General features: G+C 33.3%; 3 protein-coding genes and 1 long non-coding RNA gene across 14 annotated transcripts in view; 3 read left to right on the top strand and 1 right to left on the bottom strand.

Annotated features, from left to right (window-relative positions):
• LOC134235302 (probable leucine--tRNA ligase, mitochondrial) overlaps positions 1-8,292 on the bottom strand; it is an 18,725-nt gene extending 10,433 nt beyond the window's left edge. Inside the window, exons 1-7 of the mRNA XM_062717432.1 lie at positions 7,981-8,292; positions 4,378-4,479; positions 3,818-3,946; positions 3,458-3,549; positions 3,114-3,174; positions 2,918-3,007; positions 362-505 (exon numbers count right to left, since the gene is read on the bottom strand). Coding sequence (XP_062573416.1) covers positions 362-505; positions 2,918-3,007; positions 3,114-3,174; positions 3,458-3,549; positions 3,818-3,946; positions 4,378-4,479; positions 7,981-8,091 — 729 coding nt within the window. The 5' untranslated portion in view covers positions 8,092-8,292. The remainder of the gene's footprint in view (positions 1-361; positions 506-2,917; positions 3,008-3,113; positions 3,175-3,457; positions 3,550-3,817; positions 3,947-4,377; positions 4,480-7,980) is intronic.
• Positions 8,293-17,580: 9,288 nt separating this feature from the next.
• On the top strand, positions 17,581-47,097 carry LOC134235301 (kinesin-like protein KIF28). 11 transcript variants are annotated; one of them, XM_062717422.1, is made up of 28 exons: positions 17,581-17,782; positions 18,429-18,467; positions 18,881-18,957; positions 22,726-22,765; positions 23,652-23,776; positions 29,920-29,998; positions 30,335-30,401; positions 30,644-30,830; positions 31,190-31,342; positions 31,648-31,745; positions 32,043-32,143; positions 32,260-32,410; positions 32,520-32,598; positions 32,836-32,936; positions 33,270-33,475; positions 33,851-33,996; positions 34,162-34,308; positions 34,518-34,677; positions 36,956-37,043; positions 37,338-37,631; positions 37,844-38,119; positions 39,197-39,223; positions 39,547-39,573; positions 40,345-40,518; positions 40,744-40,872; positions 42,243-42,299; positions 44,047-44,094; positions 45,298-46,527. In XM_062717422.1, the coding sequence occupies exons 1-28, from the start codon at positions 17,769-17,771 to the stop codon at positions 45,754-45,756; spliced, it is 3,549 nt and encodes a 1,182-aa protein (XP_062573406.1). In that variant the 5' UTR covers positions 17,581-17,768; the 3' UTR covers positions 45,757-46,527. The 11 variants fall into 11 exon arrangements, with proteins under 11 accessions (XP_062573406.1, XP_062573404.1, XP_062573407.1 ...); XM_062717424.1 differs by lacking the exons at positions 42,243-42,299; positions 44,047-44,094 and adding exons at positions 44,664-44,828; positions 46,534-47,097 and having other exon boundaries at positions 17,584-17,782; positions 45,298-45,498; XM_062717429.1 differs by lacking the exon at positions 45,298-46,527 and adding an exon at positions 46,534-47,097 and having other exon boundaries at positions 17,592-17,782.
• Positions 47,098-60,305: 13,208 nt separating this feature from the next.
• LOC134235299 (uncharacterized) lies at positions 60,306-61,724 on the top strand. The gene is made up of 3 exons (XR_009985375.1): positions 60,306-60,836; positions 61,144-61,225; positions 61,487-61,724. It is a non-coding gene; the product is annotated as an uncharacterized LOC134235299 (long non-coding RNA).
• Positions 61,725-61,909: 185 nt separating this feature from the next.
• LOC134235298 (uncharacterized) lies at positions 61,910-68,094 on the top strand. The gene is made up of 4 exons (XM_062717419.1): positions 61,910-62,362; positions 62,479-62,783; positions 62,934-63,018; positions 67,907-68,094. The coding sequence occupies exons 1-3, from the start codon at positions 62,049-62,051 to the stop codon at positions 62,948-62,950; spliced, it is 636 nt and encodes a 211-aa protein (XP_062573403.1). The 5' UTR covers positions 61,910-62,048; the 3' UTR covers positions 62,951-63,018; positions 67,907-68,094.
• Positions 68,095-72,089: the final 3,995 nt, after the last annotated feature.

The following is a 72,089-nucleotide window of genomic DNA, read 5'->3' as shown; positions in this document are numbered from 1 at the left end:
TGCTTTGAATGAAACATTTACCTGAGCAATACTGTAAAGGGGAAATAACTTGTGGTGTAACTATTTGCAATATTCAGGGTGTAAGTAGATCAGTAAATTCAAGAAACACAGTGAATAAGTTTTTAATCAAACATTTTTTCTACCCTTAAGTGTTGTTGATGATTATCTCAATATATTTGTTGGGAGCAAAGACAGCATTTCTATCAATCAGAAAAAAATTATCCAATTCTTCAATCTTTACAATTTTTATTTTCAATACGACAAGGATTAATATGCTTAGAGAAGCCTTTTCTCACAGTTAATGTTCTCTCATCCTACATTCTTTTAATATACACTTAATGATTTTATTTGAATTCACTACCTTTGCATATGCTTTGGTTTTAATGAACCACTGTTTAAGGTAAATCTTTTGAACTTTGGCCCCTGACCTCCAGGAACAACCTTTCTCATCTATCTGCTCATTGGCTAAAACAGTTTCATCCACAGGGTCCCAATTCACAATTTCCTGAAATTTAAAACACACCAGTTGTTATAAATTCTATAACAATTAACTTATATCATGTAATGTGCAGTGTACATTCCTGGATTATGAAGTCACAATCATGATGACGTCATAATACTGTATAGCAGGTTAAAATCCGGTCGGAAAAGATCGCGATTTGTTCAATTTTCAGCAAATCACGGTCGTTTGAATTCGCGGAGAAGGAAAAACCATAAATTTCTTGAACAGTACTTGCAAGCATTTTTCTGTAGGTACAAAATATTGTGTGAACTGCTATTTCCCGTCTCTGTAGTATAATATTAAAGTCTGTAATGTATATCGCGCATATCAGACAGAAAAGTAAAGTCTATATATTGTGTCAATTTTGATCCCGATTGAATAATAACGAAACACCGGTCTGATACCGATTTAAAGTGAAAATAATGCTACGCATTGTATTTTTTTTATTTCCGGGTCCAAATCAGAAAAAAATTATACCGTAGTAAAAATGTTGATCTTTTAATCATATAATTGAAATTAATTAATTGTCGTTACCCTGTTTACCAAGTAAATACCTTGATTAAAGGTAATGACTGAGTGATACGCACGGGTGAAATTAAACATTATTATTAAATAATTACATTGCACGTCTACTAGATGGCAAAATTAATCGTTAGCTATAGAAATGAATTAAACAATTAAAAAGCTTTAAAAACAGCAACAACTACGTGTTTGTAATTGATCCAGACACTCGCATAATTATAAAGACAGTCTATATCTATTCACAGAAAATAATAAAATTTCAATTTATCTTCATAAAACTTTTTAAGAATTATTCACTGTATGTTGAATTCGCGGAATTTCTTTTTCCGCGAATATAGCGAAAATTAACTCCGCGAGTTAATTTCCTGCTGTACAGTAGTGATGACGTCATTGAGTACTTTGTACTGTATATTGTTACCATGTAAATAACTGAGTTTAGTTTAGATAAAGTATTTGTACCGAACAGATGTGTTTTATCTTGCTCGTTATACCAGTTTAGACTTTTAACACTGTGTACAGATGTATTAAAAAATTCTTTGTAATCAATACTGCACATCACTTTTATGTGTGAGAACTTTATCTTCCTTTACATATGCAAGACCCTCTCATTGCAAAAGTTTTATTCTCAAACATATTCATTATGTACATATACAACCAAATTCTGCATTACTTTTAAAATGAAATTACATGACCTATCGTATATACTGGCCTATAAGTCGGTTCACCTATAAGTCGGAGGTATTTTTGAAGCTTATATTAGAGGGATTTACAGTAAAATTTGTCTAATCCGGACTCTGAGTACTCCGGACTTTTGTCCATTCCGTCTATAAATTTTAGTCCCATGCACTTCTTTAGCAAATTCATTAGAAAAAATTCTGTGCAGTCCGGATACTGTCTATTCTGTATTCCAAACGGCCATACTGGTCCCAACTGCTCATAATTAACGGTAATTATTTCCTCTAATCCGGCCACACCTGAGTTACTTCAAAGCAATTAACACCTTTCGTGGTGGATTTGATAATCTGTGTTTACATTAGCAGTGCCATGAAACGAACTCAGTGAAATGCGGCGTTGACACAGCCCAGTTGAAAAAAAAATTACTAGTATATGATTAAATTACAATTAAAAAAAAAATTTAATTATGTTTTAACTCGATCCTTTTACCACATTATAACAAAAATACAAAAAATAAATATGTACGCGATTTACAAATCAATATACAAATCGGGATCGAAAATCAAACGCATTTCAAAATGGCGCCATAACACTGTGGTTGAAGACGTAATTTTTTACATAAAAATTAAAAGTTAAATCTGATAATTAGCACATCGTAAATAATTGTGCATTACAGTTTTTACATTGAATGAGCTCTTTGACAAGCGAAACCTGATCCGCTTGATATATAGTAGGCCTATATTGATTTTGATGTAGGTAACATTTCACCCGACTTTCAAACTTCGTGAACAAACAAGAAAATACAGTAAGTCATAAGAGACTATTTTATAATTTCTAGACTCCAAAATATTGATTGATTTCATTATTTAATTATAATTTATATTATGTATAATAATGAACTTGTAAATAAACAATGAAATTTTCAAAATTAAAATTTTCCTGCATTTTTCCTGCACTCCGGATTCTGTGTAAACCGGCCAAATTTTATGGAACCGGCGGTAGCCGGTTTGGACAAATTATACTGTACCTTCTAAAATAACTCTCTCTTTATAACTCACCTATAAGTTGGACATAGAGTTTTGAACCAAAGTTTTACTCCCAAACATTCGAATTATAGGTGAGTATATACGGTATCTTGTAAAAATAAGTTTAGGCATGGTACAGTAAATTCAGTTGTTTACTTTCCTGAGAAAAGTTTAAGGTGTGTTGAACTCTTACTTTTCTCTGTTCTATCAGCCCAGCTTCAAACATTTTAAGGAATATGAACTGTGTCCATTTATAGTATTCCGGATCACAAGTGGCATATTCCTGTAAAAAAAGACACCCAAACAAAATGTAACCAAACTTCTTGTTATATTAAATATTATTTATCTAAAATTGAATAAGATAAAATGCATAAAGGGGAGTAACTCACTGTATTCCAATCAAAGCTGAAGCACATGTCATCAAGCTGTTTTCTCATGGCAGTAATGTTTCTGCAAAAAAGTAGTAAAAGTTAGCAGATTACATCTAAACATTAACTATATTTGTAGTGAAGTCGATTAACAATTCAACCATATAAACTTGAAAGAATTTAGGTTCATAGGTTGTACTCTATTTAAATTTTTTTGAAGGGGGGGGGATTCAGCTTATCTTTAAGAATTTTGGAATAAAATGGAAGATTGCAAATTTAGACATCATAATGTGTAAAATAATGAGAAAATGAATGTGTCTTTTTTTTATTTTAAATGTGTGAACTTTGTACAGGTACTTTGATACCTTCTAGTCCACACTTCTGGAAGTTCCCCATGATCAATAGCTGCATTTTCAGCAGGTAAACCAAAAGCATCCCAGCCCATAGGATGAATGACCTTTACAAAGAAACAATGGTAAAATATTACACTGAATTTATATGCATATATATATTAAATAAGTAAGTTTTTGTATCCACAACTTGCCAAGCAGAAACAATTAACAACAAGTTCCAGTATAGTAAGCGATGAAAGAGAGGGATGTTCTTTTAAGACTATAATACATCTTTGCCAGATAGGCAGTGAAAACAAGCAATGATTTTTTTGATGATTTACATCTTTGCCAGTCAAGCAATGAAAGCGAGCAATGATATTTGTGATGACTTACATCTTTGCCAGTCAAGCGATGAAAACGAGCGATGACGTCACTGATACTGTACACCCTGACGTGACCCATGTGGAGCTTACCACTGGGATAGGGAAACATGGACAACACGTAGAACTTCTCCTTGGTGTTCTGAAAATAAAAGATATCATGACTGTTCAACTAACATATATGCTTTAGAACCAGCAGATCGTATGTTTATTTTTGTGGGGGCCCAGAATTGAAGTGAGATGCTTCATAGTGTGACCTTTATAAAGGTCAGGACTACTCACCCTCTTCATCTTTAGAATTCATGCATTAGTAAATCTTTGCAAAAGAATGATTTGCTTGCAAGCATTCTATAAACTATATATGTACCTCTTTCTCTTGTACAATTTTAAAAATTTAGCAGTACTGTTCAAGGGTTTTAATATTCCTGACAACATTTCCTATACAATTTCCATAAATAAAATTATTTCAATATATAATCTTTTGTCTTTTAAAATTACTTTCTAAACTATTTTTTGAATGCTATGTTTTTTTTTTATAGATAAAAATTGTGTTTTCTATGTACCACTTTTTACCTGAGGTCTGTTGAAGCATCTTTCATTGTTGTTTTTCTGTAGAAGAGGTATCCAATGCTTTTCTATATCAGCTCTGACTTCAGGTGTAAATTCAGATGCATCCTATTAAACATGATGACAATTATTTAATGATATAAATATTTACATCCACTGAATATTTTCTCCTTTATTTCTTAAGAAAACCCAAATGCGTTAATCACTGCATGAACTACATTAGACATGTCGCCTGTACAGATTTCTTGATCAGTGGCTGTTCCATCAATGAAACGTATAAAGACGTTCGCATCATTAATACAATAATTGGATAAAGAAACTCTAAATGTCATTAAAGAGAAGAATGCCTTGGCACGCAAGTACCTGGTACACAAAGATCCAGATGTTAGAAGAAACTACAATCGTACTCGAAACAAAGCAGGGAAACTAGTAAGGAAGGCTAGGAAGAAATACGAAAAAAATCTAGCAAAGGAAGCAAAGAGTAATTCAAAGAGAATATGGCAGTATATCAACTCAAAGAGTAAAAGCAGACAAGGGATTGCAGATTTATGCACCGACCCTAGAGATCCGAAATCAGAAAAAACGGATGATGATGAAACAAAGGCTAACATTTTAGCGGACTTTTTTAGTAGTGTTTTTACCAAAGAACCAGATGGTGAAGTACCACAACTTAAAGCCAGAAACATCCAAATTCAATGGGAACAACGTTACATAAAGGAAGAAACTGTTAAGAAAATACTCAGAGAACTTAAGGTGGACAAATCTCCAGGATTAGACAATTTTCATCCAAGGTTTTTGAAGGAACTACATGAGGAGCTGTCGGTACCACTAACTATGATATTCAATAGATCATTGGAGGAAAGAAGGGTTCCAATGGAGTGGAAAAAAGCCAGAATAAGTGCTATTTACAAGAAAGGGAACAAGTCCTTAGCAGGAAATTATAGACCTGTGAGCCTCACATCAGTCGTGTGTAAAACAATGGAAAAGGTAATGCGGGATCAGATCACTGAACACTTCACAAGGAATGATCTATTTACAACAAGGCAGTATGGTTTCATGGGAGGGAGGTCAACCGCACTACAACTACTCAGAGTCTTAGATGAATGGACGGAGGCATTAGATCAGGGACACACCATAGATTGTATATATATGGACTATCAGAAAGCATTTGATACAGTTCCTCATAGACGTCTTATCAGCAAGCTGAAAGCATATGGAATAGGACTTGAAACAATTCAGTGGATCCAAGACTACCTAAGGGATAGAACACAACAGGTTACAGTGAATGGGAGAAGTTCCGAGTGGCATGATGTAACATCCGGCATCCCACAAGGCTCCGTCTTAGGACCGATATTGTTTGTAATATTCATAAACGACCTACCAGAGATCGTCGAGTCAATGGTATACCTTTTCGCAGATGATACAAAGATTTTTAACATTGTGAAAGAAAATGGAGATCAGGAAACACTGCAAAGAGATCTTGAAAAACTCACTCAGTGGAGCAACACTTGGTTGTTGAAATTCCATCCTGAAAAGTGTAAATATATGCATATAGGGAAAAAGTCTTCACAAGAGGTGTCATACAAGTTATTAGGAGAATCTTTAGAGCGTGTTCAGGAAGAAAAGGACATAGGAGTAATCATCGACGAAAATTTAACATTTGAGAAACACATATGCGAGAAAGTAAAGAAAGCCAACTCGACATTTGCCATGATTAGAAGGATATTTCAACATTTAGATGAAAATACATTCATTCCGCTCTATAAATCTCTGGTTCGAACACACTTGGACTATGCAAGCTCAGTCTGGTTCCCATACAAAACTAAATATATTGAGATGGTGGAGGGAGTGCAAAGAAGGGCAACAAAGCAGATACCTGGAATGTCAGATCTTACCTATTCTGAGAGACTGAAGAAACTCAAACTACCAACACTCAGCTATAGAAGACACAGAGGAGATATGATAGAGATATATAAAATTACGAGTGGAAAATATGACACAAAAGCAGCCAACTTTGTGAAATTTAGGAGAGATCATGTAGGGAGAGAAACTGCAAGGGGGAATTCCAAGCAACTATTAATCCAGAGAGCCAGATAAGATATCAGAAAATATAACTTCACCCTGAGAGCTGCTAAGGTCTGGAACAGTCTACCAGAGGATGTTATAAGTGCGAAGACTACTAATTCTTTCAAGCAACGTTTGGATAAACACTGGGAAAATCAAGACATTTTATATGACTATAAGGCTACAATATCCGGAAGTCACATAGTGAGTTATACTAAAACTGAAGTAGGATATAGGGAGTCCAATGAAGAGGATCCTTAGGGAGCCTGAATTGGAAATCAACGATAAGTAACGATAAGTAATAATTAATCTTTTTAATCTTACTTTAAATGATTATTTAAACAGATATAAATATGAACAATAAAATGCTTTCTTTGTCTGTTATTACTGGAATTAATGGTCGCAGCTATTGCAGAAAAAAATTACATAACCCGCTTACGCGGGTTATGTATTTTTTCTGCAACAGCTGCTTCCGTTAATTCCAGTAATAACAAACAAAGAAATCATTTTATTGTTTAAATGATGCTTAATTTTTGCTAGATTATAAATTAAATTAAACATTTTATTAACTTTCATCTTCTTTATGTTGAAATATAGAGCAATAAATGTATATTTTTAGTGAGTGTCCGTTTTTTTTAATACATGTATATGTTACTTTGAAAAATCTTAAGGCAGTGTAACTAAGATAAGATCTGCAATGTATCGTCTCTCATTGTAGCATATAATAAAGAGACTTAATCTTCCCTCAACAAGTCAGTTGACAACTCTGACCTCATCTGATTGAAGGGATTCCTCAGTTTTAACGTAAGGCATACAATTTGATTCTCCCCCGCACAGTCAAAGTTTAAATGGATAAGGGGCCAGGAATCATAGGTATGCCCATGTAAGTTATTAGATGACAAACTGATAGTCTCAATACATGTACAGTGGTCTACACCTCTATATCTAAAAATCAGTTTTATAGTAAAGAGGGGTAGACCTGTGTAGACTATCATTTTGTTATCTACAAACTTACATGGGGATCGCCCATGTCGGGAATAAAAGTCTGAAGATTTCAAGGTCATGCTAGGTAGAATAATATAATTGTGTCTCGGGAACAAGCCCTCACCACAGTTAGAATACCTCCCATATACTCGCAATGTAGCAAAAAATTGCAGAATCCCTCCGAAAAGATTTTAAAGAATACAAAGGGATTTGCACTGAAAAAAACTTCCAAATTAATTATAACAAAGCTTTTTGGGGTTGTGTAAGTACTCAAACCTAAAATATAATCCAAATAAAGACAAAAATTTAACTAATTTTCTCAACGTTTTTTCTCGCTCCAAATTTACATGTCATGTCTAGTTCGGAACTCTTTTGATTGTTCATAGTACATGCACTGAGTACGAGTTATCACCTGTGTTTATTTTGCAACATTGTAAATACACAGAACAAATTCTTATTAATTAAACGGGGTCCATAGGTCATTTTTTCATTTTAACGATAATTAAACATTCCTATCTAAGGTCATGTATGTTATGTCAATTAATATAAGAATCTCATTACCCAATTTCCAGTTTTGCTGTAGATAAATCGGCAAATATTGAAACCACGGTTACTCTTCAATTGTCGGAGAATGGACCAACTGAAGTGCTTATTGATGTGAACACGAGACATTTTTCAACTTGGACTGTTCACATAGCGGCTACATCACACATGAAAAATAACTTCTCCCTTTGAATTTGCAAATATTAAAGCTTTCAAAAGTGCATTTTCTAAACATATATGATTAAAAAAATGAACGCTGCCCCTCCTAGACCTTTGTAACTTCAATAAACTTCAAAAATCACTTGACTTGGTTGAAGTCACGGTGCGGAAAGTCGGAATGATAAGAAGCACGCTAAATCTAGAATCTCATCGGATAACAAAATATTTTCCGGAATGTTTTAAGACACGATTATTTTTTACTTGGACTGAGTACAGGTACTCATGAGGATGAATTAGATAATTTTAACGGCGTCAAAGATCAGCCACAGATAAAAAAAAAATCAAAATGCATTTTTTTTTTATGCAATTTGGCATAACCTGTCAAGCAATTTCAACGAACATAATATTCGATCGAGCATAAATTTAATGTGAATTGGAAAACACATCTATACCTTAATTAAAAATAATTACTTATAAATTTTCACAACTTGCACTTCATTTCTTAAAACAATGTTAAATGCATGGTACTTCTTGTATTCGCCCCCTCCCCCCTTTCGATAAAAAAATTGTTCTTTCCTTAATTAATATATCCTTTATTTCTCGTCAATCAGATGATGGACTAAATTGTTTTTCCACTTGGGAAAAAATATTTTGAAATACTATTGTTTAATCACTTATCCGATATATATCACATTGTTTGTTTTTGTTTACATCTTTTAATTCTGAGCAACGACTATAGTCAGTTTCTATATGCTGTATATTGTGGGTATTTTAAAAGTCTGAGTTAGTAAAACTGTTTCTAATTCGAAATATTGATGGAAAGTAAAGTTTAATTTTATGCTAAAAAGACACAATATCAACTTAACAATTCCCGTAGATGAAAGGGCTGAATTCAAAATCTACAATTGTTTTTTAATTTTTTTTGTTACAATATATGTATACTATCTTGAAAATGGTCACATTTAATGTAATTTAAAAGATGCATGTATTTTATTAGCCATTTCCTCCGAACCCAACTTCTTTTGGTTTATTAATCATAATAATCATTGCCCACTAGCTCCCTACTTTCTATTTACATTTGAGTCTTTGTAGGTTTGATAAACATCTAAAAAAATTATGAAAAAAAATAATCTAGATTTTTATCTATAAAAATACCAAGAGGTCTAGTTAAAGAGTCATTATCAAAAATCGCCAAAATTTTGGTCACAAGCCGATAAAAAAGTATATGAAGTAAAAATTATATAAATTTTCACATCACTATTTAGAATACATTATTCTGTAGTTGGCAGAATATTAATTTTATAGCTGTGTGATATATTTAAAGAAAAAATGCATTGATAATAGCTCAAATTAGCACATTTTGTGATGTCCTACACTCCTTTCCATTGAATTAACAAGTGTTTTATGGCATATGTTGTTCATTTTCTTTTCATTTTTTTCCTTGTATGCCTTAAACTATTCATAATAAATGCCATAAAAACACTAAAATTGTCTTAAATAAGCTCATCTTGTAAATATGAAGACTAAAAGGTGTGTCCCACGAGTTTTTGTCTCTCCTGTTACGCCAATGAAAATCAAGAAAATAGAAATATTTAGAATGAACTTTTCTGGGTTTCATACTTACCATTAGCCTTGGTTACATTTGCATGATACTAGGTTGTTAATGTAATTTTTTTAAAATTTGATAAGTTTGAATAAAATGTCCAAAATATAACTACGATTTACGCAGTAGAAAAAAATGACGTCCGTACTGTTACATTGAAATAAAGCTTAAACAATGGAGTGAAACAATTTTAACTTCTTTTACAAAATAACTTAAACATTTTGCTTCAAACCTACTGCATCATCAGCTTGTATGGTAAGCAATAAGGAAAAAAATGACCAAATATAGAGCAATTGTCTACCCTGTTATATGTCCATCCTGTTACGTGTTAATTTGTAACAGTAAAGACAATTTTTGTAACAGGAAAGACTAACATTAAATAAAATGTGGATTTTAGACCTATCTCATCATTAACCAAGAAATTTATTGCATGATTTTTATTAAAATTGAAGTAAGTAACACAAATACACCTTGAGTAAGGATTCATTGTTTCTAATTGTTAATTGAAACATAAAAAGTGATTTTGTAACAGGAAAGACATAGCATATTGTAACAGTACGGACAAATTTTGCTTAAATCTATGGAATGCCATATACGACAGCCAACTGCTGACTGCTTACTGCTAACTGTCAGCTGCTTACTGCCAACTGCCACACATATTTGAATAAATTTTATATTTGTATCGATATTTATATGAATTTTCACAAAAAAAAGGAAACAAAAGGCACGGATCCACGCAAGTGAGTTAAGGCTAAATATGGATATTTTTATGCAAATAAGCTAATGAAAAATCATAATTTGTTTATTTTATGTACAGAGAAGGTTCAAATTGATTTTCTGATACATACTCAGTACCCACAGTTTATTAATGCAAGTGCACATTATGACGTCATATTATGACGTCATTGTTCTCTCCCATTCAAGGTATTAAATCATATCAACAAAATCACGTCGGCGCAAGGGCCTATCCTATCTAATTTCAAATTAAAAATGTATAATATTCAGGAGAATATTCTTAAAATTAATAAAATTGCTGCACAAATCCTATGCACTTTCTCAATTGAAAAAAAAATTAGGAAACTTACCCTGGACAGTGATTTTTTTACCCTGTTAAAACTTAAAACTGCACAAATAGTAAGTAACCAATTGCAGTGCCGACATTTGTGCAGCAAAATCTTAAATCCTTGGAATATCCTGCGTCTTTTGATACCTTGTTTCTGTAAAACGAAGTAAGGTATGCCCTTGCGCCGAAGCGATTTTGTTGATGTTTCTTATAAACTTGTGTAGTACAGGTCGATGACGTCATTATATGACGTCATAATGTGTACTGGCTATCGCTTGTCGTGGGTACCAAGAATGTATTAGAAAACAAGTCTTAGCATTTTCTGTGCGGTAGGTAGAACAATTATGGAATTTAATTAGATATTTTGTATAGAAATTTCCATATGTAGCCTTAACTCACATGCGCAGGACATTTTTTCCAAGGGGGTCACCCTGGTAAAATTGAATTGAATAAAATGATCAATATGTTTTATCTTATGTAATATTCAATACATGTATATGCAGTTGATAAAGTACATTGTTTTTTTTTTTATTTGTTTTCCTATTTGAAATAGGTAATAAAATGACTATTTTCTGCTTTAATCTTTAAAGAAGTTGCCCCCCCCCCCCCCCCCCGGAGACAACAAAACCTTTGAAGAGAGAATAATAATATAAAAAGATTTGTCGTTTTGCAGAGAAAGATGTTTTAAAATAAATTTCCGTTTTCCATTATATTCTATAGTTAAAAATTTCCTCAAATTGAAGATGTATATCTCTTTGTGTTATAATGCAGGCACGTAGCGTCGTTTTTGAAAGTGGGGGCGGCTAACCAGAGAAAAACTTTTTTACTTACCTGAAAAAGTTGACAAGCACAAAAAAAGGAAATAGCCCAAACTCGAAAATCCTACTTCGGGGGGGGGGGGGGGGGGGTGGCTAACTTTTTTTTAAGGCCAACTATACCTTTCACTTACATTTTTTTTTCAACACAATACCACATATCCTTGATATCATTATACTACAGTAAGAAAGGGGGGCAACCAACCATTCAATAGACATTTTCAATAGTAATGGTAATGTTGGGGGAAAAAAGTGGGGGGGGGGGGGGGCAACCTGGCCCCCCTGTTGCTACGTCCCTGTAATGTTTCACATGCATAGATCGGGGGGGGGGCATTTAAAATTTGTACAGTCATACGTTATATAAACTAAACGAACTACCTGTATAACTGACCTTGGACCCTCCACTTAGAAAACGCCGATCAAACATTTATATCTCTTTGTTTGTACAAATAAAATATGTTTTACATGCATAGAGAGAGGGGTCCGGAACACCCCTCTGAAATTTGTAGTTATTTAATGCACAAACTAAACCAACTAAAAGTTATTTAATGTATAAAATAAATCAACTAAAAGGGACCTTAGAATTTTCCCCAACCGAAAATGTGGTTTCGTGTTAAGTTCGTATGAAAAATGTCATACAAATGAAGGTATGACGCATAAGAACCCCCTCTCCCCGGCCGAAATAAATTTTCACATTTAGGAAAGGACTTTACGTATTTTCTTCTTGTCAAGAAATTTCTGGGTTGGATTTTTTTTTACCAGAGTGACCCTCTTGGAAAAAATGTCCTATAGATCCGCGCCTTTTTTTAAAATTTACATAAATATCAATATAAAAATAAAATTTATTCAAATATGTGTGGCAGTTGGCAGTAAGCAGTCAGCATTTGGCAGTAAGCAGTTGGCTGTCGTATATGGCATTCCATATAAATCAGAAAAAAATGTGGACTTTTATTAATTTGTCAGATTTAATATTATTTTCATTTTATTTCTTTGTAGTAATTATTTTATTTTTTATTCTTTTTTCAACTATGAAATATTAATTTTTGATATTAAAGGACTTTTAAATATGATTCTGTAACAGGAAAGATGGGCATTGCTATTAAATAAACAATTTTTGAGAACTTTTTTTCTTATTAGCACAGTATAATATATATTCAATATATGCTTTTTTATTTATTAATTCAGTTTAACAGGAAGGACACAATAAATTATGGTTCTTAGCTATAGGCAGTATATATTTTTCCATCTCTAAAAAAAAAGTTTCACTCAGGTTAAGGGATTTGTTACTGCCCTGTTTAGGTTGGAATTTAGGCCCAATTCCTTAGGGTCATTCGTCTTGTGAGGTTAAACCCAGGGTCATGAAACCCAAACCATGGTATAATTTACAATACACCACAAAACAGTCAAAATTGTATGGTTTATCTGATTTGAACATATTTTATTGCACAAAATATATACAATGGGATTGGGCACAAGTTCTAAAAACTTAAATCGCCCTCTCCCTACATGAGATATTATAACAGGATGAATTAGAAGTGTTCAACAGTTTGTACAAAATAAATAATAAGTAAATTAACTATCTATTATTACTGATCATGGCTTTGCTACATGTAATGAGAAGATTTTTAAAGATTTTTCATAATTATTTGTACCCCCAATATAACTCTAAATTACATGTAACCAATAGATGCCAAACCCTACACCAGTGATCATGATTTGAACAAATTAGAATGTACACTAAGTATAAATGCCTTTATTTAGATTTGACTGATCGATTGATTGATTGATTGATTATATACTGTTTAACGTCCTTATCAAGGGTTTGCTGTTCCTGAAAAGAGATTTGTTGATATGTGTCTCAACTTACGCCAGTAATATTTTGATCATTCATAATGCCATACCCTACCCTAAGGGTTCATGATTTGAACAAACTTTAATCTACACTATGTCATGAAGCTTTATATTTAAATTTTATCTTTTCTGGTCTTTTTTAAATGACCTGTCAAAGAATTTCATTCTTTCTTAATTATCTATTGGAAGAGGATGTGACCCTTCATTTGAACAATTTAAATTTCCTTTTCATAAGATATTCTGTGCTAAATATAGTTAAAATGACCAAGATAAAAAAAATGTGAGAAGTTTAAGAAAACAATAACAATTAAGTTAACACCAACAAACAAAACACAAATCTCAATCAGAAAAGGTCATCTGAGCATTTGGCTCAAATACGGTAAGCTATACTAAACATCATGAGTGTTTCTTTTTTTTCTTTTTGCTTGTTTGTTTGTTTTTGTTTTGTTTTGTTGAAAATTGCCATGTGATTTATTTCCCAATCAGTGATAAAATGAAATTAAATTCCCAATTTTGATGACCTAGCTAGGACCTATTTCCAAATTGCAGTGGAAAATTCTCAAGTTAATCAAACAACTTGCCAGAAACATACACTTTTTTGAACTACCAGGTAATATTTTATGTTTCTATATTTAGAAAAACAGTGAAAAAAGAAAGTTTTCTTCTAAAGAAAGGTAAAAGAAAATTATACAGGCAAAAGGAGGATGGCTCTCTAAATCCATGTTTTTCTTTTAAATGGAGGTTAAATATTTTTTTCAGACTCTAGTGTCTTTCAGTGTCCTTCCTTTACGTTGTACACGCCAATATTTGCATAGGCAAGCAATTTTCTTAATGTAAATCCTATTTTGTTTTACCTTTTACTTGTAATTCAGCAATTATTCTATGTTATATCTAATTAACATGTAACATTGTTTTGTACTATTACAATACTGTGTATTTTGGAAAAGTCTCTCCTGTAACAGTCATACATATTCATTATTTTCATACTCTATTTGTTCCTATCTTAACTTTAACGTAAAGTTTAATCATTATTTGGGAACACCAGCATAAATTTTCAGGATTAATTAAATTATGTGTTTAACAAAATAAAGAATTTGATGTAGATACACAGAAATTTCTCTCCTGTTGCATGTTCTGTTCTTTCCTGTTACACTTTTTAACTGAGAGACCAAAAAACCTTTCAAAGTCATATTTTTTCTGGAATTGCTTTAGTTACTGTATATCTTTATAATATATTAACAGATTTCAGACTGAAACTGATTCAGTATTTACTTTCCAATCATTTCTAAACTAGAATTTAGGATTCTGTTACAGGAGAGACATGTCTATTGCAAAGTACTGTCTTTCCTGTTACGGGCCTGTCTTTCCTGTTACATGCACTATAATTATGAAAATATGTGGTTTATATGTAATTGTAACAAGATTGGATCTACATGCATGCATAAAATGCCATTTCTTATCAAATGTGTGAATGTGGTTTTTTATACTAACTTTTACGACTGTAAAATGGTGAAAATATTGACCAAAATGATGTTCAGATTTGAAAATTGTCTCTAAAATCATTGAAAAAATTATTTTGCTCCTGTTTCATTAAAAAATTATAACTGATTTTTTATTTGCCATGCTTTCACAAACTAGGCTTAACTAATTTTATAATTATTTTTCCACCTCTTAATAGTAAAACTTGCATTATTGTGTCTGCAACAGGAAGGACAAAATTTTAGGTGAACCAGTATTTTGATTTCTTCTTACTCTGAAATCAAATAATTTCCAGGTGGGAGTTTAGTGTTTTTGTGTTCTTCAGATATGTGTTTTATAGTAACGATAAAAAAAAAATTAATTCTAAATGCAAGAAATTTGTTGATTTTTCCAATATTTTTTTCTGCGGTTTTTGATAATGACTCTAAAACGGATAACTCTTGGTATTTTTTATTTTCTTTTTTCTTAATAATCCCGAATTATGAATGTATATTTTTTGACAAATACATGTACATTTCAACTCAAAAGAATAGGTCTAAAGAATCCTTTTTGGCGATATGGTTCGCCAAACCAATTTTTTTTTATCTTGGGGAATAAGCCCTATTGACTTCTTTTTTTGCAACCATTTCGTTTTTTTTAAGGACTTAAAAATTTCCACATATTTTTGTTAGTTTCGAAGAAGCAGGGGAATAAAAAAAAGATTATTTGTCGAATGTATGACTTCTGAGAGAAGTAAAGTTTTGAAGGCCTTTTGACTTGCGCCGAAAAACCGAGGTGCACTGTATATGAGGAGCGCAGGAACATTATCAAAGGAGTCATCTGTTGCACGAAAACTTATGAAAACAAGTGACATGAGATGATAAACAACACACAGACATCTACAACACATGTACTTTTGGACAGGACTATGTACTACACCCCCCCCTTCAATATCTAACGAGAATGTTGGACATTTCTTCACAGGTTACATTTGTTTATATATTTCACATATTTTTCATTCCCTAGGATAAATGAGAAAAAATGCAAAATGAACGTTTCATACAGTCAAAATTTTAATTTTTATTTGTGGGCAATTTTTGTATAGAACGATTATTTTGCATTTTTTCTCGAATTATCCTATTGTGTGTACACGATTTTCTTTTCAGATTAATGTAACAAAACTCGAGATCTTCATGCAGTTATTGCATTGGCGGTTCCGGTGTAATACCCCCCCCCCATTTTTGGAGAGGGGTTTTTGTCTTCTTTAATATAGGTATTTTAACGTCTAATATTTTGAATAAGATAAGTAGTTTAATCTATGCTCTTCCTCCTCGCTAGATAGAGATTCCTCAGTCTGTGTACCTATTCAACCATTGGTCACACCCTCCCCTCTGTGTACCTATACAACCCTGGGCCCCACCCACCCCTCTGTGTACCTATACAACCCTGGATGGGTTTACCTATACAACCCTGGGCTCTACCCACCCACCCATTTTCATTTTCATATCATTGGAAGATTCCAGTAAACTTTTTTGCTTGTCAACTCTTTTTGGAAGCTGTCCCCTTTGAAAACAGTTGCTACGGACTTGAAGTGCCTGTGGTGTGATTCTGTGCGTGAGTTTTGGGGGCACCGACCTGGAACACCCCACCCCTTTTTCAAACTCCCTGGACCCGCCTAATTATTGGACGACTTAATGCATGTAACATGGAAAAGATACACATGTCTCTAAGTAAGTAAGTAAGTAAGTAAGTAAGTAAATTTTATTTAAAGTCGGCATTGTAAACATTGCATAACAAGAAACATGAGCTCCGACTATCACAGTTAAAATATCACAAGACAACATTTACAACATAAATTAACATGCAAAAACACATGTACATAATTATATACACATATAAATATGGCAGATAAAACGAATTTTTAAAACAAATTTTAAGAATTAAGAATTTTTTTTAGAATTAGTTTAAGGGAAAAAAAGACAAACTTGAAAAGCAATATGATTGCATTAAGAGGAACAAAAATAAAAATAATGTGAATATTATAGAATAAATAAATAAAAGTCATATGACAGTTATATAAATTAAGCACTACGTTTAACCCATAAAGTCAGATTAAAAATAACTAATTGTCTTATTAATAATAATAAAAAAATAATTAAATAAATTTGAAAGTTTAGAAAATTAAATATTCACACAGATATAGCTAAACCAAATTGAGAAAGAAGAAAAAATAATAATTTATGTTTCTCATCAATACACATCCTGCCTAGTGATTGGGTCAGTCCCTACCTACATAGGTAAAATATGCATTGTAGTGTGTGTAATGAGAAAAAAATGTTCAAGAGGCCAAAAATGGAAAGAAAATAGGATCCTGGAGAGATCACACCTTTGCCATCATATGATGTTACTCCAAAGGTTTCTGTCCCCAGAGCCCTTATTATAGGAACTTTTAAAGTAAATAACAAGGTTTAAGTTATAGATATAAAAGAAACATATCTGAACATTTGATAAAAAAGGCTAGAATTTATGTTTACTGAAAACTGATTGTTAAATTTTTTAAAAGATATATTTGAATCTCATTTTAATAAAAAAAATCTAATTCATGATTCAGTAGTAACTTTAAAATACCCTTAACCCAGTCAACTTCGAATGTTTTCTGGAACGAACTATACCCATGTTTACCTGTGTGACGTCACGTTATACCTGGGTGAATCGCAGGGTGCATTCTGACAGTTCAAGACAAGTGTCCGAGAGAAGTGGAGCGATTGCAATGTTTTCATGTTTATAGCTGGATGTTTTTTGTAAAGATTCTGATGGATTAATTAATTGAAAGTTATTCTGTGGAAAAGCAGACAACATGCCGGACGAATCGTATGTATCGGACGACATTTTATTTAATTAGCAACTAAATATTTGTCAGAAAATAACCATTCTCTTTCTGGTTGCAGATGTTCAATACCGGTATATAATTAGCAAATCAGTCAAAGAGAATATGTTTTCTATGTAAAAAAAAAGGGGGGCTGTACGTGAGAATAACATATTTGGTAGAAACAAATAACATGTGAGAACTTAATCTGTACCAAAATGAAATATAATGTTCACATAATTGCTTAAAAATTCTTTCATTGCAGTCAAAATATATAGAATTAGGATAATTTAACTAATGCAATCAGACAATTAAATGTTCCCAGACCTTTAAATAGTATTGTTCATTAATTTTCTTTTTGAATCCAAATCTGACATGTACATAAAGCATAAAGGATTCAATTAACAACGATTTATTAGAAATTTAAAATATAAAGTAGCAAAAAAGTTTTAATTTTTGTCTTGTTTTACTTAGTAATTAAAAGAAAACATTAATATAATAAATTAGCTTTGATCAATAAAGAATAAAGAGTGTCAGATAAATATATGATATAGTATGGATCTGTTCACATATATACATATAAAGAAATAATTTATAAAGCAAATGAAACAATATGATAAATGAATGTTGAATTGTTCTTCTTTTTTGCAGGGTAAAAGTAGCTGTCAGGGTCCGTCCCTTTAATCAAAGGTAACAAAATGTTTGAAACTTATATATGCATAAAACAACTTTGACTTGTTCACTAGCATTTTTTAAGTTTGGAAAAGGCAAATTTATATATGGAAAGAAACAGGTATTATACATTGAATATCAATTTAGTATAAAAAGAAAATGATAATTGCAGAATAGTGTTATCCAACATTATAATTTGGGAGCAATTTAAGTATATATTCAAGTTAATATGACTGACTACCTTTTACAGTACCTTGCACAGGCACCTGGTACCTTGTAATAAAGTATTGTGCAAAAAAAACATTTTTAAATACACGTGTAGATGCAACTAAATGATTGAAATTTAGTACTCTACTTTTCATATATTTAGAAAAAAAAAAAACATTGTTTTTCTCTATGTTGGTAAAATATTTATAAAATTCTTGTTTTAGGGAAAAGGACAGACAGGCCAAACTCATCATTAAGATGCAGGGTCAGATGACCACTATCACAAATCCAGAAACTCCAAGTAAGTTTGTCTGGGTGTCTGTATGTGCTATAGGGCCAAAATCACTAGCTTTATTTTCACTTTATGGAAAGGAGGGAATTGGAAAAAAATCTCGGAATTAAGGTTTAATTGTCTTTCACACCCAGACTCTCCATATCCCCTAGCCAAAATTAAATCAAAACATTTTTGGTATATTGTGAAAACATCTGGCAAAAATATTTAGCAGCATTGTTTTGAACATATAAATAATAATTTGTTTCATAAACAATATTTTGAAGATTTTTTTCTGAAGGGAAGATGAGAGTCTTGTGATTCTACCCAAGGAACCTCTCCCTTGGATGCCCTTGGTGTATTCCTAAGGAATCCTTAATTCAGTTTAGAGTTTGTATGGACCAGGTTAATTATACTGTCAACAAAAATGTCTTTGGACTGAAATGATGCCCTATTACATATAGATAATCAATAACTTGTTTGAGCCTTAGGAAGAATGACTGCTAAAATTTATTAAATGCAGGATAATACTACAAAAAATATGAAACAATTTTGCATTAATTACATTGTACTATTGCGCATGTGGCGCAGTGGTCACTAGAGCATCTGTGAGTCTTAGAGTCCCGAAGTTCAAGGAGTTGATCCTCACGTCACGGGTTTGAATCCCACTGTGGGGCATGGAGACTATAGTCCTTGGGATGAGACTGGGGAAACCAAGGTCCCACATGGCAATAGGTGCTGGCACAAAAAAATCCCTCACTACTCAATGGCCCTGAGTGCAGAGTATAGGTTAAAATGCAGCTCTCCATCTGCAACTGGTGGCATCTCAATATGAGTAAAAATGTCTCAAGATCAAGGAATATTAAACAACAAACAAACAAAAACATTAATTACCTGTCCATAACAGTATAATATGGTATCTATAACTAGTGAGAATCACGTTCAATTTAACTGTAAGATTGTATTTACTTTCATGTTAACTGTATATAACTGTGTTCTGAATTTAAGTATAGAGAAAAAAAATCATGGAGAAGCAAACTCAAGCAGAAAAATCATTTTTAAAGTCAAGTGGTTTTTTTTATGCAAGAAATATCTAGAACATATTTCAAGGCTCATGGATACATTTAATAATATATGAAGATACGCAGAAAGAAATCCCATGGGGATATAATTTATCACTAGTGTATCTAACTCACTTTCATTTACAGATATGATAGGGAATCCCCTGTCATCCCCACATGATTTGAAATCAAAATCTTTGTCATTATATGTCTCATGATTTTAAATTAAAATCTTTGTCATTATATGTCTTATTATCAAAAGGGGGTAGACCACCTTAATATGGAGCAAGTAATGAATATCGTCTTTTTCATGATTAGCAATTGATTGCATTCTACCTGCAGCATGTTTTTTTTTTTAAATTAGCTAGCTTGATTCATTATCCTATATGTCACTAATTACATCATCTTGCTGCAAGGGTGGAATTATTTTTCCAGTGACTTGTTTTGGCAAGCTTTATGTCTTTGATCATGGATAATTGTGTCCATTTAAAGGGGGGTTGGGGATGGAAATAGCCGGGTCTAGATTAATTTATGATTGATTCTGACAGATTGTAAAATGGTTTAAGGGTGAGAAAGTCAAGGGAATTTCAACAGCATCTTTAATGTCTCAAAGCATCCTTATAAATGGGGGTATCGAATAATTTAGCTATTGATGAATTACAGGCTGATCATTTACACAGGGACCTAAAGAGGAAAGCCAATATTTTAGATAAACAAAGCTTGTGCGGCCTTAGAAGTGTGTTCAGTTAACTTTCTCCTACGCTGATCCTTGGCGTAAACTTTATGGTCATATGTTTGCACAAATATGTAATTTGAAAGTCAAGGAGAAATTTTTCAACCACTCCAGCCTTAAGTAACTAGCTTTAAAATCTCGATTTTGGGATAGAGATATGAAATCAATTTCGATAACGTTGGAACATGTTTTTAATGGTTTAATAAACGTACCCAATACACTAATATCAGTATCCATACTGATTCTTGTCAGTTGAATAAACACAATACATAAAAGCGCCATATAACTCAAGAACTGAATTAAATATACATTAACAGAGTCTAGGAAGTATTTGTTTTTCATAGATACCATATCGAACAGCTGAGACACAGTTAAATATATTGATCATCTCACTTGAACATAATAATTTCATAATGCACATTCAGTGTACAAAGATCAGGCCTTATTGTATTACTTAATCAATGGTTCGATTTTTCAAAGTTTTGCGTGATCTGGACTGAAAGGGTATTTTATGGTCTGACTGATTATATAATGAGAATGCCCACATCTTAATTGATTGATCTGTACATTGATTGAAACGTACATGACTACAAGAAATATAAATAAACAATTATGTATGAAGATTATTGAGATATTGAGAGGGGGGGGGGTAATTGTTTATTTTGTTGTTTAATGTCCCTCTCAAGAATTTTTCACTTGCTGGTGGAGAGATGCAAATTTTGACCTTTACTCGGCACTTTGACAGGGCCATTAATCAGTGAGGGATCTTATTATTGTGCCTGAGCGGCTACTGCGACATGGGACCTGGGTTTATATGATCTCACTCCGCAGGACTGGTCTCCATGTCCCACAGTGGGATTCAAACTTGAGTAACATGAGGACAAACTCCTTAATTCGTAACTCTTACCACTGTGCCATGTGGGTGAGTGGGAGGGCATTTGCAAATGAAAAATTTTCTAGATATATGTACCAATATACAAAGTTGTCCAACTTTGGTATCTCAGTTATTGATATTTGGAATACCTTGGATATGTCAATGAGTTGAAAGGCCTGGGTGCTCTCTATATACTCTTGAATCCTCTAATATTTTTTTCTGGTCATATGGGTTTCAAGATGACAAGGTTTCACTGTATACTGGGAATTATTAATTTAAGTTTCCAATGGCATGCAGTCATATTTTTTTTCATTTCATGACCAGTATTATATAATTGATGGAAAATCTATTATTTAATGGTTAAATAAATATATATAAACCAAAATAATAATAATTATTAAGAACATACGCAAGGTACCTTACCTGCTTAAAATTTTTCAAGATATTCTTAATTTAAGATTTTAGTGCCATCAGATGTTCATAGAAAAAAAATCAGCATGCATTACAAGGGGTTTTTGGAAGATATCAAATTATGAAAATTTTTGCATTATTCAAAGAAAAATATACAAAAATTACAAAACATAAATTCCAGATTTTTTTCCATCAAAATTTGTTTTAGAAGAGGTGTACAAATCCAATATGTAGACATTGAAAGTGATGCACACAGGTTCTTCTTTTAGGGAACTCTTCAACTCCAGTGAAGATCGAGCCCCAAAAAGTTCAAACTATGTTGCGTATGACCTTAAATAAAAAAAAATCAGTGTGTTATAGAAAAAATGACTTTTGACATTGCATGGAGGTAATGCATAGTAAACATTCCAACTCATGGAGACACTTTCACCTGCTTTCAGTTTGGGTGTTCTTGATAATGGAATGTCATAAAACCTCATAAATATCATGTACGATTGAACGTTAAGTTGAGGATTAGGGAATATAAAGAGTTCCAATTCACAACATTGGCAAGGTCGACATGTGATATATTCTGACCCATATAAATTGATAATATTAAAAAGATTCTTTGCCTTTTATCTATGAAAAAACATGAAATGATTTTTTATGCATTTGCTTTAATACTTCATAATAAATACAAAATAAGTAATTAATATTGATGATTTTTTTTTAATTCACAGATGAAGAACCTAAAAGTTTTTCCTTTGATTTCTCATACTGGTAAGATATATAAATTCTGTGTATTTGCAGTTCTTAATTTTACACCTGTCGTCAAAAGTTTATTACACAATGTACTGAATATTGTCGCATGTGTATGATACTTAAAAAAATTGAAACCTGACTGCACTCAGGGTTTAGTAAATTTCAACCATTAAAGTTCATTTACACCTTGAAAAGACCCTTTACTATGCATGTCAAATTAGCACACTAAAAGTAAATTAGGCCGTATTTATAATTCAGTACTGCACAATTTTTAATCTGGAGATTTAAGTATATTATGCATTATATAAGCAGATAGACAGATCTACATCAGTACATTTGAATGGGGGGTTAATTGCAAAGACTGGTTTAGGTTCAAGAACACCAATATTTTTAAAAGAAATTATGGTGACATTGTTCCATTTAAATTTTATAGGTAAGCACAGTAATGAAAAATACAATTGAACAGTTCACTGATTATGCTAATGGAAAAAAAAGATTAAATCCCATAGTTTTGCTCCACCACAACAAAAAATTAGGCCAAATTAGCTATTGAAAATGAAATAGTGTGGGTTGAACAATTGTCAATTTCAAGCAAATGAATTCTTGATGGGGGGGGGGACTCATATTAAAAAATTGAAGCTCAAGATTTTATATTCAAATTAAAGCAGAAATTTATTTTCTTCATATAAATTACATTTGAAACATTCACTGACAGGTTTAAAATTCACAAATTTATGTTGTCAAAGTTCTTGACTAGTATATGTGCATGTTATATCACATATATATAAAAATTCTGTATATATATATAAAGCTGAAATTTTAATTGTAAGAATTGGTCATACGTTCTTATGAACAAATTGTGATTTCCTGCATTTTCTATTTCTGCTATTTATCTATGTTGTAGGTCACATGATGGTTTCCAAGAGCAGAGCGATGGCGTATTAGTTCCTGCGGGCGGGAGTAATTATGCCAGTCAGAGAAGGGTGTTTGAAAATCTGGGACAAGGCGTTCTGGATAATGCCTTTGAAGGTTAATTTTAATTTGGGCTCCTTTTGCTTCAAACTCCATGCAAGGGATCAAAGAGTCTCAAAACACATCCATGACACATTGAAATCTTGAGAGAGCAACTTGTTATTAAATTTAAAGAGAATTAAGTTTGCAACAAGGGCACCTCAAAGCCTCGCAATAATCATATATCTATAAATCAAGACCACATTCAACATCAAAACCAGCAGCATATTATGTCACTTCTGTTTCACACAAGGACAAACAAACACACACATTCACCAGTCCAAGCCTGTTGCGAGGGGATATATATATCCTTAAGTATGACACTCAAACCAATTTTCACATAGCTAACAAGAATGTTAAAAAATATTAAATAACATTACAAATTTGATCAAGAAACAATTTTTTTCCATTTTCTAAATGGAAGGCAGAAATTATAAACATTGAATTGTCCCTTTATCTCAATATTCAGATTTGCGAGTGCAATTAAATGGTGCTATTAAATGTAATTCCATTGATGATAAACAGTTCCATTAAAGGACACATTAAGACCATTCATGAGGAAATAAAGGCAATTTAGAATAATTAAAGTATCCTTCATCGTAGATTACCAAATAATTAAATTATGATGGAGAAAACTGCATTCGGAAGATAGCATTTTCTTCACAATTAAACTGACATTTTTTGTCTGCATCATGGTTGTCCATGAAGCATTTTATTACATTGATAGCTCAGCTAAGCTAGAAACTCTAAAGAAATTTCCCAATCAAAGAGTGTCTGTCTCTTTCTTTACAAAAAAAACTTTTCACAATTTGACTTTTCTGTAGAACTACTGCATGTGCAGACTTATTTTAACCAAACTTGGCATAAATCATATTCAGATAATTTAAAAAGAGAATTTTCATTTAATTAAATGACGTTTTCCCCATAGGATAATTAACAAATTGTTGAAATCATAGACTGTTAAGTCCAAGTGGACTTTACAATGACTGAGGTGAGCACTGTGGCCCATAGGCCTCTTTTTTAATTTTGTTTACTTAATGAACTTCCTCTTACCATGTCTTACAATCAATAATTGTGCAAATAAAAAGAATAATTAATTGGATATTGACATTCAGAAACTGTTAAGTGGGTTGATACACAATTCCTATACCATTTTTATTTTTAGCTGTTAAAGTCAACTCCGTGGTTGTTGATAATGTAAGCTTTTATGGACCTTCATAAGTAGGCATAAGTTTTTTGAGAGCAAATATTAAACATTTTGTGAACAATTTCAGGTCATAAATAAGTCTCATGTGGAAAAAAATAAGAGCATTAATTATAAGCACATGTGTATCAAAAACTGTGCAATTCACTTCTAAGATTGATTACTATAGATCACAAAATTTTCATGAATTGTGGTCATTGCTCCATATAATCGTAAGGAATTCTATTATACGCGAGAATGAAATTTTCGCGAGCATAACATCTCGCTTAATGACGCCAAATTAAAGTTCTCGTGAATAAAAAGTGATTTACAGTACATAAATAAGCCCATGCAAATTGGACAAAGGTTACATTTGATTGAATTATGTCAGTTAATTATCATTAATTTCTATATATTTTTTCCAAACTACTTTTCAGATTATATAAGAGACTGGCATTTGACTCTTAATAATTATTTTAGCATAAAATATTGTTGCAGGCATACAATGTTAAAAGCCCCAATGAAATCATTCATGTAGAGGTGCTTTTTTTTTATATTTTGCTACAGAACATACAATACCAGACAAATATAATCAGAGAAATCTGAAAAATTTTCTATAAAAGCCATGGATTGAACAGATTTTGTGATTTCCCAGAATTGTAACCCAGCATGCAGGAAAATTACTTTTACAATACTTTTTAATTGATTCAAACCCATAAAGATCATATGACATCTCTAGAATAACTGAAAATGAAAAATGAGACAATTCTGATTTCTTTATATCCTTATTCAGACCCTAAGCAGGGCCTAAATGAAACATTGTATTTGTTTTTGTGAAATCAATGAGAGCCTTATCAAGGCATTCAAGTGAAACATTCACTTTCGGGTTTCAAGAGAAATCAATTTTATTCCATTTATTTTAGGACAATGAACATGTCATCATCAAAGTTTCAAAATTCATTTTTATATTGTCTCGTAAAAATCAATAGGGAAGTCTGGAACAAAACCCATTCTATAATGTTTATCTAATATTATCTTTTTATAGTGCAAAGAGAGAAACGCTCTAGCTAGGGTACACTGCATAGTCACTTTTTAAAAAAAATAAAATTCCATGCAGGTTTTAAATATTCACTAGCCATGCGTATATACCCGGTAGCTTTTATATTTATGTGTATAAGATTACAATCAGTAGAGAAATATGGAAAATAATTATTGGATATATTTGGATTTAAGGGAGTCTATAGCTATAATTTATAATTACCGTAGTGTAGAAGAAACAGATGAACATCACCACTGATTTTAAGCTTGATATGTATTTGAAATTATGACTTTTAAAAAAAAAGTGTGACTTGTTAGCATTAGATGCTGAATAAATAAGATATATATGTACACTCACGTAACAAAAATCAGTTTTATATATGGAAGCATTAAGGAAAAAAGTGCAGAAAACCAAGTAGGGCAGACTGGCAGACAGAGGGACACCTGGACAGACAGCTAGTCGGACGGACAGACTCAAAGGAAACCTAATGTCCCCTCCAGTTTCATTGGTAGGGTACTAATAAATTATCTCACCAGAGATTATTTATACATTAGAAAATAGGAAGGGACCAGGGGAAGAGGGGGAGGGGGCTTGAATGTACAGCTGATCAAGTCAGAATATATAGAAAAAGTTAAGGGAAAAAATGTAAAATGTCACCATGCAAGCACAATAATCTACCCAACTCAAACCTAAAGCTAGTATTGCTGATAAGGCACAAAACATTACACATTACTAACATTGCATTTATAAAAACTCAGGTGACAATTTTTATTCCTTCAGTTCCTTGTTCCTTCTGACACCTTACATAGATTAAATATTTTATTTCACAGGTAACTGTACCTGGAGTATATTTCTGTGTGTGGGCTTTGTGCTTTTTATGAATGTCTCCAGCTAAAATTTATATACCTGCAATATTATTTACCATTGATAAGTTTACTGAACTTAAAACCAACATAGGAAATGGCTTACCCCTAATAAAAATTCCCCTCATTATATCTTATTTATTGAGGGTAATAAACAGATTAAAGATTTAATGTAAATCAGTAGAGAGTATTTAGTCTAAGAGTGAAATTATCATTTTTCTGATTTTAATGTACATAAAGTGTATTCCCTGCAAGAAAACTAAAAATTAAATGATAGTTCACATCTTTCAACACCTTGTGTAAGGAATGTAAACATTTGAGTTTGAATGTAAGTGGGGAAGGGGTGGGGATGGGAAGGCACCATCCTGGAATTTATTCTTTCAAAATTGCTGGATGCATGCACGTCTGTAAAAGTTTCTTTTTTAATTAATTTGATTTTAATTACTTTCATGAGTTATTAAGTGATGAGTCTAATTCGTATTGCACATGTTGACAATCTCTTTTCCAATTTTTTGATTTAAAATTGTCCTGCAAAGTAATGTTCATTTGCCCAATGGATGAACTTTTATAAAATTATTTCAGAATGATATATATCCTTGTGAAAGAATTATTTAACTTAATTGTCACTTGCAAAAAAAAAAATGTTTGTTTATTATATGTTAAGACATCAAGAGGCCAATTATATGATGCATGAGTCCTTATATATGCAGTTTTATGGTCCAAATTTTAACCTGCTCAGTAATTTTTGACCCAGTCATAGTGTATGCATAATTTTTTTTTACAAATTGGATCCCTTAAAATTGATATTCAGAGGCTGACTGAAGATAACTGGCTTTTGTAACATGAATTGCTTCAAACCTAAATTTTAACTACTTCCTGAAATTTAGTCTGAGAGATATAGTAATTAAACTCTGTTAATGAAAAGTTCTAATTGATTGTTTTCCATGTCTTCAATATAATTTTCTATACCTACATAGCGACCAATAAAATTCCAGGAAGTAGGGTACCATATATTTTCAAGTGCACATAAATATTGTATAAACTCTGTGTATTTTACTTGGTTATCTAGCTTACACTATCGGTAAACATTACGTAGAGACCATTAAACATGGATATTTATGTAATCTCCATGCAATCAGGATTTGATATGCATGGTCTATTGTTCTCCATTTCCAAGGACCTACTCACATAATTGATTGGTTTGTGCAGAATCTCAGTTCGAGTGCATGAGGAATATAAAGATTATAGACAATTTATTTGAATAGTATGAGAAAGTTGTTCACTAACCAATAATCTTTTAAGTTTATGTATTCATTCTTAACGTAATCTGAAATAAGTGTAAACAGAGATTGAATTTGGTTGAGATGTGTGTACATGTACTTTTACTCGGTGTCAACAGAGGTAAACATTGACATTCAACCTTGCACAGTCTTATGGGTCTCTCAAATTTCAGTTTTATGTCATCTCTACATTGTAAGTTAAACTAGCTATTTTAAGGTCATTCAAAATTTGAAGCAAACTGATGTGTTCACTTCAACACAATACAGCAAAACTCGGTTATAACGAAGTCACTGGGACCTATGAAATTACTTCGCTATATCCGTAATTCGTTATAACCGTATAAGAAATTCATTAAATTTATATTGCTTGGGATTCAAAATGACTTCGCTATATCTGTGAATTCGCAATATCCGTGTTTGCACTAAACGAGTTTTACTTTATACACTAAGACTTTGTTTTTTGGAAGTTTACCCCCCCCCCCCAAAAAAAAAACAAACCAAACAAACAAACAAAAAAACAAAACAAAACAAAACAATATATCCAAAACAATTAGACTGAAAATATTGAGATTAAAATATATACTTGATGAAAAAGGAGTTGGGACACCAACTCACTTTGTGATATCCATGACATTCGAGACTTCAATGGTCAAGATGGAGAGGTTCAACTGTCAATAAATATATTAAGCCAATGTCTAAGGCATGGCAGCTATACTTATAGATGGGAGAAGCTGGGACTCTCCCTTCACCAGGTACACTTCTGTTGAGATCTATTGATTGATTGGTCCTTTTCAAATATTCTGCCTAGCATTAGAATGGAATCCACTTCTGTCCAGATCAATATTTCATGAGGTATATATGCATGGCAAGGTGATTTCAAAACTGTAGCAACTTCTTTTACGTACATTGCTAGCTAGATGGGGTCTTGTGAAGCATTAAAATGAACCTTCCAGTACAGGAGAATCAATATCTAATTTGAATAAAGTTTAAAATAAAATCAATATTTGAAATTCAAGACTTTTAATTTTTGTGTATGAAAAATTGTTAGTTACGTTATTCCATTTGTTTGAATAAATTTGCATGTCTTAATTATGAGTTCCATTATATATGGCATAATAGGTTCTCACATAAAAAAAGCCTTGAAGTCAGAAGTTCAACATAATTATCCAAAACCAAAAAAAAAATCATATCCATAACCACGATACATGCATAAGTATGTATACATGCACATCACGTGAAAATTGCTGTACTCTATTTTTAAAACTATTTAGAAGTCTATTAATTTGGCCCACAAAAACTTCAGTATATCTGTGAATTCATGGATACAGGGAAGTTATCTTGGATACCCAGCATTATAAATTTAACAAATTCCTATATATGTGATGTATATTTTGAAGTCATACGGATATAGAATAATTTCATGTAAGGTCAATTCATTCTAAGTGTGTTCCCTTATAACCGATTTTAATTACCGGTATGTTTTTTTTTTATTAAGGCTATAACTAATTTTTGCCTATGGACAGACAGTATATCTGGAAAATCCTACCATGTGGCCTATGGAAAACACACTGATATTGAAGTACATTTATAGACAATTTTAAAAAGGGGAATTCAAATAAAAATACAACATTAACACAAATTTATTTCTGTGCATGCTCTTTATCAATAAAAATTGTTTTTAGTCACTTCACTGTAAAGTGTGTTAATTCATTTTAATTGTGTTCACTTGAAAATGATTTTCATGTCCGTCTTCTGTCCTTCCATGTTTTACTGTGTATGGTTTTTTTTTATTACAGGATATAACTGTTCCTTGTTTGCCTATGGACAGACAGGATCTGGAAAATCCTACTCCATGGTGGGATATGGAAATAACAAGTCAGTACATTTATAGACAATTTTAAAAGGGAAATTCAAATCAAATTATATATTAAAACCAATTTATTTATGTATCTTTACCAGTAAAAATTGTGTTTAAAAACCCATTCTGCCCGAAAAAGTATGTAAATCATAGATTGCCAACAGACAAACTAAGTACTAGAAAGTTTTCTTGAAAAGCTTAATAATTGCAGATACGTTAGAATTCCTGGTAGGTTATATTGAAATTTATACAGTCAAACCTTGTTATCTCAAACTCAATGGGACCATGAAAAATGTATGATTGTGTTTGCACTGCTTTTCTATGAAAATCTGATGTTTTTTAATTTTTTAAAGGGGAATTGTACCAATTACCTGTGATGAAATGTTTAAAACCATGGACAAAAATACAGACCCAAATAAGGTGTGTACAATTTCTGTTAAAGCCTTCTATTATTTGACTGTATATTGCATGGACTATAATTATTGATGCTAATTGATATACAAAATACTTCAACAATTATTTGCCATGTTGAAATTTATAAATGAATTACATGTATGTAACAATTAGATTTTTGTTAATCAGTTGTTAATTTGAATTGATTTTCAAATTTAACTCGGTTTCAAAATTTTCATACTTTTACAAATATGACCATTCTTTTTCAGAGGTTTGAAGTGACATTTTCTATGTTAGAAATTTACAATGAACAAGTGAGAGATTTATTATCTAAAGACAATCCTAAGGGTGGACTTAATGTGAGACAGAACCCCAAACTGGGGTACTTCTACGTGGAAAATCTCAAACGAGTCCCTGTGGGGAGTTATGCTGAAATTGAGAAGAGAACGGACCAGGGTGAGTGTAATAGAAGTAGACAGAGTACTAAATTGTCTGAATTATTGTAAAATTTTAATTTTAGGTTTGTGACTTCTGTCTTATTTAAAAATAATTGTTCATTTTTGAATCTCCTAAAAGTATTGGCAAAATTTATTTTGCATACATGTATTAGTTTACCCGAAAAAAAGGACAAAGTAATCATTATGTAACAACCTCCCAAGTAAATGAAGATATGAATTTATAGAATCCCCATTTAATTAACAGAATTAAATTATTTTCAAATGAGAGTTTTAGAACTGCAAAAACAGTCTTTCAAGATCAAATCAGTACTAGTATTTTGAATTCAGTTAAAGTAACATATTTACATAAATTTTCAGGAACGGCCAGCAGAACGGTGGCATCCACTAACATGAACGCCACCAGTAGTAGAGCTCACACTGTAGTCACCATAACGTTTGATCAAATCATAAAGAATGAGAGCGGATCAGAGACCAAGAAAAGTAGTGTCATGAATCTGGTGGATCTAGCAGGTAAGGGAGATTACTAGTACTAATTCAAAGAGTACTAAAATTTCAAAAAGAAGAGATGCACTTAATTCATCAGCCTTTTTGAGAGGATGTTTTTAATTATTTTTTTTCTTCACAATTCAAAGTTTTTTTTATTCAAATTTCAAAGTAGGGAAATTACTAAATTAAATGACACTTGGTGACATCATTTATCATCACTGAAATGGAAAAAAATATGAAAGCTATGAATATTAGAAACTGGGTTTGTCTCAGAGATTTTTCACATTATGCTGTACTTATGTGAAAAAAAATGTGTTTGTTTATGACAGGTTCCGAGAGAGCGGACAGTACAGGGGCCACTGGTGACCGTCTGAAGGAGGGAGCTAACATTAACAAATCCCTGTCTGCCCTGGGGAATGTCATCTCAGTAAGGGAGAACCTTAAATGTCATAAGACAACATTAAATTAATGAAAAATAACTCTTGAGAATGTATTTTTGAAATATCTAATTTTCTAATTTGAAAATGCTTGAGTTTGGAGAAAAAATGTGAAATATGACCCCCCCCCCCAAAAAATGCACTTTCATTATGCAAACAGTAACTTAATTTGCAGATGTTGATTGGAGGGTTTCTCAAGTTTTATTGTCACTGAGTTGTTAATGTTTATTTGTGTGGGGATTCTAAAAGAAATAATAGTTACTTATAAATATTTTGTTGTTGTTTAGGCTCTTGCTGATTTGTCAATGGGAACAAAGAAGAAAATCATGGTTCCATACAGAGACTCCGTACTGACCAAACTTCTACAGAATGCATTGGGAGGCAACAGGTATAATGAAGACTCTTGGTAATACTTTGGCAATATTTCTGTATAAAACTATGACCATATACTGTGGTTTTGTGAGAGGAAAAATTAATATATGTTTAAAATCTTTACCATTACAGTAAAACAATCATGATTGCTGCCCTATCCCCAGCTGATATTAACTATGATGAGACATTGTCCACTTTGAGATATGCAGATAGAGCAAAGAAAATCAAAAACAAAGCCGTAGTCAATGAGAATCCATTGGATAAACTTATTAGGGAGCTTAAGGTATGCTGAAAATATGATGAACAAATTCATACAGTGCTTTTGCTTGGTAAATGTCCATTTAAGATTATTAATCAGAAGCTTTAATTTCTAATCCTTTTTTGCATTGTAGGAAGAAAATGAGAAATTGAAGAGAGCCATGGAGGGTGGAGGAATGGTGATGCAGGAGGGGGCGGGTCTCTCTCCTGAGGGTGAGTCCTCTCTCCATTTACATGAGCCTAAATTTTCATAGAGTCATTTAACCCAAGGGGCTATACTTTGTTAAGACTCTCTCTGTGTTCAAAAATTTACATTACAGGAATAATTTTTTGGTAGTTTATTAGATCAAAACTTGGATTTGAATTTATCAAACTTGGAATAATTTTATTGGTAAATTTAATGGATCAAAACTTTAAGAATTAATTGTTACCCTTGGTATAATTTTTCAGAGCTTGAGAAGATGCGTAAGCAGATGGAGGAGGACATCCGAGCTCAGCTGATGGCCAACCAGGCAATGCTGAAAGAGAACGAGGAGAGCTGGGACGATAAGGTCTGTAAAACAAATACAGTCAAACCTTTTTATCTTGAATTTGCTGGGTCTGAGAAAATAGTAGGGTAGAAATCTGAAGGTTCAGGATATCCAGGGTAAAACACAATAATACATGAAAAGAACTTCAAAATCCATGCTATACTATTCAGGAGACCCTTGATTGATTGATCATATATCATGAGCTATCAAAGTTCTACATTATAAGCAGTTACAGTAGCACAGGGACTTAGAAACACACTGTTATTGGCTGAAACACCAATTTTTACCAATTGTGAGACTAGGTTATGATTATTTGAGCTATAAACTGAGCCCCAGTTTTAATTTTTAATTCAGCTAGCTGAGGCCAGGACAGAAACAGAGAAGATTGACACTGGAGGAGCAGACAATCAGAGAAAAAGTAAAGAACCCTATCTGATCAATTTGAATGAGGACCCCATGTTGTCTGGGGTCATCTGTCACTTCCTGAAGAACAGCGGAGAAACAACAGTAGGAAGGAAGGATGCTAGTCCTGTACCAGACATATGTCTCAGTGGTCTGAGGTTAGTGCAATTATTTCATCTATTTCAGAGATTCTCAAAATTGAGATTTTTGAATATATGAGCAGTCTCATATAGAGTAGATTCAAATATTTTTTAAATCAAGTCCCTCACGGCTAATGATCCTTGGGCACAAGAGGGGTTCAATTTTTTGCACAAAAATGTAAAGAATGTCAGAACATTTAAATGTACAAATTTTAAATTGGGCTTTCAGCCTCAGTACTGTAAATTGAAAATGTTAAAGTTATGAATTTTAGTAGGTGACTTGATCAAATCAGCAATTTGATATAAAGGTCTCTTGTTTTAAGGTTTGTTTTTAATATTCCTAGAATTTCTATATGTATGAATTATAACTACTCACAATTATTTTTTTAACAGCATTCAGAAACAGCATGCAGTGATTTTTAATAACAAAGGTGTGATAGAAATTGAATCAGTGTCAGGAAGTGGATCAAAGACAAAAATTAATGGCTTACCTCTCACAGGAAGGAAGGCTCTTTGTCATAAGGACAGAATTCTCTTTGGTATTTTAATTTTTTTTTGTCTTTTAACTGCAAAAAATGTGCTTTTGACTTAAGAACCTTTAACTATTTTGAGTTATAATTTTTTGGATGTATTGCAAATATGGGAAAAAGTTCATTTTCAATTTTGAAATGTTAAGGTTATTGATTTTTGGTGCCTTTTCCCAGGATCCAACCATATGTATGTTCTGAACAATCCCTTAAAACCTGAGACTGCAGAATCAAGTCTTCCAAAAGAAATAACTTGGGAGTTTGCTCAGAAGGAAATTGCTCAGGTGAAAGGATTTGCCACAGGTTCAGCAGGGCTCAGTAAAGGTAGGCATGTCCTGAACATGATATTAAATTTCTAATTTAATATTGAAGCTGAATGATTTTGAAACAGAAATTTTAGATTTTGACAAATTTTAAAGGTACTCCTCTCTTTGTATTAAGGCAGTGCAAATCAACCAAAATACATGTATTTCAATCTCATGGCTGGAAGAACATACAAAAAATGTGACTATTTATTCCTTTACACTTAACAGAACAACAGATAGTACAAGAGCAGGTTCTGGAGATCCTGCCCATGGTTTCTGAAGTGAATGCCGTGTCTGAGGAGCTAAACAAACAGAAGTCTTTTGAAGTTGTATTAATCTCAGCGGCCGCCCAGGAGGGAGGGGACATAACTCAGTCAAATGCCTCCAAGTAAGTACAGGCTTTAACACCCAGAATTTAGTTGTTTTTCTCTTCATTAATTTTTAGAGGTGGTGGGGAGTTTGTTTTTTTTTTTTTTAAAAAAAAAAAAAAAAAGAATTGGTGCTTTTAGTTATAAAATGATATCATGATAATTCTAAAATGAGACAAATTGAAACAAGTGTAGAATTTTTTACAGAAGGTAAAACTGAAGATTTCTTGATTTTTTTTTTTTATAGATCTTTGGTCATTGCTTTCATTTAAATTCATTATATATTTTGTTGCTGTATCCAGTGTAAATTTTGTTTAGCTTCAATTTATAAATCAGCTGAAGTATTGACATTTACCTGTTAATTTTGATTCATTTCGCTTTAGCTGGTTTCAAATTTTGTGATATCCTACCATATATAATTTTTTTTTTAATTCAAAGACAAGTAATTGTTAAATTATCTTAATTTGCATTTTTTTTTCAGTTGGACATCCAAGTATGAAAGCTTAGATGTGTTTTAATCATTATAATCTTGTCTTGCAGTAAACCACTTGCACATGCAAGCTGTGTCTTTTTTCATGTGTTTCTAATCACACTTTTAAAAGATTTTCCATGAGTATCTAATAATGTGTTGCACTAAATGTGATAATTAAATCACTTTATATTCTATGTGTCATATTCATAAAATAGAGAAAAATATAAGGAAATATTTTTATTTAGATTCTCCTAAAACTATTAATAGAGGTTGCATATTGTTTAAGTAAAGAGATTGAAGTTTCTGAATTAATTAAGACATTTGATATTGAAAAAAAACAACATGTTAAACTTAAATTCTTTAAAAATGATATATCCACACTTAATTGAAGAATTAATTGGAAATCTAGGTAAACTAAAATGTTGTCAAGATATATTCTAAATGTTCTAAAGATCAAAGCATGACTTTGTTCAAATAAATTTTATTCTCTGTCAGACTCAAACATGATAATTGAACAGACTTCTCGAAATCAAAATATATTTTAAAAACTTATCTAATTATTGCATGTCAACACTGACACTTTTATTATATGTTGTGAAGTGAGCATGCACTGTAAGTATGATCTACAAATTTAATGCTGGCTTGTGATAGAACAGTGATGTTTTATGCTGCATGCTTCTCTGGTAAACAGTCAAGAAGGGGAGAAAAGGTGTGTAATGAACTGCTGTGATTTAGCCAATCAGCTTCAGAAAATGTGACCCCCTAATTTACATGTGGATTTAGTTAACCAATCAGCTTTTCAGAATTATATTAAGTCTTTATGGATGGCATCAAATTGTAAATCTTCATCTGCTTATATAGTATTTTGCCAGTGGTAAACCAATGGCTTTAATCAAATCCCCAATTTTAATTGCCATCATTTTGGCTTTATGTTGCACAGTTCATTTAATTTAAAATTCTTGCAAATTTATTCCATGTCTTTTTAATTGGCTTATTTTTCATCTTATTTCATCTTATTAGCAGTTTTCTTTTACTGTTCTTGGTTCATTACTATTTCTGTTTAAGAAATACTGTTTAGAAATTTCAAACTATGTTGCACACCATTGTATTAATGCATTCACAAATCTTCACAATTTTCCAAAGTGTTATATTCCATGTTTGTATAAATTTGTTTTGTAGACCAGTAATACAAATAAGTTTCTTGTCACACATCACATTTTAAAAATCAAAAATGCTGCCTGGTAGCTTTTCTCCCTACAGATGCTTGCCATAAGAACTACAGTGATTAACTTTCATGCATGTATTTAATGAAGAAGTATGGATTACAGTTCTTGATGTGTTTAAAGTACATGTATAATTGAAAGAAAATAGCCAATTTCTCCAATCTTTGAAATTCAAAAATATTCTGCCAGAATTTGCTTGTACATAACTGTGTGTAGAGACACAGAGGACTATAAGAAGTACATATTATAAATTTTAAATCATTTAGATATTTTGGGTAAAAAATTATGGTAAATCTTTGTGAGGAAAATGCAATACCATATGTGTTTTCTTATTGTTTCATTTACTTTATTCAGCAGTGTGTAAAAATTCTGTTCTCCAAGTGGATGGAAAACCATGATTAACATCAACTTCTCTACAAACCTTATTAATAACAGTTTTCGGTTATATTTTTCATGACTTTCTATAAGGAGAGGAAGTGGTGCAATAACAAGCTATAATATTTGTGAAAAATCTCTCGAGACTTTCAGTTGGTTAAATGAATTTTACATTTAAATGATAAAATTTTATCAAATATAAACTTACTTTGACTTTTCTATCCACAGAGTAACAGTGAAAATGAAAAATCTTCTAAATGGTAACACATGGCTGTGGGAAAGAGGAAAATTCATCACAAGAAGATATCTAATACAGGTAAGGTTTCCTCACCAGTAAAAAGGACAGTTAATGTCAGGTAAAGTCCAGTCATAATAAATGAACACATTTTCAGAAAGAAGAGGGAATATTAGGGAAGATAAGAATGTTGAATGATTTAAGAGTCATTGAATATATCAACTTATTTGTGACTGGTTGGTAGGGGTGTCTATTTCTCCATGGCACCTGATCCCACCTCTGATTCTTCTGGAGGTCCATATTTGCTTTGCTCCCATGGGCTTTGAGCTGAATAATGTTCATTTATTTCCATATTTCATTCTTCCAAATCTCCAGGAGTTGTACCAGAAGTTTCTAGATGGAGAGGATGTGTCTCACATTCCCAAGGAACAGGACCCTTTCTGGGAGCCCACTGAAGATGTACTGGTGGGGACCTCCAATCTCTTCCTCCAGTCTCTGTCTTATTGTCTGGACTTCGAAGACACTCTCAACATCTCAGATTACAAGGGTCAGGAGGAGGGCCATGTCAAGGTCAAACTGGAGCCCTGTGACCCCAAGGGCAAACCTATTGATGAGGAGGCATTTGTGGATGATCCTCGTGAACTACTTAACAAACCTTATAATTTCAAGGTATTTGAGAAGCATGATCTTTTCATAAAATTTTGTTAAATTTGAATTCTTGGATTTAAGATATGAAGCAAGAATGATGTTTTCTTTTTTAATGAGCACATTTTGGTTAGAATTATTGTCTAATTGGTTGAAGCACTGGAATGAAAAGAAATTTGAATTCAAACTTTTGAAAATACACAAGAAAAATAAAATACGATCTTCTGTTTTAACAGCTTACTATTGAGAATGCAAACATCCACAAATCCAGATTCTCTAAAGGAATCTTAGTTAAATACTCTGTAAAGAACAATGGAAAAGTGGAAGAGGTCAAAACCCAGACTGTGAAGAATACTTTGACCCCGACCTTCAACCACTCCAAGGTCATCTCCATTCCTAAGCTGAAGCAGGAAAACCTGGATTTCTTTGAGTCGGGTTGCATCACACTGTCTGTATATGGGATACAGGAGGACACACTGCCAGACCCCAAACTTCTGAAACTCAACACTAGGGTAAGGATATAATTTAACTTGTAGGGGAGTATATAGATGGTGTTTAAATAAGATCATTACAATATATACCGGTACTTTAAAATAGATGAAGGGATATTTTTTGGAGTGGGTGGTAGGTGTGATGAAATTATTTGCATTAAATAAAGATAAATGAATAATTTCATGCGTAAGTGAAAGTATTGGCTAGTACAGTATTGCGAAAAAGTTACATTTATGCTTTTAAAAAATAATTTCTTGTGATGACCATCATCTGCATTTCTCTGATTGTATAATAACCTTTTTTTGGATATATGGATATAGACTTAAATTATTTTTATAGAATTAGGGGTTTATTTGTCAGTATTGTGAAAGTTAATAATAGAAAAAGAAGTACATAGAAATAAATTGCATGGCATGTGTATAGTGATGTGAATAGATTTTTCCTCCCTAAATTTTTCCCCTTGAATTTGATAGCTATATGTATTGCTAACATTCCAGGAACATTCCATGAAATATTAAATCCAACTGTTGTAAAGGGACTAAAAAAAGGCTGCATATCCAGCTGGTACTTAAAGGGAAAAAGAATTTAATTGGAGTAAAAACTGTAATATCAAATCTCTAGGTTTAGGTTTTCTAATTTATACTTACCAAGGAAACCTTTTGTTTCCAAAATATTGATATGGGAATGCAAATAATTAATTGAAAGTTCTGTTTCAGTAGTTTGTGATAGACTATGATTCTGTTTCCAGAGAATGTACATATTTGCATCCTTTGCAATCACTATGTAAAATATATATACAAAGAGAATAATTTTCATTTTGCATTACATTGAATTTTAGTATTTCAAAAAAATTAAGTTGGATATGCAGCAAGTTTGATCCCAATGCAATATTTCCCAATTATCAGAAATAATCTGTGCTTAAAATTGCATTACATGTACCTGCTTTTGTTATTTAACATGATCCATTGCTTCTAATTTTATCCAGTCATATTTGTTATTTTGTTATCTAGCAATGTAGATGTATTGAAAAGACTTTTATGTAATTATTTTGAATAGATGTTTTAAATTTTTCTTGTATTTCTTTGCTTGAAAACCAGGAATTAAGAGAAGCTTCAATGTACCAGGTATTAACAAGAGCACCAGTTTATCAATAGATAATCACAATATTACTCTAACATCAAACTTTAATGTCATTATATAGCTTTGAATAACATTTAAGAAAGTTGATACATGTATGTTGAAAAATATAAAATTTCAAAAGACATTGAGCAACACATCATTTGAAAAAAAAATAAATGATTAGATATAATTGAAAATACGTACATGTTAAAATATTTGATTATGAAGTGAAATCAAAATTAATATAACATATCCTCTTTCTTAATTGAATGTGCATGTTGATTATAGAGGGAAAATGACTGAATGTTAAATTTTTGATATATGACAGGAGTTAAGAGATGTTACCATTAATCAGGTATAAGATCATCATTTAATTAGATACATGCAGGCATGTTTTTAGGCCAGGCACCAGTTTAGGAGTCATTAAAACACCAAGAAAAATAGGAAGATTTTGATGCTTTCTTCACTTTTTATGTTGCAATTAGACCATGTTTAAATTTGTTATTGTTATAAGTTGATTGCACAGGTAAATAGTATCATTTTTGTTGGGGGGGGGCTTGAAAAAAAAAAAACTGCAATTTTTTCCTACCTGAAAAGATTTTGACAAAAAATGTCCAAACTGGAAAATCCCATATGGGATGGGGATTCAAAATTTTCTTCACAACCAAATTTTTTAATTATACCCCCCCCTCTCCTTGATACTACATGCCTGATTGCAGATAAATGTACCATGCATGTTACTGAGACTGCTTTATATATTTATTCCCGTACGAATTAGGAAATGTATGATAAATTAGAAATGTTTTATTTCAGTTTGCTTGTCTTTGATATTATTTGTTGTGAATGACACAGATTGAACATGTAGCATGATTACAATATTGTAGTCTTTAGCTTTTATAAAACCAGGTTAGAAGAATTTTTTTTTTTTTGCCTGAAGCTTGAAATATTCTTAAAAATCACATCATTCGTGATGACCACAGTTTTTATTTCAGGGCCAAATTTTACTTTTTCTGGTAGACATTCTTTTAAAAAAAATTCCGAATGAAATTTTTTTTTATAGAAAATATATCTCAATTAAACCTCATTATTATCTAAAAGTAACTTGTAATGTCTTATTGTGATGTAGGAGTTGCGACAAATGGAGAACATGGAGAACTTGAACTCCCAGGCCCACGCCAGCGGTAGGCGAGGTACGATGTTTGGTAACGAGATCGCTTCTGATACCTCACATCTCAAGACAGAGGTGGTACTGTTACAGAGGAAGTACGAGAGACTGCAGCAGAAGGAACGACGAATGCAGGTAGGGGATGTTCATCCAGCGTTAGTTTTGCAACATGGTATTTGCGATAATTTTTTTGAGTATTAATACATGTAGTTGCAAAGTCGTTGATTGTGGCATCTACTGGCATTGACTAAAGAATTCATTACTAATGTGACCATTGAACTGTGGCTAGACATAATTATTTTACTCCAAAGAGCATGAATCTGGACTTTTCTACTCCCATTTTCTTTTTTTTTCTTATAGCAAATCTGTGAAGAATGGTCTAAGAAACCTGATGGGGAGAAGCAGTTTGAGCCATTCTTCCGAGCTGTTTCAGCAGCCGCCAATAGCACAGGAACCAGACTCAAGACGAGAGTTCAGATGCTTAATCAGGTTGGTAATTAAAAGGTTAATTAAATATTTAAAATAATCTTTTTAAAAAGTGATGTTAAAGCCATCAGTAGCAATGGAAAGTGTAATTCTTGATCTTGAGCCACTATATTGGCAACTTTATTTTTGCAATTTTTTCATGAAATGAATTGTCTTTTTCCTCTCATGAAGGACAATATTTTGTGTGCTTTGAGTTTCTATTAATCAGTCTTTTTTCCAGTTCACCAAAGAGAATTTGTTATACCTTTGTTTTTTTACATACAACAGTTCTAAACTAAAAATTCAATACACCAAATATGTAATTTAAATCTTATAAAAATGTCGGAGCCTTTACACCAAGAAATTAGAATATTTCATTGCTCATTCTCATATAAAGGGTGTTAAGAAAGTTCATTCCACAATTTTTTTTTATTTTTGAAAAGAAATACGATGAGATGATATTTACATGTTGTGATTTTTCATTTTTAGAGAGTCCATTCTTGTAACTGATATGGTTTTAACTGTCATTTGTTGAAACTATTAGGGGAGGGCAAGTATTAAAACAGATGATGTCTGTGAAGAAAAATTAGGAATGATGCATATTTTTGACGTATTCTAAGCACTCAGGTCAAAACATTCTTTAAAATACAATGCAAAAAATATCAAGTCAGTGAAATTCAAAGTGGCAAACCTATATTTCTTTTGAAAAGTGATTTATCATTCTTATACCTATGCTCATCAGATTGTCTGGTGCAAGATAAGCTATAAAGAAACATAAGTCAATCATCCAATGTTTCAACTCAAAATGACCAGCATTTCTGTTATTCGAGTTCTTTAAAGATGTTAGATATATTTTCATATGGAAGAAAATCCCTATAACTTCCTGCTAGAAACTGATTGCTATAAATTTATAGCACACTCTTGTTATGTTGACAGACCTGAAAATTCATCTCTTTAGTTAAGAACTACTTTGAATTTTTTGAAAATATATCATCATGGAACGAACTTTCTTAACACCCCTTAGTTACCTGTACATAGGCATTATCTGCTATTAATTAGTCCATGATAGACAAATTTCATAAAGATTGTCTAACAAGTACTTTTACATACATACTCCACATTGCAACAAGGGATACTTGTACAGTGTATACTTGTTTAGTGTTTAAAAGGTATGACAAAACAATTGTAGACAGGGTTCTTGGGGCATATCAAATTTGTCAGACCCCCAAACCAGTCTGCTGCTCATGCATGCTTTCAGTTTGGGTCTAACAAAAAAGTTGTGTCCAAGAACCCTGTTGAAATGTAAAAGCTTTATTAATACTGGACTGCTGTGAATATACCTTTTGTTATATAAAAAATTCTTTTTCAATAACAAATCTCAAATTTCCTTCCAGATGCTAAAGTTGCAAAAATCTGTTGCACTGCCAAGTTACAAAGATAAATCTTCCCCAGTAAGACTATTTGAGCACTGCCTCATAACAAAAATAGCTTACAGTGCATTTCTTTAAAAACAACTTGTATCTCAATCTAACTCGAGCTAAACTTGCTGTCTTCTTGACTTCTTTGCATAATTAACAATGACAATAATTGATCAGGAGAGAGAGAGAGAGAGAGAGAGAGAGAGAGAGAGAGAGAGAGAGAGAGAGAGAGAGATTTGTATTATTGAAAAAGGACTCACTTTTTTTAACGTAACTGATGCTTTATTGCATGGTGCTTTTACAGAAATATGTACAGTTGTGTAACACTGAATGGAGTTGAATAATAACAAGTGATATTTAATATAAGCCTTTATTTTCTTATAAATATTATTATGAAGAATTTTTTTTATAGTTTTTAAAATCAGATTTGAAAATCAGATCAATGTTATCATTAGCTTTAGCAATAACAAAATCCAACTATATGTAACATATATTTACTAATTCCCATTAGCTTTTGTTGCATGGTAACTTGAGCAGAGTCCTCTTTATATTTAAGATTTAAAGTTCCAAGATAATTTTGAGAATTTTTAAGTTGACAGTTCAGATTTTGTTTTGTAAATTATTTACATTTAAGTGATTTAACTTATATTTCTTGTTGGATTTTGTCAATGTTGCAAGGTCAAATCCCAATGTTGCCTTGGACTATTCCTGAAAAGGCCTATATAAATCCAAGTCCATATGTTGAAAGTAGATATTGATTATAAAAAGATCTTTCATTACCTCTGCTTACATCTCTTGCACAAGATCTGCTTAAAAATTCTAGAGCAAGTATGAGCTATCACTATTATCTGGAAAAAATGATAAGAAGATCAAAACAGACAGTACAAATATATTGATCAATCACAAATCCACTTTCTACTCAAATACTTTATGCCTTGTATTTTATCTATAACACCTTTTTTGTATTACACATTTTTAACCTCATCATAGATTTCTCTCTCTTAATTAACATAATAAAATTTTAAGGAAAGAAAAATTGTAAAACTGTGTCTTTAACTTTTAAAATCATGTATTTTTGAAAAATGAACTATTAATGTTTTGATGCAGATGTTACATTTACAAAAAGAGGCTCCTGAATTACAAAGGCAAAAAACAATGGACCCTAGCATGCTGTCAAAGGTTTAAAAAAATTTGAAAAAGCAATTTCTCTCACAATCTGCCTAAATAGATGTGTTTGGTGCTGGATTTTGCTTTAAACTAACATATACATGTAAAATAAAATCATCGCATTTCACATCCATCCAATATCAATTTTTCATGAATTTAAATAATATTCATCACATGATTTTAATATTAAATGCATAATATTTCATAATAATCCTAAGAATACATATTACTAATCTTTCTAGTTCACAAAAATATTTAAACTAGGTGGCTTGACTAATAATTGAACAAACGGTGCTTTCAAGCTGTTTGCTTCAGAAGGAATCCCCATCTTACATCATATCATTTTGCAAATCACAAAATGCACGTCATTCAGATCATTGACAGGGTATCATTCACAATGTCATCTTGAGCGAGCAGTGCAGTGCGTCTTGGGGCCTTAGCTTTTTGGAGCTTATCATTACATGTAGAACTTGTTAAGCTTTACCAAATATTCAAATAGGTTTTTCAAGAACAAAAGTATGTGAGGCAAATGGCCATGGAGAAAAGCGTAAGATCGCCATATGATTATCAATAGAATTTGTTAACTTTTTCTCAAATGTAAATATTCAAACAGGTTTTGCAAGGGCAAAAGTACGTGAGGCAAATGGCCATGGAGAAAAGCGTAAGCTCACAAAAGACGTTACCAATTCCTATATTTCACATATCTTGACTTTTTTCTAAACTGAAACTCAACACAGGTTCTGAAACTCTTGACAAAACAGGAAACTATACTTAACAACTAAGCCTAACATAAATTATATAAAACAGACAGTGGTTGAATTATTGAGTTTAATAGAAAAACGGTTCAGAAATGGTGCAAGTTATAGCTTGCAGTAATTCTGTGTTGAGTTTCAGTTTTCTATCATTTTCACCCGACTATTTACTAGCATGTTCAGCAACATTATTCTATAGTTTATAACTATAATGCATGCATTTCCAGGTAAGTGGGTTATGTAAAATGTAGAAGGCTTCCCATCTCTTTATAATTTATTTCCTTCATCCTCTCAGCCTACATAAAAAAACTGTTACCCAATCTTTTTGGTTTTTTATAACTGTTTTTAGCATAGCTGGAATGGGAAAAGGGCCATGGAAACGTGGATTAAGGGTTCACGTTATTAGTCCTGGTCGTTATAGTACTAGTTGGATGAGGAAACTTTGGGTCTCTTTGATTGTGTCGTCTGCTTTTTCCAGGATGGCAAACATGTCGGGGACGGGGATACGATAAGTTTATTTGTCTTTGATGAAAATGAACACGAATTGGCACAGGAGGCCAGCTTAAATAACGGCGTTGTTGACTACCATAAAGTATCCAAGCACCATTACCCGGATCTGCAACTAACCAAAGCCAAAACTGATGTAAGATTAGGCGTCACTTCCGGAATGGCGCACGCACAAAGAATGCGTTTTAAAGCTTTTTATGATTCACTACCCTCTTTTCGTTGTACTCGTAATCCCTAAGTTTAGGTCAGAAATGTTAAAAGATTTTTTGCATGAGTTTCTAGATTTTTGTTGTCCACAAATGTTGTATTTTCCTTTTTTCAGTCATTTTCTTGCTCTTTCTTCATGTGCCTTTTTTAAGAGTGAAATGTTATAATTGTAATTAGTGTAATATTAAATTTTAACAATATTCTTAGCATTCACCAAAATATGGATAGGGGATCTTGAAGTAATAGAAAAAATTCATCCTAATATTCCCTTTTCCCCCAGAAGAAAATGATTAGTGATTACATGTATTAGATTAAAGCTAACTCAATTAATTTTATCAAAATAATGACGACTCTTTTTAAAACCAAATCGAGGCTGTATATTTGTACTTTTTCCACAGTCTGTGATAGAAGAGAAAGACGAGAGTCAGGGAGACCAAGATTCATTTGGCTCTGTAGACTTGGCACCGTATATGAACCCAGGCTCTGAGGACCGCAATAAGGGGTTTACACAAAACGGCAAAAGGACAGCTCTTCTCTCTGATTTAAACACCAAGAGAGAGGTTATTAAACCGGCGCGAAATGCAATAAGCGAGTATTCAGTGAGTCGATATTCCTGCCCTCCCCCTAAGATTTTTGCTTGTTTCCCTATAGCTTATTTTTTGTTTTTATTTTATAACGAAATAATTCGAGACAGCATCCCATTGAGACAAAAAACTCCAACTACTTTGGGAAAAAAATTCGAAGCACTTTTTCTGATTTTCATTTTTAATAGTTTTAGTTTGTGGTGGCCATTAGTTTGTCAATTTCCAAGTTTTTCTTTTTTTCTTGTATTTTTGTGTTCTTTTGTTTTAATTTAGTTCTCAGATTGTTTTGAAGAGTTTCAATATTCAATATCGAAGTGTGTCAAAGGGAACTTGATATGATGTTCGGTTTTCTGAGAAAAACTTGCACATTGCAAAATTCCATTCCTATGATTCCCGAAGTAGGATGAACTAAATTCATATTCAGACAACAAATCCTGAATAAGTGATTCAACAACAAAATCGGGGAACCAATCAGAAATCGTCCAAACTCCTTTGAAGGAGAGAGACCAATTAAACTTCGTTTGAAAAGTTTGAAAAGTCGGAAAAACGACTTTTATGTTCTTTATGTCGTTGTAACCAATGCGCGGACATCTTGCTTGTCAGTTTTGGCATCTACTGTTGGCATGACAACCTCTCTATAGCATGAAAATGTAACCAATTATATATATCTCGGAAATGCATGCATGCAAATGTGGTTACAACGTATTATCAGCACATAACAATAACGTTCATCTGAATATAATCACAATATATAATTCAGTTCAATAATTTTGTTTTATGAACATATGTTTTATAATTTTATAGATTCTACGTAGATATATATTATAAAATTAAACAGAATCTTTTGTTATATATTTATTTTGTTTATTTTTTTTCATTTCAGTAGATATTTTGCAACACGTTTGTGCATCTAGATTTGAAATTTTCATTTTGAACAGTGTGCACACTAGTCTTGTGAATGTAGAAATAAAATGACGATTTCGTGTGATTTTCAGTTAATCAAATTGTATCCGAAGAATTTTAATTTGATTTCATGTTTCGTTTAATTAGGCAAACAAAAAAGCACCAACGTCGAACGGAAAGCGCCCAAGTTCTGCTGAAAACAACAAAACGGAAAGTTCTGCATGTGTCTTGCAGTGATAGGGTGGAACCTAAATATCTTTCTCAAACTGTTACATTTATGACTTTGTATAATCCTATTCTGTTATATTGTTTGCCGAGAGTTATTGTATTAAGAATATCTGTGATATAAAGGGGAATGTCACTTTTTTCCTAAGAAAAGGCCCCGTGCAATGTTATCTTTTGCAATACTTCTTACTGTTTTCATTGACAAGTCAGCATCTGAACATGTGTTTTAAATATATTTCATCAATTATGTGATATCATACAATACTCGTTCAGATGAGCGTACGTTAATTCGGATACTCTGTTATTACACACAACTAATAATCATGATCAATTATTGGTGTTATATGCGATGGTTTCCGTCCATTTTGTTGCTTAAATATCTTGATTTATTTTATTCACTTTAAATATATAATTTTCATCTCTTTACAAAACTTTTCTTTTGTAAATATACTGAAAGATAAATAAATCAGTTTATTAATTCACGAACACTTTTTTGAATGTTTCATTGTATATGAGAAGGTTAAGAATATCAATTAGAACTTTCGAAGGAAGGTAAAGTCAAATTGCTGATGTTAAATGATGTAAGAGAAACGCAATGGCATATGTACTGATCAATATGACTGCACCTTTTCTGTAGTGTAAAACTTCTTTGCAATGGACCGTTCAACTGCAAGGTTTGTTTTCCAATTAACAATTTGACTGACCTGCAAAGCCAAATTTTCCATTCCACTGCAATGCATTACTTATTATAGCTGCGTTTAATTTGTAACTTCACATCCTAGGTAACTTTCTTTTTTAAAAAGTGCAGGACTAGATTTCATAGGAAGCATAGTAACAAAGAAAAAACGCGAGTCTTGTTTGCATATTTCAATGGAATGGTGAGGGAATAACTGCATAATTTGCAAACTGAATGTGATTTTATTCTTCAAATAAGAAAAAATATTTTTAGAGGGATTTTTCAAAACTTTGATATTACAGATAACTGGTAGTATCACAACTAAATGTATTTATGGCACGCCAAATTCATGAAAATGAGCTAAACTTAGTTTCACGGTCGATAAACTAGGTTTATCGGTTGTAAACTATAGTTTACGGACTGTAAACTATAGTTAACAAGGTTAATCTATATTTTACATTTCTAAACCAAAGTTAACCCGATAATCTATGTTTCAGAACCGTAAACTATACTTAACACTGAAAACAATCATTTGCGATTGCAAAAATTAGATAATCTGATAAATACAGTTTCACGATTTGTAAACTATGGTTTACAACTCTTAAACTATAGTTAAGGATCTGATAAATAGAGTTTCACGATTTGTGAAACTATGATTAACAACCCTTAACTATAGTTCACGATTGTAAATTATAGTTTACAGACGTGAATCAATGTTTATCAACAAATTCTACTGTTAACGTTTTATTACAGACAGAGAAACTTAGATTAGCATTCGTAAACTATAGTTAACAACCGTAAAATGTAGTTTTACAGATGAAAACTATAGTTAACGAATTGTGAACATAGTTCACGGTTAGTAAACTATAGTTTACAGTCAATAAACCTAGTTTATCAACCGTGAAACTATGTCCAGCTCATTTTTGCGAATTTGGCGTGCCATATGTATTATATTTTGAAAATTAAAATCGACAGCTTTCAATGAAAAAAAGCATGGTTGTAGCATCAAAACAAAAACAGAACCTTCTTGATGCGTAATGCGCCATTTTACTTGTAAAACCAATTATTCATTTCGGATGTTGTATAACTTAAATATTCCCCAAATATTTTCCCCCAATGTTATCTGTTGCAATGTTTCTTATTGATTTTGTTGTCAAATCAACATTTGAACATTTTTATAATTTAACGAATATTATCAATTTCATCAACATTGATAAATCAATATAATACCAAACAAACCTCGTTTAGATTTGCATGTGTTAATTCGGATGCTCTGTTACACACAACTAGTAATCATGGTCATTAATTGGTGTGATATGAGATGGTTTTCGTCCATTTGTTGCTTTAATATCTATTTTTTTTTTCACCTTAAATATATGAGTTTCAGTGAAAATTTTGCACCTCTTCACAAACCTTTTCTTTTGTAACTATACTGAAAGATAAAAAAAAATCATTTATCAATTGATGAACAGTATTTTGAATGCCATGTTTAAGTATGTTCAGCATTATATAAAAGGATTAAGAATATCAAGCGACTAGAACTTTTGAAGGAACAGAAAAATATTGCTTATGTGAAAGGATGCGAAGGGAAATTACAAAGACATTGCACCGAACAATTTGACTGCACTTATTCTGCAATGTAAAAATTGCATTGTAATGGGCCGCTCGTTTTGCAATAAACGGTTTGTCTGTACTAATATTTTGAAAGATTAATTGGGCTACAGTATTGCCATTAACAATTTGACTGCGGGTACTCGTGTCCTGCAAAGCCAAATTGAAATGAACAGTATGGGTGCTTTTTTTCTGCAGAGTAAAATTGCTGATGTACATCGCAGTGAAACATTCGACTCTGCTTATGCAAAATGAAATGGCGGTTTGCACTACAGTTCACAATTAAACTGCACCTTTTCTAATATCAAGCGGCCATTTCTATTACTATGTGTGTAAAATAACAGTCTGCAAGATTAATTTTGTAATGATATCGCAATGAATAATTTGACCACTCATTCTTTAAAGTGAAATGACTGATGACATATTGCAAATGACAACTTGACTTCACTTAATCGGCGAAGCCAAATTCCTGATGTCATTTCAATGATCAGTTTGGCTGCACTTTAAAATATAAAGTTTCTGCAAAGTAAAATTGGCAATTCAATGACACAGCAACGTTAAGTTTGACGTACTGTGTTTATTCTGTAAGTTCTCATTGCTTACGCAACTGCGCTTAATCTGCAATGCAAAATTGTTCGTGCCCTGGTAAGGTGCAATATGACTGCGCGTATTTCGCAGAGGTAAATTTCTGTAGCAATATGATGAACAGTTTGACTGGGCTTATTGTGCATAGCAAACATGCTATCCGGGCAACACGGACCTCAAAAAGTATCAGAGGTAGGATCAGGTGTCAAGAAAGAGTGATCATCCCCTGCCGATCGGTCACACGTTTGTTCTTTGTCGTGGTCCGAGAAAAAAAACGAAATAAAATCCGTAGCAAATTCAGTATAAATATGGCCAAACAATTGTATTAAATATTTTATATTCTTATAAAGCATAATTTATTAAGGAACTTTTGATGAGAAAAGAAATTTCTTGCAGTGACCTTGGATTCGACTGACTACATGCTCATACTAGTATATTGCTAAGCTGAATTAACAATAAATGTATATAATTTTCATTCATATATTAATCTAATTGATCTTTAAATAAAAACTCCATACATATACTATATTTTAACAATTATTTGAAGTTTTACTGATTTGAACTGAATGGAAACTATCATCTAAACTATATGATTAACCAGATATCCTCAATTTTTCCATGCCTTTATACACGAGTATATCTCCACGATCATTACACATAGTGTTTATGACTCCCAGTCGGTAAAACACGCGCAATATCGCGTAGTACGGTCAGTTTCCCCCGAGACAGTCTACTGACAGGTAAGTTGACATTACAGCAGTAAACAATGGACTACTGTTTATTGAGCATTTAATCATTTCTTTGGTCGTAGTAATGACTTTTTTTCTGATATTACCTACCCTTGGGTAATATTCTAACTTACATGTACATATATAACTTCATAATAATTAGTACACAATTATATTTACACTTAGTATGGTATGTTGTCTAATCGTTACTCCGTTCAACTCACAAATAAAGGGAGTGGTTACAAGCACTCTTCCTAGATATCTGATAACAATTATATTGGTGCTGTTAACGGAAATTATGAGGTATATTTTGATATCTTCACCCTATTTTCATTCATTCTAATTTACGAGAGAGAGAGAGAGAGAGAGAGAGAGAGAGAGAGAGAGAGAGAGAGAGAGAGAGAGAGAGAGAGAGAGAGAACCCCATTTCTTCATGATCACGTTCAGGATCTGTTTTCCTACAAATGTGTGCATTCGGTTTAAAGCAAAATTCAGTCGTCACAAGGGACAAAAGACCAAACCAACTTTATCGTTTTTCGTTAATCAAATACATTTATATACAGTTGTCAGTTCTATTAGCGTTTTTCATCCAATGAATTTCGTTGATGTTGTTGAATATTTTTCACTGTCTCGCGATTTTTAAACATGAAAATTTGTATTTGACAATGAAATCATATTCGGAACAACGTTACACCAACCATAGCTAACAGAAATGTCACTTAAAGAGCACCGGAAGTATATATCTAACCCCTGATATCACATCCGGAATAACGATGAAACCAACCATAGCTAACAGAAATATCACCCAAACAGCACCGGAAGCTGCGGCAGACGGTCGTGAATCTTTTACACTAATCTTCCTTCTCATGGCAACAGATGTTTCATTTTTTAAAACCATAAGTTCTTTTTTCATCTTCACAATTTCTTTAGTTAATGTTTCTTCTTTGGTGCTTGTGTACTTTGCTGCATGAACCTTATTACAAGGACACATGCATCTTCTTTTAGCTGAAATAAGAAGAAGAAGGATTTAAATTACAGTGACTTTAAATACTAACAATTCTTTCTTTAAAATTCGTGGTTTACTTTTACTTGAATTTGTGTCTGGAAAGTTACTAGGAACACTTTCACATAAAAATAAGAAATTATTACTTCCATTCCAAGATAGATTAAAGTCCAGGCTTTGTGATATCACTGACAGCTGCTTTTTCAATAAAATGAAGACGAATTATGTTTACGAAGACACCGAGTTCTATCAATCAACTTCCACTTATTCATAGTTTCACTTATTCATAGGTTTGAAGAGCGATGAAAATTATTTCTAAAGACACTTTTGGGCTGCAAAAAAAAAAAAAATTTTTGTTGGAAAGTTGCCTTAACAGCGACCTTACTGGGTCTTTTTGTTAAAACTTTAATTTTTTTTTTAGAAATTCCTTATTCGTAATATACGAAATATCTTAAAAACTCTACATATAGATCTTTTAAAGTTACAACCAATGTACCTATTTAATTTTTAGTTGTTCTTTCAATATTAAGAAAAGCTAGAAATCTTTCTCTTTGGTATCGTGAGAATTTTTCAATTATTTTGTGATACGGTATTACAGAGGGCAATTGAAATTCGTGTTTTTCATAAGCCTAATTACAAAAAAAATTATGATTACTGAGGCATGATACTTTGAAATATGAACTTTTCATTTGAAAACAAAATCAGTCGCTAAAACAAGTTAAGCTTAATTATTTTTGTATACAATGGCTTATATTGATTTTGTTTTAATAATGAACAAGACATGTGTATTAGCTTTCAAATTTTTTCAAGATTGGGTCGGAATCATAATCCACTGAAAGTTGGTACATGTTCTCTAAGAAAGCTATTCATTCAATGTACACATGTCAACCAGAAATGTGAAATAACTAACGTACTAATGAATAATGTCATTTTTTTTAAACTCACATATATCTTTCAAAGAAATGAAAAAAAAACATGAAAATTAAATGTCAGATTATTAGTACTTTCATTTACCGAGTAATCAAGAACAATCAGAATAAATTTTTATTCAAACTGTCAGCAAAAATAAGAGCATCAGAAGATAAGCTTAGGGACAAACCGTCAGGTGCCATTATGATATGAAAACATATAAAAGCCTAAAGATAAGAATGAAGAAGTATCATTACAAACTGAATGCTATTCACATCCAAGGCCATTAAAAGCAGCTGAGACGATCCATACTTTTGCGTGTCACATTACAATTAGCTGTGTAAATAATTAGTCCTTAAGAATTATACTAGTGAAAAAATGTCTAAATAAGAATAATAAAAAATAGTGAAAAGTATAATTTGAAAAATAGAGTATGTAGGTGTTTGGTCCTTTTCGTATTTATTATTTATTTATATTAATTGTTATAGATATGTTAATTACACTTTATCTGCAAATCTTTCTTTATCCATCCAATCACACGAATCTCGATTTCCACGTCGTTTGTTTGTTGTCTTTGTCGTCCACTTCCCCATGGAGAATCAATATCGAACACGTAAGACATCCTGGTAGGTTTCACTCTCCAGACGTAAACGTATTCTCAAATCCAAATAAAACAACAACAAAAATATTAGAAGGTGTATTCAATGAATACTTTACATAAAAAAAGTGGATGATATACCACGTAATCTGAAGCTTAGGTCCAAATAAAACAACAACAAAAATATTGTTTTGATAAAAAAAAAAACAAGATGTGGATTGTGTAAAACACTATGAGCCCAGCTGCAACAAAATTCAAAAAAGCTATTTTTAGCAGATAGGTCACAGTAAAAATCACAAGGCCATTGACCTTGATTTCATTTTAAAGAAAATAAGGAGTGGAGCATGCACATCAAATATGAGGTCTATATCTCTTATGGTTCAAAAGTTATGGCGAAAGTTCGAAAAAAGCTATTTTGATCATATAGGTCATATTCAAGGTCACAAGGTCATTGACCTTGGTGTTATTTCGAAAGAACTTAATTAGTGGAGTATGCATACCAGATATGAAGTCTCTATCTCTCAAGGTTAAAAAATTATTGCGAAGGTTAAAGTTAACAACAGACAAACAGGTAAACAGACAAACAGATAAACAGGCAGACAGACAGGACAAAAACAATATAAGCCCCCATCTATCGATCCGAGGGCATAAAAATCTATACAAAAGGAAATCTGTAATAGCTGCAAGCAATTTCTGGAATTTACGCTAATATCGATGAAATGTAAAATTTTTCAGAGTTTCTCGAAGAAGAGGACATCACGAATAGGATTTCATAAGCTTTTACAACTTTTTGTGTATCTCCTTTTAAAAACATATGATAACTTTTATCATTTTAAAGCAAAGACCGGTCAACAGCTTTGCTGTAAAGCAAAATATCTAAAGATCATTGTGTTGTACAACAGTTTGTCTGCTTTGATTAAATAAGAGCATAAAGGTACTAGTATGAGAAATCTACAGACAACATGGCCACAACATACCAAAACCTGCACAAGTAAATCTTTTGTGACAGTTTCACTTGGAAAGACCAATTTTGGGGTTGTGTTTGTATGTTCTCCAATCTTTGTTGTCATTCCACTCGAGTTTACTGCATTGTCAAGCGTCCAGGCAAGGATTCTGACTCTAACTGCATATGTCCCAAAATGATAATACTCGTTTCTTCCCCATCCGTCCATTGCACTTATTATTGGATCTAAACATAATAATTATTATATTTTTAAAATATTGATAAATCTGTTACAGATCCCCCCCCCCCCCCCAAAAAAAGAAAAGTACACAATATATGTATTAAATCTTACATAAGGACTTAACCCATAGGCGGACATGAGAAGCATTGAATGCAAACGTCAGACTTCCAGTTTGTAAACCACATCTAAGACATGCAGGCATCCCTGTGGATAGAAAGATACCGGTATACTAATAAGAAGCAATTGGATATAATTTTATTTTGGTTGCAACGCGTCATTTGATTGGATAAAGAAATTAATATAAATTGTAAAACCTTGGTTTTCCTACGTCAGAATTACTTGTGTCAAAAATGTATCAATTCGCTGGACGTTACATTTAAAATATGAACAATTTGAAGACGTTTTAAGTGAGTTATTGTCTTGTTTTCTATACTTAATGATTGAAAAATAAGTTATAAGGAATGAATAAAATAGAAATCCAAATAATAATACAGCTGTAACTTGGGTTGGAGCAGTTTACGCTATTTATAAACAGCATCGCGGTTTGTAAAGCGTTAACTGTCCGCATCCCAGGTTATACAGTATAAATTGGATTGCTATTTAATTCATTCCTTAAAAAAGAGGAAATTAAGTGAAAAATCGTTGTATTGTCTGACATTTTGAAAATAATCATTGATAAAATATTCGTTTACAAAGAATTCTTTTATCGCTACCCATAAATACCGTTTCCTTCTGAAATCAATCCAGGCATCCTAGAAAACGGATTCACTGGTTCAGCTTGTACTACCACAATATCTGGATGCATCTTGACTGGCACTTCTAAGTAAGTCACAACTAAGAAAAATATTTCAATTTGTTGAAGTTCATTTTTCGCATAAGGGAGAGGTTTTTAAAATGTGTTTAAAGGGACCTGGACACTTTTTAGGTCTTTCCACCTTTCTGTGGAAAGACCTATTGATTTCCTTCTGTTTCTTCTTTTCCATTATTATTATTTTTCCGCCGTGTGATTTTGAGTTTCAAGATGTATCGAAGAGATTTATAGTCCATAAGAATGTACTCTTTAAAAGATTATTGCAGTTCACCCTGCGTAAAAGAACCTTGACCCCTTTTGAAGTTATTGCCCCTTTCACAAGAAATGCTTGTTATCGCTACTCCTCTGTAACCGTAAACCGTAGAGGTATGAAACCTTCACCAATGTCTTCGACTAATTAAGGGGACTCTTCAATCTATTCATTGCGAAAGCATTCGGTGACCCCTTCAATGAGTTATTGCCCCTGAAACTTTTTGAATTTAACAAAAAATTAAAAATTTTCAAAACAACAAGTCGTAGAGACATGGGACCAACTGCATATGATTCATTGACCTTTGTCCTTCAAATTCATGTAAAGGTCAAAGGTCAAGGTCATTCCAAAAATGAGAAATTTAGCTCTTTTTATATCTCTTTTGTCTTTAAACATATACTTAATGTCTATGCATCATTAATATGTACTCTTAAAACTGTTTCAAAGATTTCACTCTTGTCCCCTAATATTAACCCTTTCAAAAGTTATTGCCCCTTCTGCGGAAAACCTTGTTATCACTACTCCTCCGAAACCGTAGACTGTAGAGACATTAAACCTTCACTAATGTCTTAAGGGTCTTTAGGCCTAACTTCACTGTATAAGTGCAAATGGATCTGATGACCCCTTATATGAGTTATTGCCCTTTAAGTTTTTTGTACTTACTATTAAACCTTATAACTTGAAAACTATAAATCATAGAAGCATGGGGACAACTGCATTGTGACCCTTGACCTTTGACCTTGAATATTTTTCAAGGTCAAAGGTCAAGGTCATTCATTTTTTTTTTTAATTTTCATTTTTTCTATGCTTTAAGGGAGTTTTGGTTTCTTTTTCTTGGAATTTAATTTTTAGTAGTCCGATATAAAACAAATTTAAAATTCAAAGAAGGTGGAAAGACCTCTTATTGTTCTGTGAACAATAAGTCTCCTAGTTTATACCATTTTTAAAAAAATGTTTACAAATACTTAACTAAGGTATTTCTAATGATCAGCAAATTTTTGAATTTCAGTTGTTGAGATACAAGACAGATTTAGAGCTCCAAACCTTTGTTATGTAAACAAGGCCCGAGCCATCTTTTTGTTTACATAGGTTAACCATGCTGATATATGTTCGTCAAAGCAGATTTTTTTTTCAATAAAGAAGTTAATTCTAAATACAATTAGACATTTTCTAATGATTTGCTGAATCTTGTTTTGTTATAAATATGATCTTTTCTAAATGCAAACAAAAACAAGGCACGAGCCTTGTTTACATTATGAAGAATTCTCAGTCCTGTATCTCCTTTGTAAATCAACAAATGATGTTTGAATTTTTGTGATCATTAGAATTGCCTTAGTTAGGAACTGTAAAAATTAAAATTGGTATAAAAAAATTCAGTTGAAACTGTGTCCATGCCCCTTTAAGTAATAAAGTATTCTTAGTTTAAGTTTTTGAATTTTATTGAAAATGATATAAATTCATTATGGCTTAGTATTATTTCGAATCATTCTTAATGGTCGCATTTCAATAATATTTTAAAATCTTACTTAAAAAGTACCTACTTAATGACCTGAAGTGACGTAATAAAAGCCTACAAGTTTAATATTCTTTTGTTTTCAATGTACCTGCTCCTTTACTTAAGTTCCTTGAAGTCATCGTGTATACGAATCCAGAGTCATATCTTGGAGGCATGTCCTTTTGTTGCCACATTTTCACTCGAACTTCGGCCTCGACAAAATCGATTTCATCAATAGTTTTATTTTGATGAGAAGTTGGGTAATACCAATCTTTCTTTTCACCTGTATGAAATAAATGTTAATTCTTTTTATTTTACACTGTCGTCTGTATCATCCCAAAAATGCCATTAAGTAGAAAAATTGCATGAACGAATTGTCTATAAAGATTCTTTGCAACTTATCAAGAAGAAAATTTGTTTTATCCCATTTAAACATTATCTGCTGTATCATTAATTAATACGAGTAAGCTGTTTGATAAGTTTCAACAGAACCGAGTCGCCCGTGTGGCGCAGTGGTCAGAGCGTCTGCTCTAGAGTCGCGAAGTCACAGGATGAAAGAAGGATATGGAAATAACGAACAGTATTCAATCTCAACGTCCATTAAACAATATACAAAATAAGAGCAGAGCAAACACGGACCTCCGAAACATCAGAGGTGGGGTCAGGTGCCATGGAGGAGTGAGCATCCCCTGCCGACCGGTCACACCCACCGTGTGATCGTTGTCATAATCAGGAAATAACGGGAAAAATCCGTCGTCAATTCAGTGTATAAATAATGGACTAACAATTGGTATGAAAAACGTCAGTCAGCATTTCATTCAATGAAATTACTTGTTTTTTTTTATTTTGTTTAGAATAATTATTTAGGACAGCTAGTCTAGTAAGTTAATGTAGTAAATAAGATAGCTGTAGTAAATTCCTTTCATTCATTCATTCATACCTGGTCATTCATTGTATTCTTGTTTGTCCGGTGTTCCGTGTCACGTGAGTATTTGGTTGTCACGTGATTGTCTTGTGGTCTATTATTATCCTGTGAGTGGAAGAACCAGTATGTTTGGGGTGTGGTAGTTATGTACGCATGTGTGAGTCCTGGTATATATACTTATGCACGGACTATTCCTTTTTAATCTTGACGATAATTTGGATGTTCTCCTGCGAGAAATCTATGTCAGCAGTAATCTAAGAAATTCCTTATGGAATCTTAGCGCCTTAATTGTTATCGAGACTGGTCACCTTCGTTCGTTCGTTTGTTCCTTTGTACTTCATTTATCATCAGTTTCACGTTCCATCGTAATTGTCAAGTAATAAATATGTGAACCTTCATTGAGGAATTGTGTTTAGTTATCATTCCCTGAGATGGGAGACCCGTGACAATGGCGCCCAACGCTGGTTTAACTTGGACAACTTAGGAACCAGGCTGAATACCAAGACGTCTTTGAACGACATTGAACTGTTGAACTTGAAAGTGGCCAGGCCATTGAATTCTATATGTACTACAAGTAAGCGATTTTCAGAGGAAAAAGTGCTTTGTGTGGTGAAAATTTGTGAAAATTTATCTTCAGTGTACATATATGAAACAGAGAAGATGTTAGGGATGTTAGACAATGAACAAAAGCATGATTGCAAAACTTACGTTTTACCTTTAGTCAACGCATACAATTCAACAAAGCATGAGACAACGGGATTCTCGCCGCATTTCCCAATGTTTGGGTGGAACCCTAGATTAGCAATCGATGCCTATCTTGGTTTGGAAGATTCACCACAAAAGACAAGAAGTCGGGAGAACTATGCTCAGAAGCTTAAGAAAAGATTTAATTACGCATACAAAATGGCAAGAGGTAACATCGGCAGAAACAATGAAAGGTATAAACAGAGTTTTGCCAGGCAGGTCCGTTTTGAAAAGTTAGAGGTTGGAGATAGAGTATTAGTAAGAACATTAGTATTTTCTGGGAGATCAAAATTAGCAGATAAATGGGAGAGAGATCCTTATTCGGTAATTGAACAGTCTTTCAAACATCCCTGTTTATAGAGTCAAAAATGAGGTTTCAGGTAAAATTCGAATATTGCATAGGAACCTTTTATTACCTTTTATGTGCATTACAAAATCTTCCAATTTAGATAACATTCAGATAACAGGGCCCCGGAGGCAGTACCAGAGCAGGAGGTAGCAGAATCAGAGACAGAGTCAGAATCATCAGATGATGAAATTTTGGTAAGGCAGAAAAGAGTTAAACCTAAGCAGGGTATTTCTAGTATTTCAGACAGGTCAAGGCCATCCACATTGATCTCACCATCAACTAGAGAGGCATCAACAAGGGAAAATACAAGGTTAATGCGCACGGAACCATCAACTAGAAAGGCATCAACTAGAGAAAATACAACGTTAACCCGCACGGAACCATCCATTCCAACTAATATGGTAACAGAGCCCCGCAGGTCAACCAGATCCAAGAAAGTTCCTGATAGGTATGGTTCGTGGGTATCTCCCATAGAGACACAAGTTTGATATGTATAATTGGGGAGAACGTCACAGGTAATTAGGATACAACTGTAGTTTTAGTGTGTATATAGATTTAATGTGTTGTTTTTATGTTCATCTTGGATAGAACTACCATGATTTAACTTAAGATTTCACTTAAGTGACTTAGTTAATTATCATGTATAGAGTATATTGTAGTTCATAATTTTATGATTAGTTATTAAGTCTTATTATTTCAAAATTACTTAGTTAGTGTTGGTAAGACTTACGTTAGTTGTAGATAAGTTATAGTAGAGTAAGTATTCTCTTTAAGAAATGTCAGGAGACATTTTATTAAAGAGGGGGAGAATGTCACAGGGTGACAATTACTTGTTTTTTTATTTTGTTTAGTATAATTATTTAGTACAGCTAGTCTAGTAAGTTAATGTAGTAAATAAGATAGCTGTAGTAAATTCCTTTCATTCAATCATTCATTCATACCTGGTCATTCATTGTATTCTTGTTTGTCCGGTGTTCCGTGTCACGTGAGTATTTGGTTGTCACGTGATTGTCTTGTGGTCTATTATTATCCTGTGAGTGGTAGAACCAGTATGTTTGGGGTGTGGTAGGTATGTACGCATTTGTGAGTCCTGGTAGATATACTTATGCACGGACTATTCCTTTTTAATCTTGACGATAATGTGGATGTTCTCCTGCGAGAAATCATTAGCAGTTTATCTAAGAAATTCCTTACGAAATCTTAGTGCCTTAATTGTTATCGAGACTGGTCACCTTTGTTCGTTCGTTTATACTTCATTTATCATCAGTTTCACGTTCCATCGTAATTGTCAAGTAATAAATATGTGAACCTTCATTGAGGAATTGTGTTTAGTTATCATTCCCTGAGATTGGAGACCCGTGACACCATTTAAACATTATATGCTGTATCATTAATTAATACGAGTAAGCTGTTTGATAAGTTTCAACAGAACCGAGTCGCCCGCGTGGCGCAGTGGTCAGAGCGTCTGCTCTAGAGTCGCGAAGTAAGGAGTCAATCCTTATGTCGTGGGTTCGAATCCCACTGTGGGACGCGGAGACCGGTCCTTTGGAGGAAACCGTATAAACCGAGGTCCCGTGTCGCTGTAGGTGTTGGCACGAAAAAGATCCCTCCCTGCCCACTGGCCCTGGGTGCCAAGCATAGGACAAAATTTGCAGCTCTCCACCGGCAAGTATTTTTTTTGGATCTGCCGTGCCTTAAATATTTGTAATAGACCCGGTATAAATAACTCTACAGCTTTTCGTTTTCCATAATAATACGTGGGCTCTGTACCTTTAGACAGTCAACAAAACAAGAGAAAGTCTTTGTATAAAAGAAACATGTAATAATTTATTGTATAAAAGTACATAAAACAAACGCGATCTTTGGAACCTCCAGGATACTTTGGGAAGGTGTAAAAATGGAAGGTGCACCACTCTGGAAGCGAAGGTGCAACGATATGGAAATGAAGGGGCGGTAGCAGACGTTGCTAATGTAAACAAATATATGTCAGGAGTATATAAGGGAAACTCTGGTAACTGGAGAAGGTGCACACTATTACAATTAAATAGTCACCTTCTGTAATTTGGATGGGTTATTAAATAACACCTTCTGGGCCATTCTAAGGCTCCGTAATCACAATCTATATCCGACAAATGTAAATCCCAAACTGGTACCTTCAACGGGCCTCTCTGTTTATAAACACAGAAGAGTTACGTCATTATCCAATCAGCGAGCGTCTAACAAACAAGGTAGCGCGTGCGAAACTTCAAGCCGAAGTAATCAAATACGGAGGGAAATCGAAGCACATTAGGGCTGTAAACATGGATTATGGATAAAATATCGCTTATGGTGGATGGTAAAACATGAAATAAACACAGGTAAGCACTACTGTGCGTAATGACACATATTTTATGCCACAAGGGTCGAGAACAACATCCCGAACGAATGTGAACAACACATTCAGTCCTTGTGAAACGGCATGTTTCTACTTTCGCTTTCAATCAAAGCTAATAGATTATCAATAAATTGGCATAAACACAAATAATCACTTGAAATATCGTATCTACACTCCGTAGTAATGTGTAAATATCCATGCTAAGGTAAAATAATAATCATAAGTAATAACTATGGTTGGCACAAGGTACAGGCCCACCTAAATTCATAACATTATCCCCCTTCTTTCAGAACATTTGTCCTCAAATGAAAACAAAGAAGAAGGCATGGATGGTTGGAGACATGGTGTTTATGGCAACAGTTGGTATGAATGGTAAAGCAAAGTATGATTATTTACAATGTATGAAAATGAAATGATAAAACGATACCATGTACTACAACATATAACAATAAAATAATTAACAATTAAATACAATATATACTTTCAACAAGTTAATAAAATTATCAACAACAATATATCATATTAACATCCTCATAATGTTAATGAAGATCAATAATGTTTACAATATCACATAATATCAATAGTTATTCCTCACTTATTCTCACTGAGCGCATCAATCTTCATTTGTAAAAGGTTCTCGAACTCCTGAAGACAAAAGAACTGGGCTTCCCTCTGGAGGCAAAACAGAAGGGAAGGATCAGATGGAAGACAGTTCAGTGGGAGCTCAGCTCCATGACGGAGATAATTCAGGATGAAAATAAATAGTTTTGGATCTCGGTCGATGAAGTAGGTGTAAATATTGTCAACGGCATAGGGTTTCAGTGGAGATGATGGGAGGATCATCCGAGCCAGCAGGGAGCTTGGGTCAGCCTGTAATGTAGGTGCACTCGTTTCGAACTTGGTTCCACCGACATTCAGATAAATTCTCTGTTTTTGTGATTGGGCCATACCCTGCAGACGAATCAGTTCTTTTGGCGTTGGAGAGTAGGCAGGGGCATCAGGACAATTTACACTATACTGTGTGGACGAGTCATCCGGGAAGAGGTCTAATTCAGCCGGATTTACATGCACGGACAAGGCTGCCGAAGACTTGGATGATGATGATGAGGAGGATGAAGATGAGGATGTTGATGAAGAGGATGATGTTGATGGAGATGCTGGAGTCACTGGTGTAGGATGGTATACAGGTTTCTTGATGTTGGAAGCCTCCGAAGTGGACGGAACTGGAGCAGATTTACTGGTGGCAGTTGTAGCAGATTTGGTGTTGGTAGCTGGAGCAGATTTACTGGTGGCAGTTGATGGAAGAGGCGCAGCCAGGGCAGATGGTAGTAGGGGCGCAGCCTTACTGGTGGCACTTGATGGAAGAGGTGCAGCCAGGGCAGATGGTAGTAGGGGCGCAGCCTTACTGGTGGCACTTGATGGAAGAGGTGCAGATGCTTGGGTGGACAGCTTCTGGATCTTAGCTGGTGATGGAAATGGCCCTGGAGATATTGGCTCTGTTAACGGCTGGTAGGTGTGACGATTCTGGTCTTTCTGCTTCAGAGGCTTTGTAGATGAGTTGGCTGATTTGTTTTTAATGTGAGACTTGATCCTATTTTCCTTCGAACGTCTGTTCTTTTCTTCAGGTGTGACTGTGATAACACGGGGTACCCGGTTTATGAGGGAGGAGAGGTTTTTTCTGAAGATGGTCAGGTCCTGTTCATCAGCCGCAGTGAATTGTCCAGTCTTGCGATTGACGGGGGAGAAGGTGGCTCCAGGACACTTAGACTTATGGTTTTCAGGCCGATTGTACACCTGCTTGCACTGGCTGCATTTGTATCCATAACCACTATGCTGCTCAACCAAATGGCGCTCACATTGAAAACGTTTTTCAAACTCAAAATCTGTACATATGCCGCACTGGTACATGCAGATATTCTGGAAATAAAAGGTATGAAAATCGTAAGTATAAAGGTCAATCTTGCTATACATTTCTATAAATGTATATCTTTATTTATTTAATCAAATGGTAATTTTGGAACAGGATTACTTTCAACAGAAATATTTTGGTGATGATTATAAACTTTTGTATCAAATATAGGTGAAATGGATGAATAATGGAAGGCAAAGGTAAAGGCAAAGAAATCCAGCTATGGTTTGAACCAGGTGGGAACACTATCTCCCAGGTAAGGTTTTAACCTGTCGTGGTGTACAACTTTGGGTTTTGAATGGGGGGACCTTTGAATTCTGAAAAGGATATCATTAATTTTATGGGTAATTGTGAAAGGACCAACCCAGGGTCTCTGGAGTTTTGGGCATCTCCCTTTTGTTCTAATAGGATTATATAACCAAACGGTATCCCCTATATTATAAATGTGGGCACTACTTTGGTTGTCATATCTCCTTTTCATGTTCTTAGATGAAAGGTTTAAATGCTGTCTGGCAAAGTCATGTATTTTGTCTAGTTTTTGTCTTAACTGTTCTATATGGTCAGAATGAAAAATTTGGTGGTCATTGGTCTCAGGTCTTCCTAAAATTAGGTCTATTGGTAAGGTTGGCTGGGTGGCAAAAACCATTTGATAAGGGGAAAAACCTGTTGACTCATGTTCTGATGAACGATAGGCCAACATGAGTAAATATATGTACTCATCCCAGTCGTTCTGATTTTCAGAAACAAATGATGACAACATGTTTTCTATGGTTCTATTGGCTCTTTCGACCATGCCATCAGATTGAGGCCGTAATGGGGTTGTACGGGTTTTGGTAATTCCTAATAGTTTACAAAGTTCTTGGAAGACCTCAGACTCAAAGTTCGAACCTTGGTCTGAGTGGATGGAAAGGGGTACACCAAATATGGATATTATTCTTTCAACTAGTTTGCTTGCTACAGTTGTAGCTTCCTGGTTTCTCAGTGGAATAGCTTCCAACCATTTTGAAAAATAATCTCCCACAACAAGTAAATATTTATTTCCTTGTTTGGTACGGGGTAAAGGTCCTAGAATATCAATGGCAATTCTCTCAAATGGAGCACCAACATTATATGTTTTTAAAGGGGCTTTGTATTTCTTCTGGGGATTCTTCTTAGAGGCACAACTATCACATTTGGAACACCAATTTTTAACATCACTTCTCAGATGAAACCAGAAATATCTGGCCTGAACTTTAGACAAGGTTTTCTTAATTCCCAAGTGTCCTCCTATGACACTATTATGTAAATGTTCCAGAACAAGGGCCTTTAACTCTTGGGGCACTACTAATTTTAGAATAACATCTTTTCCACTGTCCGACTCCCATTTATAATAAAGGACGTCGTTTTGAATAAGGAGGGATTCCCATCTTTGCCAATAATATTTGACAATGTCATTGTATGAGGCTACATCTTGCCAGTTTGGTTTTTGGGAATTCTTTTTCCATTCTAGTATAAGGCTCAAATTTGGGTCATTATTTTGAAATTCAACCAATTTTTCATGTGGAATTGGTACTGTTTGGTCAATGGTTTCTTGGGAACCAGGTTCTTTATTTAACTTTTTCTTTGCACGGGTAGTAACGTTGAGTACACTGTTTTGTACAGTAACATTGTGGGGTTCCTCTAGTTGAGATTCAGGGTCCATGGAAATAAAGTCGGTCTCTTTCCTTTCGGTTTGTTGGCAGTGTTTACACTTGGTGCTAAAGCATGGATGTCTGGAAAGGGAATCTGCATTTTGATGGGATCTACCAGCTCTGTGGACAATTTCAAAATCGTAGGATGACAAAATCTCTAGCCATCTGGCCATCTGACCTTCAGGGTTTTTAAAATTCAGCAGCCACCTTAAGGCTCCATGGTCAGTTCTTACAGTAAATTTCCTACCATATAGGTAATGGTGAAAATGTTTAATTGAAAGGACAATGGCAAGAAGTTCCCTTCTAGTCACACAATATTTCCTTTGGGGACCACTAAATGCTTTACTAAAGTAACAAACAACTTTTTCACATCCATTCTGTATTTGGGATAGCACTGCTCCCATACCATAATTACTAGCATCAGTGTCTAAGATGAAATGGTCATTCTGGGAAGGGTATGCTAGGATGGGTGCCTGGACAAGGGCAGCTTTTAAGATTTCAAAGGAATTCTGACAATCTTCAGACCAAATAAATTGCTTGTTCTTTTCAGTAAGGCGGTGTAAGGGTTTGGCTTTTTCAGCATAATGGTGGATGAAACGCCTGTAATAAGAAGTTAAACCTAGGAAACTTCTGACATCTTTTACAGATTTGGGGACTGGCCACTCTTGAACTGCCTTGACTTTGTCGGGGTCAGTAGACACACCATCTTTACTAACAATATGTCCAAGGAAAGACACTTTACTCTGAAATAAGCAACACTTTTTGGGACTTAATTTTAAATTGGCACATTTAAGTCTCTCAAAAACTTTTCTCAAGTTTTGTAATTGTCCTTGAAAATCTTTGGAAAATACAACAATATCATCTAGGTACACTAGGCACACTTTCCAGGAGAGGCCATTGAGAACTTTCTCCATGAGTCTTTCGAATGTGGCTGGCGCATTGCATAGGCCAAAGGCCATGACAGTAAACTGCCAAAGTCCTCCGCCTGGGAATGAAAATGCTGTTTTTGGGCGGTCTGCCTCAGAAATACCAACTTGCCAGTACCCGGACTTTAAATCAAGAGTACTGTAGAATTCGGCACCAGAAAGGGCATCTAGGGTATCATCAATTCTGGGCAAGGGGTGAGAATCTTTCTTAGTAATGTCGTTGAGTTGACGGAAGTCGACACAAAATCTTAAGGTGTTGTCTTTCTTTTTAACAAGGACGATGTTTGAAGACCATGGGCTAGTGGATGGTTCAATGACACCTTGATCAGCCATACTCTTTATTTCAGCTTCGGCTTCAGCCATTTTTGATAAGGGCACTCGACGGGGTCTTTGTCGTATGGGATGGACATTTCCAGTATCAATGGTATGTTCTATAATATTGGTGTGACCTATATCTTTGTCAGATTTGGAGAATATATCTTGATATTCTATTAAAAGATTTCTCAGGGAGGCACACTCACTCTCGTGTAATTTTGCAGTACTTCTGGTGTACAAATCTTTCAAATGGGAAGGCAGATCAGGGATTTTTGTTTCAAGTTTGGACATACACACATTGTGGAAATTTTTAGTATTTGGTTTTTCTTGTATGTCACTGTCATTGACTGGTTCACAGGTGGCGGCAATGGTATTTTTGTAAATTTTGCAAGGCTCATCTTGCAAGTTTAGTATTCGCAGTGGTACAATACCTTTACTAGGATTTACTAAAGACCTAGCAATCATAAGACCTTGTTTTTCAACAAAAGTATTGGTTGGCTCCAATAGGGCAGCACATTTGTTGACATGACCAGTGGATCTACCAGGAACTATCATTTCAGTTCCAGGGGGAACAACAACATTTTCTGTCACAGTAATTCTGCAACAGGCAGGTACTTCATTAGAGTATCTGAAGCATGGAATTTTATCGCCTTGCACATCAAGACAACTTTTGCTTAATAGCACATCACATTTGTTGGCGGTCAGAAAATCTATACCAAGGATGACATCATTATTTATGTCAGCCACAAGGACGTCATGGTAAAATTTGTGCTGGTCAATTTGTATTTCAACTCGAGTCTGACCAATGAAAGAGGAAGTGGTTCCAGTTGCAGTAACCAATTTTGTATTGACCGGGGTAATTTTTGTGTGTTTGGAGGGATTTATGGATTTAAAAGATTTTACGCTCAAAATGGTAACACTGGCTCCAGTGTCCACTAATAATGACATAGGGGTATCCTGCACTTTGGCAGCAATGAACAATCCCTCATCCCCGGACATGGTTTCATTTACTAACACTGTTGAGGGCCATTTTGAGGAAGTCGATCTGAGGCCCCCAGATGCGACCTCATTTCGTTTCCCGGATTCTGTTGATTTCTTGTGTCAGGTCTTTGGTTTTGTCCGTTGTTGTTAAAGTATTTGTTATTTGGTTTCCATTTGGATTGAACAGGTCTTTGTTCATTTTGGTTTTGGTAAGGGTTTCCGTATTGGGGTTGTGAGTTGACATTTACTAATTTTCTGATCTCCCTGGTTAGAGATCCTATCTCGTTTTTAACTTCTGAAAAACCTTTTCTAATAAGGTCTAATGAATCACAGTCATTGGTCTTGTTTGGTTTTTCATTGACAAATCTAACTGGTCGGTTTGAACCTCGTTGTCTGTCTGCTAAACGGTGTGTCTCCAGTCTAATGGCTTGGGCCTCTGCCTCGTCAATGTCATTTGGATTGGCTTCTCTGATTCTCAGTCTAATGTCACTGTCAGGAATGGAATCAATAAAATGGTCCCTAGCGAGAATCTTGGTAAGTGAGGATGGTGCTTCAGGGTACGCGAGTCTCGTTAACTTTTTAATAGACTGGGCAAGTTCAGAGATTGATTCATCTTTATTTCTTACTCTAGTTTGGAGTTGAGCACGATAAATCTCGGCTCTGCCATGGGATCCAAAACGTGTTGTAAGGGCTTTGACTAAATGGCTATAGTCACGTCTCTCTGTACTGGACAACTCACTAAGGGTGGCACGGGCATTGCCTTTTAAGGAGCTTGCTAGGTGTAATGATTTTTGATGATAATCCCACCTATTTAATTCACACAAAATTTCAAATTGGGCTAAATATTCATCTAGGTCCTCAGACCCATCAAAACATTGTGGTTTGGTTTGTGGAAATCCCCCAACTTGGTTATGATGGTGTGGTAAGGGCTGTTCAGTGGAAATTTCTGGGTAGGAAATTGGAGAAGGATTCAATGCATTTTGATTGAAAGGTACCTGGGGACTGACAGGAGAAGACTGGGGTTTGGAATTTTCTGATTCAACCTTCTGTTGGATTTCCCCTATTCTTTGTTTCATATTTGAGAGTTGTTCATCAAAATCATTTTTCATTTGATTTACATCTCTGGTAATTTGAAATTGCACCTTAAACATATTTCTGTTGGTTTCATCACACATATTTCTGAATTGCTTGGTCAATTCACATTGCATTTCTTTAAATTCATTTACTAAAGCTTTAGTAATATTTTTGGTAGGGTCAACTGGTAATTGGACACCTTCTCCAGCACCAGCAGAGATGCTGCGGTCAACAGGGGTGATTTCTGGGTCACTATCATTCATGGTAGAATGATTTTCATCACTTGGTTTAAAGAACACTTCATTGGACTCATTGGAAATATCCATTGTAAAATGATTTGGAATAATAAAAATGTTTATAAAAATATTCTTGTGAACTTAGTCTTGTTTGTAAACTGCAAGGTACAGAAAAAAAATTCAATCAATTTTCTAGGATCCCACTTCTGACACCAATGTAACGAAAAAATATATGATTAATATAATATTTATCTGCCGTGCCTTAAATATTTGTAATAGACCCGGTATAAATAACTCTACAGCTTTTCGTTATAATAATACGTGGGCTCTGTACCTTTAGACAGTCAACAAAACAAGAGAAAGTCTGTGTATAAAAGAAACATGTAATAATTTATTGTATAAAAGTACATAAAACAAACGCGATCTTTGGAACCTCCAGGATACTTTGGGAAGGTGTAAAAATGGAAGGTGCACCACTCTGGAAGCGAAGGTGCAACGATATGGAAATGAAGGGGCGGTAGCAGACGTTGCTAATGTAAACAAATATATGTCAGGAGTATATAAGGGAAACTCTGGTAACTGGAGAAGGTGCACACTATTACAATTAAATAGTCACCTTCTGTAATTTGGATGGGTTATTAAATAACACCTTCTGGGCCATTCTAAGGCTCCGTAATCACAATCTATATCCGACAAATGTAAATCCCAAACTGGTACCTTCAACGGGCCTCTCTGTTTATAAACACAGAAGAGTTACGTCATTATCCAATCAGCGAGCGTCTAACAAACAAGGTAGCGCGTGCGAAACTTCAAGCCGAAGTAATCAAATACGGAGGGAAATCGAAGCACATTAGGGCTGTAAACATGGATTATGGATAAAATATCGCTTATGGTGGATGGTAAAACATGAAATAAACACAGGTAAGCACTACTGTGCGTAATGACACATATTTTATGCCACAAGGGTCGAGAACAACATCCCGAACGAATGTAAACAACACAATCAGTCCTTGTGAAACGGCATGTTTCTACTTTCGCTTTCAATCAAAGCTAATAGATTATCAATAAATTGGCATAAACACAAATAATCACTTGAAATATCTTATCTACACTCCGTAGTAATGTGTAAATATCCATGCCAAGGTAAAATAATAATCATAAGTAATAACTATGGTTGGCACAAGGTACAGGCCCACCTAAATTCATAACAATCTCGCATTTCCGAGATACATTTCCAAATTTGTTCCATCTTTGTTATTTCAATTACAAGTTTAAACAAACCTTTCAATGCCTTGAAATTGAACGTCTAAAATCCTCTTAAGTGTTATTTTCTTTTCTCAACTATAGTCCCGCTGGAAACACCAATACTTGTGATGTTATTTCAGTTGAAAATGACGTCCCGAAAGCAATACTTTAAAAAGGCCGATCACCGATCTTTCAGTTGATGGAAGAACTTGATTTGACGTTGATCTTAACGAGATCGCAATACTCATACTTAACATTCTAATCTTTTTTAGATATATATATTTCTACCAACGAAGGTGAGTTTAATCTACCTCACCAATATTGGATTCCCTCAGTTTATAGAAATCTTTACAAAGAAAGCTCTACTAAACTCCTGTCTCTAACCCTAACAAAAATATTAACTGCTGTAATGTAGAAACTTCAGACGACCGTACTGTGCAACAGTATAGTATATAAAAGTGGTATAAATCAAATGTGTATTCTCAGAAATTCAAAGAATTTTTAATAAATTAAATAGTTTTTTTTTCAAAGATATTTAAGTACAGTAGTGGTGCAAATCGGATGTGAATGCTTAAAAATTCCAAGGAACTTTTAGAGAATTTGAAATCATAAGATTTTACCAAAATTAATTATATTAAAACATACGACTTTCCAACTTTATATACACGATAAATTAAAGTCCAGGCTTTTTGATAATATTGTCCGCTGTTTTTTCAATAAAAATGGAACTCGTAAAATTACCCACGTCGTCTTCGGTCATTTACAAAATTATTTTGTTAAAATACATTTTGATTGTACTTACAAGTACTCTGACAGTATATCGACGACGTATTGTCAATTAAAAATGCTTATTTCCATTCTTTTGTCGATACTCTATATTCCGTTGAACTTTAAATAAAAGATACCACAGAGTCTGACAGATTTGTTTCATATTTAGACATTTTACTTGAAAAAGACGTTAATGGTAATCTAATAACCAAGCTTTATGACAAACGAGATGACTTTAATTTTTCAATTGTCAATTTTCCTTACTTATGCAGCAATATACATTCATTGCCTCCATGCGAGGTTTATATTTTTCAGTTGATTCGATAAGCAAGAGCAAGATCTACGTATGAACAATAAATGAGCCTCGTCGGATAGAAATCGACCTTATGGCAAAATTTATCGAATTTGAGATTTTTGTGTTTTTTAATGGTCCATGTAAAACCATTACAAAAACTGAAAACGGAATCAAAATATCTTCATTTATATCAAAGTTATTACATTTTGAAATTGGTATGTTTGCAAAATTAACTCTGAGCATATCGTGGTTTTTTCACGATTCAATTGTGACGTCATGGTTTATTTTCCGTTGTTCGGTAGGGCACCTGTCAACGCGTAGCAATCCAAGCGGTCATCATGTCTAAGTTAAAAGAATTGCTTAATAAATGACAGAAACAAATGATCACGATTTACAATCCCAAAAACTGTGTTAAATGTATTTTAAATCCTTTAAAAAGCGAATACTCACCCCCCCCCCCCCCCCGATCTTTAATTTCTACTTTTCTGTCTTTCGTACCGACAGCTTTGTCTCTATGAATAACTGAACTTCCAATAAACAAAATATAGATTTACACCATGCTGCTTTTACGTTTGATAAGCCTGTATCCTCAAAGTTAGTTAACACGTTAGCAAGTTAGTTAACACACTACTTTTGATTTTACGTAATCACCATGTAAAGGAAAAGGGAACCAATGAGATCGAGTCAAAATTTACAGGGATTCGAATTCGAACTCAGAAATACCTGTGGTTTCTTACAGAAAATACATGAACCATGCAGCCAATAAAGCCAACTTAAATCATGCTACAATAATTATTTTTAAGTTAAATTAAAAAAAAAAAATTACATCCATCTGTATATACATACAGTAGGGATGTCAACGAGTACCCGGTTAACCGGGTACTCGATCGAACGTCCGAGTATCGAATACTAAAATTGGTACTCGGTTACTCGGATGTATATTTTTGAATATTTCTAAGCTAATTCATTAATGCATTAAAACATCGGTTTTAAACAGAAAATGTTCATTGCACTTGTACATACGGTAATTAGGGTTTCCCACACCTCTAAATGACCGTTATCGCCTGTGGCAGTGTTTATACAGTAATTATCGTGACCAAGCACCTGCTACCTGGCTTTTCTCACCTTCGGTAGTCTTCTACCCTTATTTTTGCTTTGCTTTAATGATTTGTTTTCACTGAACATCATTTAAGGTAAATTATAATTAAATAATTTAGATAAATTTGTCATTTCTTCACGAAGCCGTAAACTCTCGGGAAAAGAGACAGATGATAATACACGTGCGATCGTTGATATGGTTGCGTTTGATTGCATGCCAATGCAAATGGTTGAAGGCAAAGGCTTTAAAAAAACTGATGTCCATCATTACACCAAACTACAACATACCGCCCCGTAATAATATAAAGTCTAGGATCGAAAAAGTGTAAGAAGATCGTAAATCCGCTGTTTGAACTTGATCAAGTTGATACTGTAGCTCTGACGATTGAAACTTGGAGGTCAAACGCAACTAAGAGTTACATTACAATTACGATGCAGATTATTTTTCTAAACAAAAACACTGTGAACCATGTGTGATTTGATTTTGTGTGTTTATCTGATGAATAAATTGAACTTTTAAAAAATGTTATATTTAAAAATTTCGTCGGGCAAGAAGTGTTGATAATTGTTACAACAGAAACACATTTACGGGAAACCTCCCATCAAAGCAAGAAGTTTAATTTCTACCATAGTTTACAATATGTTTTACAGTTATCAATTTACTTTTTCATATTTACACTTTTACCGAGTACCCGAGTACTCGATCGGAAAAACGTCCG

The sequence above is a fragment of the Saccostrea cucullata genome, unplaced genomic scaffold (assembly GCF_032062105.1).
Source record: "Saccostrea cucullata isolate Sc308-1 unplaced genomic scaffold, CSIRO_AGI_Scuc_v1 ctg634, whole genome shotgun sequence".
Classification (NCBI taxonomy): Eukaryota; Metazoa; Mollusca; class Bivalvia; order Ostreida; family Ostreidae; genus Saccostrea; species Saccostrea cuccullata.
The sequence above is the reverse complement of the archived record's forward strand: the minus strand, read 5'-3'. Positions and strand labels throughout refer to the sequence as shown.

What these genes read in the sequence shown, in the direction of transcription:
- LOC134235298 (XM_062717419.1), top strand. Translation starts at nt 62,049, where the DNA reads ATGTTGGAAGCCTCCGAAGTGGACGGAACTGGAGCAGATTTACTGGTG. An exon ending in ATTGGCTCTGTTAACGGCTG is followed by an intron (nt 62,363 to 62,478) that starts GTAGGTGTGACG and finishes TCTTTTCTTCAG; the next exon opens with GTGTGACTGTGATAACACGG.
- LOC134235301 (XM_062717420.1), top strand. An exon ending in GGCGGGTCTCTCTCCTGAGG is followed by an intron (nt 32,599 to 32,835) that starts GTGAGTCCTCTC and finishes ATAATTTTTCAG; the next exon opens with AGCTTGAGAAGATGCGTAAG. An exon ending in AGAAGGAACGACGAATGCAG is followed by an intron (nt 40,519 to 40,743) that starts GTAGGGGATGTT and finishes TTTTTCTTATAG; the next exon opens with CAAATCTGTGAAGAATGGTC.